The 72,089-nt window shown below is 44.5% G+C and overlaps 2 protein-coding genes across 2 annotated transcripts; both read left to right on the top strand.

Moving 5' to 3' along the window:
• Positions 1-23,559: 23,559 nt before the first annotated feature.
• LOC144699582 (voltage-dependent calcium channel gamma-4 subunit-like) lies at positions 23,560-37,863 on the top strand. Its single transcript, XM_078570621.1, has 4 exons — positions 23,560-23,934; positions 34,490-34,573; positions 35,603-35,743; positions 36,597-37,863. Exons 1-4 carry the CDS (start codon positions 23,718-23,720, stop codon positions 37,139-37,141), a joined length of 987 nt encoding a protein of 328 aa, XP_078426747.1. The 5' UTR covers positions 23,560-23,717; the 3' UTR covers positions 37,142-37,863.
• Positions 37,864-49,737: 11,874 nt separating this feature from the next.
• Positions 49,738-70,472, top strand: LOC144699581 (voltage-dependent calcium channel gamma-1 subunit-like). Its single transcript, XM_078570620.1, has 4 exons — positions 49,738-50,013; positions 65,962-66,036; positions 68,220-68,357; positions 69,912-70,472. The coding sequence occupies exons 1-4, from the start codon at positions 49,773-49,775 to the stop codon at positions 70,139-70,141; spliced, it is 684 nt and encodes a 227-aa protein (XP_078426746.1). The 5' UTR covers positions 49,738-49,772; the 3' UTR covers positions 70,142-70,472.
• Positions 70,473-72,089: the final 1,617 nt, after the last annotated feature.

Genomic DNA, 72,089 nt, shown 5'->3' with positions numbered 1-72,089 from the left:
CTGCTCATTATCACATTGCTGTTTGTAGGAGTTTGCTGAGTGTTAACTGGCTGATGTGTTTCCTACATTGTAACAGTGACTACACTACAAAAAGTACTTCATTGGCTGCAAAGTACTTTGAGATGTCTGGTGGTCATGAATGGCGCTATATAAATGCAAGCCTTTCTTTTTCCTTCAAAGAGGTGGCATGAGCACAATGGGCTGAATAACCTCCTTCTATAGTCACTGGAGCAATGCACCACATGACATCAGGCACTCAAAATCCATTCACTTACACGGAGTTAAAACTGAGCCTGCATTATTTTACACTTTTATAGAACACTGGTTCAGCCTCACCTGGAGTATTGTGTCCAGTTCTGGGTGCTGCACTTTAGGTAAGATGTGAAGGCCTTAGAGAGAGATTGCAGAAAATATCCACAAGTATGGCCCCAGCGATGAGGAACTTCAGTTACGTAGATAGATTGGAGAAGTTGAGACTGTTTTCCTCGGAGAAGAGGAGGTTGAGAGAAGATTTGATAGAAGTATTCAAAATCTTGAAGGGGCTGGACGGAGTTAGGAGGGAGAAACTGTTTTCATTGGTGGAAGGATTGTGAACCAGATGGCACAGATTTAAGGTATTTGGCAAAAGAAGCTATGGCGACAAGAGGAGAAACATTTTCACACAGCAAGTGGTTAAGATCTGGAATGTGTTGCCTGAGAGCATTGGCAGCAGGGTCAATCGAGGCATTCAAGAGGGAATTAGATATTCTGAAATGTGCAGGGTTAGGGGGAGAAGGCAGGGGAATGGCACTTATGGAGAGCCAGCATTGACACAATGGGACAAGTGGCCTCCTTCTGTGCTGTAACCATTCTGTGAATCTGTAATATAATTTACATCCCACTGTCCTGCATTTCGATCAGGGACATCACAGGGACTATGGAGGATAATACTGTCATTCTGATTCTGTGCACAGAGGAGTCCTTGTATTCCAACATGAGTCACTGGCTTTAGACGGAGGGGAGAAAATTGATGGGAAAATGATTTGGAACTAAATTTTTAAAATTGAAAGTTCATGACAGTCAACCCAGAATGTTCTTTTTAATTAGTTTCATTATTGAAGAATGCTAATTCTAATTTCAAATCATGGAAACCAACTGCAAGTGGATCTGACAGGAAATATCATCCAGTTTCTCTCTGGAAAACTGGACATTCTCTTAAACTCTTCCTTGATTTTCAATCACTCACAGTAGTGGGGAGAGGAGAGAAGAACCATGCCTACATTCACCACAGCTGAGACTGCAAGCTCACTATGCATGGGTTTTGTGGACATAGACTCTCATACATTCCTTATGTAAGCCAAACGGTAAGTGTCAATAGGGTTTTAGGAAGGGGCCTTGGACTTGAACCTACTCTGGTCAACATCTGACACCTGGATAGTCTGCACTCTGGTAGGGGCTATTAGGCGGTGATCTTGAGCTAGAAATCTGCCCAGTTCTATCTTCAGCTGTAGCTCAGTGTTAGCATTCTTACCTCTGATTCAAGCCCCACTCCAGTTAAACCAGATGATTAAATCTTGGTTGACACTCTTGTGCAGTCCTAAGGGAATGTTGCACTGTCAGAGGTGCTCTCCTTTGGATAAGATGTTATATCAAGGCCCAACCAGCTGTCTCAGGTGTGTGCATAAGATTCACTGGCACCATTGGAAGAAAAGCAAGAGATTTCTCTTAGGTGTCCTGGTCAATATTTATGCCTCAACTAAAATCACTAAAGAAATGAATTATTTGGTCTTTCTCAGAATGATGTTTGTGGAAGCTTTTTGGCCAGATACTGTTTCTCCTGATGGCCACATTATAAATGCTTGGCTGAACTCCAAGATTCACGAATGGAATCAGCTCAGCAAGGGTCTGTTTGCACAAGCTGAAGTGGAGTGTTAGCTTTAATTGATTGACAGTTTATGAGGTTATAATAGGTTAATCTTTCTTTGATCTGTTTTTCCAATATCTGTATGTTTACTTAGACAAGATTAAGAGGTGTGAAGTGGGGTAAAGCTTCTGTTAATTAAACTATAATTGACACTTATAATGTTGTAAGAGCAGAAGTTTTTGTAAAAGCAGGTTTCTGAATGGATTTCTTTTCATGAGCATTTCAAGACTTGCCGTTGTTATTATATACTGAACATAGTTCATACTGGGTGAGCGGGCACGGAGGATGCAGGGGGCATGGAGGGAGCATGGGAGATATCAGGGGGCATGGAGAGGGCATTGGGGCATGGAGGGGGCATGGGTAAGAGTTTTTAAATTTACCTTTCTAAAGGTCCCCGAATCCAGACAACGGCTCACGACTCATTTGAGGAGCCATAAACCACTAATCCTCAAAAAGCTAACCACAGACTCCATGAATGCAGAGGGATATGAGTTGCCTATCCCTGCAATGGAACCGGTCTGGTTGGGAGCACAGGGTGCGGACTCATTACCTGCACCCTTATCCTGCACCGGTGAAAATTGCCGGTGCAGGGAATGGGTGTGGGAATCCCAGAATCAGGCCCCGACCACCATTTTCAAAGGTTGTGACTCCACCTTTATATTTGTTGATCCTTACTTCAGGGTTTACATATTCACAAAAGAAATGTGTCAGTCTAGGTGGGGAATTTTTGTCCCATTTGAAAATATTTATCTTCACCAAAAGGTACCAAAATTATACCAACCATTTATCATTTTGAAATTCATTTTGTGATGTAAAGTCATGCAGAGGGAGACACATTAAAGAGGAAACTGACCACCATCACCTCTATTGAAAAACAAATACATTGTAAATATATTGTACGATATCATTAAGCTATGGGATTCTGAGTTTGCCCAGTTTATATAATAGGACTGATTCAGACCATCTTCAGTGTCACTAAAACATCTGTAATTGGCTGGAAATCTTCTCAGACGGAATTTCTGCTTGTGACACTATCTCAATAACAGAGGTAATCTTTACCAGCTTCTCATGTAAAACTGTAATTCTGCTCCATCCAGGTAGGCTGAGATTTCTTGCCAGTCTCTCAGACTACCCTCCAACCTCCCCCATGCATCCCAGAGTCACTTCAGGAGTCCCCATGGAGCACACTGAGTTAACACTACAACTTTAGCAGGATGACTGACTAGCAGAGAGTCCAAAACTCTGCAGCCTCTATCCTAATTAACACCATTCGCCCATCACCTCTGTGCTCACTGAGCTCCTGTTTAAGCAGCACCTTGTTTCCCAATCGTCCATAGCCTCATCCCCCATCTCTGTAATCTCCTCAAGTCCTCCAACCTTACAAACTATCTGTACTCCTCCAATTCTGGCTTCTTGTGTATCTCCAATTTTAATCACTCCGCCATTGGCAGCCATGCCTTCAGCTACCTATACCCTAACCTCTGGAATTCCCTCCCTAAACCTCTCCCCCACTTTCCCTCTCTTTTCTTCTTTAAGACGCTACTTAAAATCCTTTTGACCAAACTTTTGCCCTTCTAACCTAAGATCTCATGTGGATTGTTGTCAAATTCAGTTTGGGAATGCTCCTGGGAAGCATCTTGAGACACTTTGCTAGATTAGGCGCTACTTAAATGCAAATTGTTGTTGTTGTATAGAATCTTACTCCACTTCACTGTAGAATGAGATTGGGCCCGGACTCTGGATTTACACCACATGGGCAATTATACAAGGCCTAACTATCATTTTGGAGTTTCATTATGTGTCAACGAAGGGGTATTTCTATAGCCTGTACTGCTGTTCAACAAGATCCCATATTATGGGCAGAGCCTCACAAAATTCTCCCCACCAGGTTTGGCATCTCTAAGAACCAGGGGCCACTTTGTACCAGCTTACATTGCACTGTAATTGTATCCTGAGGAATCAAACTGATTTTTATATTATCACAAAGTATTTTTTGAACAAGTGCAGGCTGGTTCAAAGTCCCAGTGTCTAACTGAACTATGTGGCATTTAAATAATACATCACAAGAAGATCTCAGGTTTAATCTACGCCAAGTTAGCTTGACTGTAGCATGCATCATTGGGAATACTTCCATGGGCCTCATCACCCCTAGGTTAAGAATAGGAGAGGCAAAGTAGCTGGGGTTCCCGCTGATGATCACTATCCTGTAGTCCCTATCGGAAAGTACGTGTGTGGTCTGTCCACACCTCTTACCCATCATCTTGGCTCACATATGTTGAATGGTCACTCACGCGAGGTATCAGAGAACTGGTGGATCTTTCCTTGACCTTGAGGAGAGAAGGAGCAAAAACTGGGATAAACAGTCCGGAGCGCTTTTACTTTAAAAGGGGAATATTTTCAACGCCGTGCCTTAGTTACCGAACATGCTACTTCATTATAACTCTGAACTCAGGTAGTACATGTTTAGTTGTTTGTTAAATGAGAACCTTGAGTAAAATTGTGTCTGTGATGCTCAAGTGCTGGGACTTGTCACTGGACACTGGAAAGGACCAACAACAATACAGCCTGGTATTTCAGCCTGTGCAAACTGTGGAAGGGGATGGCACTGAGAAGAAGTCTGGAAGCTGATGACTCTGTCTGTCTGTCCTGTCACTAACACTATATGTAAAGTCACTATGAACTTAAGTTTTTGAGGTCTGGATCTCACTTTGTAGACTCCCAGGCTCGAGAGATCAGTATTGCATTATTTCATTTTCTAGGCATCCTCTGAGTGATATTGTTGGGTGCAGCTCTCTTATTGAGCACTTGGTGGCACAAGTGCTTTGAAACAGCAAAAGAACAGCCAGCCTGTGAATCTCAACCAATGACTGAAGGGAGTCTATTAGTGCAATAGAAGCCTGTAATAATTATGGTTTTATTTAGTGTGTAATGTACCTTTAAGAATAATACTTGTTAGGAGAGATCACATGATCTCTGTAGTAACCAATAGGAAAGTAGTGCAGGCTACCCCAACAGTCAATGTAGAGTTAGAGTTGGAGTTGAAAGCACACGTGTAGTTCATGCTGAGTATGTTGTAAATAAACTTGATGTTTCCACCCAGAAAGTGTCTGCAGATTAATTCTATCATTAACAGTACAACTCAGCCACCCTACATCAAACTGGTGATGAGGATAAAACAGGATTGAAGAGAAGAAATCAAGTTAAAAAGAAATCAGCACTGTACCTCGCCCAGTGATCGTAAGTAGCAAGCTCCATTAGAATTGAAGAAGTTATACTCTCTCAAAATGCCACAATTTGGGGGAATTGATCCTTTTGAACAGATGATTGGTCTCAATACATAGAACACTTCATGTTCCTTTTTCAAGCACACAAGATTACGGGGGAAGAGAAATGAAATCTACAATGTAGAAGAGCCTGAAACAACAAATTCAGACGCTTACTCGTTGTTTAATCTGAAAGTTGGAAAGACAGAACCAATATTTGTCACAGCAAAGGTAAATGGCAAGCCTGTTAGAATGGAAGTGGACACGGGAGCTTCCCCTACAGTAATTGGGGAACATAACTTCAGATATTTGAATAACGGTGAACATCAATTAAGTTTAGAAGAAACAGCCACCAAGCTCAAAACACATATGGGTGAAGCCATTCAAGTAAAAGGCATAAGCAGAGCAACTGTCCATCATGGAAGCCAATTGACAAAGCCAATGGTGGTAGCAGGAGAAGGGCCAAGCCTCCTGAAGTGAAATTGGTTAAAGGAGATTAAGTTAGAATGGGCTGAAATTTTCCAGTTGAGAGCAAGTGGGCCACCAGAGCTACTTAGAAAGTACGCTACCATCTTCAAGGATGAACTGGGGAAAATCCAGGGCCTGCAGGCCAAGATTCATGTGGATCCGGAAACAACTCCTCACCCCATGAAGGCGAGACCGGTGCCATGTGCCCTGTGAGAAAAGGTTGACATTGAACTGAATAGACTAGAGAAGCTGGGCATTATACAGCCTGTTCAGTTCTCAGAATGGGCAGCACCCATAGTCCCCATCCTTAAACCCAACCAAAGCATCCGAATTTATGGAAACTACAAACTGACAGTTGATAAAGTAGCTAAGCTAGACAGACACCCCATTCCAAAAATCAAAGACCTGTATGTCAAGCAGGCAGGAGGGACAATGTACACCAAGCTTGACATGAGTCATGTTTATCAACAACTAGAGTTGGATAATGCCACCCAGGAATTTGTCACAATTAATACCCACAAGCGGTTGTACCAATAAACACGATTGCCTTTCGGTGTCTCCTCAGCTTGTGCCATCTTTCAGAGAACAATGGAAAGCTTACTGCAGGGACTGCCCCAGGTTGGAGTCTATTTAGAAAATGTATTGGTGACAGGATTAATTTGGCAATAAGAGCATTTGGCAAATTTAGAAGAAGTCTTAAAACGTTTCTTGCGGGCTGAGGTGCGTTTAAAAAAAGAGAAGTGTATGTTCCGAGCGAGAGAGATAATCTATTTGGGTCACCAGGTAGACTCACAGGGCCTCCACCCTGTTGAGGAGAAAGTGAGAGCCATAAGAGAGGCACCTGCGCCAAAGAACGCCTCAGAGCTCAAATCGTTCCTGGGAATGATCAACTAATACAGGCGGTTCTTACCCAATTTGTCTACAGTGCTGGCCCCCCTGCATTCTCTACTCAAAAAGAACCAACGTTGGTCTTGGGAGGCACCCCAGAAAGAAGTTTCATAAAGGGGAAACAATTGTCGCACTCGTCCAATCTATTAGTGCATTATGTCCAGATGAAAAAATGGTGCTGACATGTGATGCACCTCCCTATGGAGTGGGAGCAGTGTTCTCTCATCGGATGGACAACGGCACGGAACAGCCAATAGGTTATGTATCAAGAACGCTCACCACAGCGGAAAAGGGAAACTCACAGATAGAAAAAGGAGGCCTGTCCGTCATCTTTGGTGTCAAGTTTCACCAGAATGTACACGGCCACCATTTTACAATCACTTCAGAGCACAAACCATTGCTAGGATTGTTTAGTGAGGACAAGGCTATACCACCCATAGCCTCAGCAAGAATACAACAACGGGTCTTAATTCTGGCAGCATACGAATACATTTTCATACATAGGCCTGGCCAGCAAATCGCAAACGCTGATGCCCTTAGTCATTTGCCTTTACAAGGAACTGATGAGCACGTCCCAGTTCCACAGGCACTTGTTTTACTGTTAAATTTCTTAGATTCCTCACCGGTATATGCTCGACAGATCAGAGACTGGACAAGTCGGGACCCAGTTCCATCTCAAGTACAAGAACAAGTGCCACATGGTTGGTCACAGGAGCCCGTATCTGACGAAATGAAACTGTACTTCAACAGAAGACATGAAATAACCAGCCAGGATGGCATCTTATTGTGGGGAACATGAGTGATAGATACACCAAAGGGGAGGGGGCCACTTTTAATTGAACTACACGGTGCCCATCCAGGAATTTCCCGAATGAAGACCAAAGCACACAGCTATCTATGGTGGCCTGTGATGGATGGCGAAATAGAGAGTTTAGTAAAGCACTGTGTGCAATGTCAGCAACTGCAAAAGTTACCAATGACAGCTCTGTTACACCCATGGGAGTGGCCAGGTAGACCCTGGGTGTGGTTACACATTGACTATGTTGTGTTGCATGTCAACGACTTGCATTTTGGAGCAGCCCACGGTCCTCCTGGCCCAAATGGCTGAAGACATGGCCACAAGTGATGAAGTGAAGGAAGCAGGGAATTCACAAGAGGCCATAGTTGGAGGAACACAGGGGTCTCGTCGGGTTGTAAGGCTGGAGGAGGTTACAGAGAGAGGAGCAATTTCATGCAGGGATAATTAGAAACAAAATCAGAAAAATATGCAGCAGGTTAGTCGGTATCTGAATGAGAAAAGAGAATTCACAAACTGCAGCATGGAAAATCGTTCAGCACGTCACACCCTGAGCCTCAGCTGTAGCTGTTGACTCCAATTCCATTTTCCTGTCCTTTCCCTTTATCTTGGAATCATAGAATGGTTGCAGCACAGAAGGAGGCCATTCAGCCTGCCATGTCTGTGCCAGCTTATGCTCCCCAAACTTTCCCCATAGCACTGCAAAGGTTTTCTCTTTGATTTGAAAGGTCATCTGATTCCTTTTTGAAAGCCATGATTGAATCTGCATGGTCCACTCTCTCAGGCAGTGCCTTCCAGATCCTAACCACCCGTTGTGTAAAAAATGTTACTTTTCATGTCGCTGTTGGTTCTTTTGCCGTTCACTTGAAACCTCTCGTTCTCGACCCTTCTGCCAATTGGAACAGTTTCTCCCTATCTTCTCTGCCTAGACCTCTCATGATGAACACCTCTATCAAATCTCCTCTCAGCCTTCTGTTCTCTAAGAACAACAGTCCCTGCTTCTCCAATCGATCCATGAACTAAATTCTCTCATCCCCAGTACTGTTCTCATAAATCTTTTCTGCACCTTCTCTATTGCCTTCACACCCTTCTCAAAGTGTGGCACCCAGAATTGGACACAAAACTGTAGTTGAGGCTGAGCCAGTGTTTTATAAAGGTTCATTATAGCTTCCTTGTTTTGTATTCTATGCTTCCATTTATAAACCCTGGAGTCCTGCTTTGCCTTTTTAACCATTTTCTCAACCTGCTCTGCCACCTTCAATGATTTGTATACATATACCCACAGGCCCCTGTTCCTGCATTCCTTTTATAATTATACCCTTTATTTTACGTTACCTCTCCTCACTCTTTCTACCAAAATGTATCACTTCACACTTCTCTGCATTCAATTTCACCTGCCACTTGTCCACCCATTCCACCAGCCTGTTTATGTCCTCTTGAAGTTTAACACTATCCTCCTCACAGTTCACAATACTTCCAAGTTTTGTGACATCTGCACATTTTGAATTTGTGTTTTGCACACCCAAGTCTAGGTCATTAATATAGAACAAGAATATTTATCTATTTCGAATGCTTTTCCAAATTCCATTTAGAATGACAATCGTTCCTGCCTTTTCAGCCAGGTGTGATAAAATATTGCATCCTCTAAGAACCAGATGTAAGAAAAAGCCTAACCTTGCCTTCATCCTCTTGTTTCCAGTTCACAGGTCAGTGGAAACAATCTTTTACTGTTTATCTTCTGATAGGAATCTCTCATCTGATCCATATCCTAAAATATTAACCGTCCTGTGCATTTCCAGCACATTTGATTTTTAATTTTTATTTTGCAGCTGGGCAGTCAGTAAAGATTAATGCCCACATATTTGCGTGGAGGGAATGGGGAAGCACAGTCGCAGGGGAATCCCAGAAATTCCAGGAATGCAGAGGTTCAGCTGAATTTAACAGCACAGTCTCATTATCATCTTTTTTTTCCCCCATTTCCCACCCAGTAGCTGGACAGATTGACTGGCTGGTCAGCTGCGAGGAAGAGAAACAGCAGAGGAAACAGCAGCTGGGAGAATATTGTGGATGGTCTCTGACAATCTGGAAAGCTTGAGGCTTGGTGAAATGGGGTGGGGCAGAGCCCAGATCATTGGGTGGGCGAGGGGGGAGGGGCATGGCCTTAGCAATGAGGAAGCAGGGAAAGATGGTGGGTTGAGAGGGGGCTCAGCAGATCATGGCAACAAGGAGAGGCTGGGATTGACAGAAGATTTGCTTGAGGGGATGGGATGGAGGATTCCTGCTCCCCTTGGCTCACAAGCAATGCTTTAAAAAGCACTTACCATCTGCAGACAGCTGCTCCTGTGTCCATTTCGCGGCTGGGTTACCCAAGGCCCTGGAAACTGTTCAATTTAAATCAGGCTTCCAACTGCTGTATAAGAACCTGATTATAACCTGAAATAAAAGAATGATGTGACCTTTCTTTCCAAGACAGGACACCCAAAACATCATGAACCCCACCATCACAAAAATAATGGCAAATGTGAATATGGGGAGCTGGGGTCTTGCTCCACAATTTTTTATTTTCAATCCCCCACCTTCTCCCACCTGTCACTGAGGATGTTTAATATCCACCCCCATTGCATAAAAATGGCAAGTGCATTTCACTTTACAAAAATACAGCATACCGATGAGCACTGTGCACAAGTGACTTCATCAAATTGACAGGAAATTAAGGGTAACAACCCCACGTTGCTCCAGGACACCTCCTAGTAGTGAGTTGAAGCAGCACCATTGTCAGGAAGCCTACATGCATTCTTGATTCAGGGAGGTACAGCATACAAACATGGAGCAGAAGTAGGCCACTCAGCCCTTCAAGCCTGCTCCACCATTCAATAAGATTATGGCTGATCTGATTGTAACCTCCCACCTGCCCCCAAGAACATTTCAACCCTTGTTAATCAAGAATCTGTCTAACTCTGCCCTAAGAATATTCAAAGATCCTTCTTTCCCTGCCTTTTGAGGAAGAGAGTTCCAAAGACACACAACCCTCTGAGAGAAAAAATTTCTGCTCATCTCAGTCTTAAATGGGCAACCCCTTATTTTTAAACTGTGACCCCTAGTTCTAGATTCTCCCACAAGAGGAAGCATCCTCTCCCCATCCACTCTGTCAAGACCCCTCTCAGGATCTTAAAGGTGTTGATCAAGTCACCTCTTACTCTTCTAAACTCCAGTAGATACAAGCCTAACCCATCCAGCCTTTCCTCATAATACAACTCACCCATTCCTGGTATTAGCCTAGTATAGCTTCTCTGAGCTGCTTCTAATGCATTTACATCTTTCCTTAAATAAGGTGAACAATACTGTATACAGTATTCCAGATGTGGTCTCACCAGTGGCCTGTACAACTGAAACATAACCTCCCTACTTTTGTCTTCAATTCCCCTCACAATAAATGATAACATTCTATTGGTTTTCCTAATTGCTTGCTGTACCAGCATACTAGCCTTTTGTGCTTCTTGCACTAGGACACCCAGATCCCTCAATCTCAGAGCTCTGCAATCTCTCACCACTTAAATAATAAGCTTCTTTTTTATTCTTCCTGCCAAAATGGATAATTTCACATTTGCCCACATTATACTCCACTTGCCAGGTCTTTGCCCACTCACAACCTATCTATGTCACTTTGTAGGCTCCTTGGCAAGACTAGTACACTGAGAGAAAAGAAGAAGAATGAGGTGATTCTATTTGATACCCAAAAGATGATTCATTTATCCTTTTCCCCAAAGAAATACTGTCTTTTGCGTAGGAGACTTCCAATGGCATTACAATGATAACCATGAAGCTACTGGATTGACCTAAAAACCCATCTGTTTCGCTAATGTCCTTTAGGGAAGGAAATCTGCCATCCTTATTCAGTCTGGCCTAAGTGTGACTCCAGACCCACAGCAATGTTGTTGACTCTTAACTGCCCTCTGAAATAGCCAAACAAGCCACTCAGCTGTCAAGAAGGTGGCTCAAGGGCAATAAATAATGGCCTTACCAATGATACCCACATCCTGTCAATGAATTTGAAATGCTACAAGGAGGACGTGGGCAGGACAGTGACTGATGCCATATAGTTTTACAGATTTGTGCATCTCCCCTCAAGAAAATCCCATCAACCAGCACCTGGAATAAAGAATAAACCTGGATTTGGAGATGCTGATAGTTTTCCTCTGAGGCACTAGTAAATTATTACACCTGGGACGGGAAGTCAAGAGTATGAAGCGGGTATGGGGCAAAGTTTACTGCTCAAAGGCATGGCCTCTGAAACAAAACCAAGAAATTGCAACAGAATGAGGAAAAGGTGTTATTCAGATAAGCCAGCAGTTTTATCATCAACACATCAGACTGTTAAAGGACCTGGGCATCTACTGAGTTTCAGAATCACAGGTATTGCAATTATCTCCCTAAGATACGTCCAGTTAAGTACAGGTACATGCTGTATTTAGAAAATGTTAGAATTACAAATTTATTTTGCCGTGAGGATAAGACTTCCTCTTTTGACAAAATGTATTCCTCCCTTTTGTCTCCTGGTGCTTTCTGTAGCTGAGGGTTGACAGGTGTTCCCTGCCCCCGGTTTAGTCGATGGAAGAGACATCAGAGCAGTTCGAGGATGAATAGCCTCTTTCTACGGGGAAAGTGCATGAATGCTACTCAGTGATTTCCATGATTGAATTCCAGAATTCAATGAGTTCAAAATTATTGATACCAATTCAAATGCTGCATGGAGATACTGCCGGGAACTCCGTGCACCCTGCTGAAATATCCTCAATTATTCATAGTCAAAATCAGATCAAAGTAACCCTCCGTCACTCAGTTCAAACTCATGAGGACGTCTTTCTCGGTGTAACAAACCTGTATTACAATTCGAAAAACAATAGTTATTGTCCGCAGGGACAGGGGGTCTCCACTTTCTCCTCAGTATCTAGTGGAAGCCAATTCCCCTCTAATAGATGGAGGACAAGATCAGACCTGGCTGTGATTCTCCTGTTGTTGAATAATCGAACAACATTCACAGCCTGGTTACATGGATATGGGAAGAGGTCAGCCCAGCCCACACTCCCTTCTGAACCACATTCCAGGAGGAATCAGCCGTTTGGAAAGGCGAGAACCCCAGGTAATTTGGGAGAGGGGAAGAAAAATCCAAAAAAAAAAAATTCCACACAAGTCCAGGGAGTTAAACGCAGATTCCATCTTGTTTTTCATCATGTCCACTTGTTATTTCAAGGAGGGTTTCAGTTTTTGCTGTATCTATCCGGTCGGTCAATGGTTATACCTTTCAGGACCATGGATAGTTACAATCAGCATTTACATTTTATTTCCGTATGACTCTTGAACAGAACTAAGTAAAAATAGAAAAGAGGTGAAATATAAGCTGGTTTAAGGGGAGGGTGGGGGGGGGGGGGGTGGTGGAGCTGGATAGAGGGCCAGTGACAGGTGGAGATAGCCAAAAGATGTCCCTCTACCCTCACTCCTTCCACACTCCTTCCACCGTCACTCCAGGCACACTCCCTCTACCCTCACTCCAAACACACTCCCTCTATCCTCATTCCAGACACACTCCCTCTACCCTCACTCCAAACACACTCCCTCTATCCTCACTCCAAACACTCTCCCTCTACCCTCACTCCAAACACTCTCCCTCTACCCTCACTCCAAACACTCTCCCTCTACCCTCACTCCAAACACTCTCCCTCTACCCTCACTGCAAACACTGTCCCTCTACCCTCACTCCAAACACTCTCCCTCTACCCCCTGCCGACTCCAATTGCTAACACCCACTTTCTGCCCGCTCCGACGGCTAGAATCTGAAATCCGCTCTCCTTTCCATCAGTGTTACTCTGGGAAGTCGAGAATTAATATTCCAATTGCTTAAAAATCCTTTTCACTTCGTGATTACCCTGTTCACAGAAATTTCCACCACCACTGCTCGTAGCTGTGTGTTGTTATTTTTCCCCCAGTCAGATACTTTATAATGTTTTAGTTTGAATCCAGAGCTAACTTACCCCCACCCCCACCCCTACGCAACTACAATCACTGGCTAGACCTCAGCCCCATGGACAAAGTGATTAGAACATATTCTGCTCAGAATGAGCATCCTAGCAATTTGGTAGCGGCTGGACCTTTTCCCTGAGAATTCATTATAGAAACTAACCAGTGGGTGTAAGTGATGACAGGAAAGTCAGCCCATTGATGCTTCAGAACTGCAAGGGCGACCATCCCCTCTCCCCACTCCCAACCCTCCCATATGATCCTGTTCACTCCTGCCGCAACCTTTAATTACAGTGTGCAAACAGAACTGTGTTGCTCATCATTAAGTCTAGCGTGGGATTGACAGCAGGATGAGGGGAGCGCGAGGGCACAGACTCTTCTGACATTTACCCCTCGGCTGTTCCGTTCAATTGATGCGTGAAGATGTGCTCAGTGACGAATCACACTGGCAGCCTATTTACCGAGAGGCTGTAAACCATTCAGTCTACAGTAGGTAACTGGGAAGCAGCATTTTCGTCTAGGCCATTTCCACCAAACCAATACTTCTAACCCAGTGCCGGGAAGCCACCTTCAATCCTGCCTGCTCTTCACATCCAGACAACTGTCTAGAGCCAGGGTTAAACCCCTCATTCACCACACAACACAGGCAATCCTCAATGTGTCATTTACACCCCTTTCCAGAAGCCTAGTTACAGTTTTTTTTTTACAAAAAGGTTCTCTTTAAAAGAAATCGAGTCTAGAAGGAACTCATGAGAAAGTTGCCTTGCAAAAGCGTGTTGTTATGTTTTAATTGGGCACGGTTATAGCTGAACAGGTCAACAGCCCGTCTTTCGGGCATTCTTCCTGGCTGGTTGTCAGTATCTGCAGAATCAGCCCGGCCAATTATTTAGAACCACTGAAGAGTATCAGTGGAAAAAAAACACAGACTCTCTGCAGATTAATCATCAGTAGCGTTGCTGTCTGCTCCCCGCACTGAGTTATTAGCTATAGGTTCATGTAAACCGATATTTAAGGTAAACACAGACATCGTCTCTAGAAGCCAATGGCTCAGAAATTCAGCATCACTTTCAGTTTCCCTATTCAATTGCTTGAATATCTGAGTATCCCCTGCTCATTCTTGTGTCTGTAACTTTTACAATAAGAAGGATCAGTTTGTACAGAGACCATTTTACACAATCCAAAATGTGGAACATTCTTCCTGTTTATCTATGAGCTGAGTGGAAAATGGTAATTTCCACCCTTTTAATTGTGAAGTCCCTGTGTCCCCTCCCTCCCCATCTCCAGCTGTCCATTGGGATTAAAACATCAGATTTCCCCCCCTGTTTGGTAGTTGTTCGCCTCAAGGCAGATGCCGGGGCTGATGCAATTAAGAATTCCGAAAATGGGATTTTCTAGCTGAATGGTATCCTGAAGTCACGTGTAGAAAAGGAAGTCGCTGACACTTTAACTTTGCCTCCCGTTCGCAATGGGCGCGTTATGCTTCTCAGATCGACAAGGCGCTGGAGGCGCTTTGCAACGGGAGAGGATGGGTGGGGCTGGGGGGAGGGTAGACTCTGGACCACAAGGTCGGGCTGAATTGTGAAGAAATAAAGTTGGGGGAATATTCGGAGATTTTGCTCCAAAATTCGAGCATTGATCATATAAAACATTCTCCAGTGAGACTGGGCAATCTCAAAGAGATTGAGTGAAGCTCCCAGCAGCATGGATTAGACAGGGATTGAGGTAGACGGGCTGAATTGCTTTTCCAGTCTGATGCTTTCTTGTGTTAACATAGAGCAAGCTAGCTTTAGTTTCTGAGCTTTTATCAATGACATAGGTCATAATCATTGCACAGTTATCACTGAGCACTCTGTTCACAGAGCAGGCACATAATGGGCTATAAAGAAACATACATCAGTGGAAAATGTACAGCCTGCCTCAGTCCCAACTTCAGAAGAACATTCCTTTATACCATCGCGATGTGTCCACCTCCCATGTCAGCCTGCCCGTGACTTCTCAGAGTGAACTTGCCAGTTGATTGACAATGATTTCTGCTCATATTTTGTGGACTGGACTCCTGCCCGGTAGGAACTTGGGTAAGTCTACCCAAAATCATTTCTGGCAGGGTCCTTCCAGCAGCTGAGAGACAGACAGAGAAAGAGAGAGGAGCTTTTCATCCATAGCTTTGGCTTGGATTCAAACCCTAGGCTCCTGAAATGAAAGGGACAGTGTTATAACTGACCTCACGGCCCAACACCTGGGTAAAACAAATCTGCAAAAGAGCATGAATGAAAATCGTCACTCAGGCACACATGTTCCCAACCAAATTAGAGTTTCTGAGCCGTTTCTCATATAGAACCATAGAACCATAGAACACTACAGCACAGCACATATATAGGATAATCTAAGCACCCATTTAGTATAAACACAGGCTCCTGTTTAAACCCTTCACAAGGGATACACGCGGCTTTTTAGTTCTCATTTCCCTTTGGTTGAGGCTTGATCCTTATGCCTTCCCATGGGCAGTTAGTGAGGTTAAAGTCTCTTATACTCCCGGCCCGAACTGACCTGTGAAAAACTCATTCCGCCTTGCTTCAGATGTACTGACTCCGTCATGTGGAGCTGCAAATGTCCAAAGTAAACTCGAAAATTTACAGATTAAAAACTCCCAGGTTTAGATTCTTGGTTTGTGGGGAATTAGCAGAGATCAAACTGGAGATAACAGTTGGGGAGCGACAGTTAACCTCTGGACCCTAAACCAGGCCAAAGAAAAGGATCAGAGATTTCCCATCTCTGACGCAGAGTGGAGGAGTTTAGACTCCAGGAAGATCGTAAAATGCGCGGTTTAGCATTTCTCCGTGGTCAAAACCCAGTGCAAGCTTGTATTAAAAACCAGGTGCTCGGTACTCGAGGGCGGCTGGTGACTGTGGAAGAAAATCTGGGCAAGAACCAGTGTCTTCAAACTCCTGTATGGAAATAGAGCTCCGAACTTAGCCAAGTTTTAAGGGGTTTCACAGAGGGGAAACAGGCACAAAGCGGTTTTGGACTGGTTAGAGAATAATAGTAGAAATACTTGCTGTTGACGCTGCCTGTTAAACGGAGCTGGGATGGGGGAACATGCCCCCAGGTCAAATTAACCGAAGACTCGGCCACCACTGGTGGAGTAAATGGTGCTGGAGTCAGGGGGTCTGATGGTCTCAGGCTGGGGCCAGGGTGAGGCGTGAATTTATAAACAAGGACAAGATTTTGCCTTCGATGCCTGAGGAACAGGGAGCCACAGGAAGAGAGATGGAAACACCAGCACCTGGAAGTTCCCCTCCAAGTCACTCACCATCCTGACTTGGAAATATATCACCGTTCCTGCACTCCTGGATCCTGGAACTCCCTCCCTAACAGCACTGTGGGTGTTACACCACTTACACCACATGGGCTGCAGCGGTTCAAGAAGGCGGCTGATCACCACCTTCTCAAGGGCAACTAGGGATGGGCAGTAAATGCTGGCCCAGCCAGCGACGCCCACACCCCATGAATGAATAAAATCAGGAATTTGGCGAGGACAGGGATGAAGGACAAGTGGGTAGCCGGTTTCATATTGGACAGCAGTTCGGGGTTTGTGTAGAGTTCAGATCAGCAAGGAAGGAGAGACTGGGGTTGAGGTGGGAATAAGCGACTGACAGCAAAACAATCCGCGGTCAGTTTGATATCAGGCCACCCGGTAACCATCTAGTAACCATTGCTTTCTATGGCTTTCTGTATAAAGGTTACTAACATTTGACAGTTATGTGAAGAGTATTTCTACTTCCTATTCTGACCTTTCCAATACAGAAACAATCCTGTGGCTGATTAGATGAGGACACGAACCTGAAATAAATTGTACTAAAAACAAAGTGCTGGTAAGTGCTGAAATCACTTGTGTTTGGAAACAGCCTGGAGCTTGTGTGTGTATATGTACGCGTGTATGTGTCTTTGTGTATGTGTGTGTGTATGTATATGTGTACAGTGTATGTGTATGTGCACATGTGTATGTATGTGCATATGTGTGTTTGTGTATGTGCATTGTGTGTATGTATTTGTGTGTGTCTGTGTGTATATTTATGTGTGTCTGTGTGTATATTTATGTGTGTCTGTGTGTATATTTATGTGTGTGTGCATGTATGTGTGTCTGTGAATGTGTGTGTATGTCTGTGTATGTTTGTGTGTGTGTGTCTCTATGGTACGTGTGTGTGACTATGGCGTGTGCGGGTGTGTATGTGTATGGTGTGTGTTTCTATGATGTGTGTATGTCTCTATATTGTGTGTGGGTGTAATTTCCTCCCTAACCCTCTTTGCCTCGCTACCTCAATTTCCTCTTTTAAGACACTTCTTGAACCCTACCTACCTCAATGACTTGGTATCATATTTTGCAAAGCCTCGTGAAGCATTTTTGGGCCTTTGATTACATAAAAGGGGTTATATGAATACAAATTGGTGTTATCCTGGGCAATATTTATCCCTGAATCAACATCACTGATTATCTGGTCATGATCATGTTGTTTTTTTGTGGGAGCTTGCTGTGCACAAATTGACTGCAGCGTTTCCTACGTTACTTCAAGAGTTGGCCGTAAAGAGCGTTAGGAAGTCGCGAAAGGTGCTAAACCAATGCAAGTTTTTCTCTCTCTCTATATATATATAATCCCACATTAAAACTCTACAGTGCACATCAGCCAGTAAAGGCATTCAGAATGATGTGACTTCTTTTCAAATGCGTTTTTTTTTAAAAAAAACACACTGACAATTAACTCTGTCATAATGAAAACCTTTTAGTTCCAGGAATATCTCATCAAGTGACGAACCCCACACAAACAATTATTATCAGCGGGTCCGTGATTATTTAACTGTTAAACTCCGCTCATCACTGGGTCCACCTCCCACCTCCAAGCCCCCAGGAAATACTTTTTTTGGGGATCCGGTGACCGCGGGGGCATCAATCCCCGTATTCTGAATTCCCAATAGGCTACGGCCTGGAGACAGGGTCAAGGCAAGGGCAATTAGGGATGGGCAATAAATGCTGACCTACATCCCATGAATGAATTTTTTTAAAAAATTACATGAATTTCAAACAAAAACAACAAATAGCTGGAAAAACTCAGCAGGTCTGACAGCATCTGCGGAGAGGAACACAGTTAACGTTTCGAGTCCGTCTGACTCTTCTTCAGAAGAGGGTTTCAACTCTGCCCGCAGGTCTGAGCAAGGACTGAAGACAACGCGCGCCTCTCATTCTTTCCTTTGAAACTCCTGAGAAATTGCTCCTGACACGAGTCCCCTTTGCCACTCTTTCTGGGTGGCGACCCGCGTTGCCTGGTAACAAAGCTGCCGGGCGGAACGCCTCTGGTCGATATGGCACTTGGCCCCTGGTTGCAGCTTCACCTCCCCATCCAGCCGTGGGCAGCTCACAGTCACACGGGTCCTAGTCCAAGATCACAGCTTCCCTATAACCCTCCCCCACAGCCAAGAAATCTCAACCCCCCCCACCCCCCTCCCTTTCCACATGTTACAGGTAAAATGACAGCTGTTATTGAAACCGGGGTGGCAAGTTTCCAGGTTACAGCCTCTGAATGCTCATCATTTATCACTGAGGCTGGGGTTTGTTTTTAAAAAATGAATGTATTCTGCGCCCCTGCTCGGTTGGAGCGAACAGTGGTTGCCTTTTTAAAAAATATATATATATATGCTCCCCTTACAATTCACAATCCTTTTAGAATCGTGCTCGATCTGTGTTGATTAATTTGTGATTTTTAAATGGAGTCTCTGCCAGTTGTGTTCTGGGTTTCAGTCTGTGTGTGTGTGTGTGTTGGGAGTGAGTGGCTGTTTATTAAGGATAGCAAACCTAGTGTTCAACATGCCGCACGTGACCGAATTGTTAAGTGTGGCCTTTTGAAAGGAGCCCAGGTCCCGGCAGAGAGTGTGTGCATCCTTCAGAGCGCCTCTGCCGTCTTGGTTTATTTTCTAACAGAAGCATCCTGCACTCCGCCCCATCAGACCCTGTCAAATGAACAAAGCGTTCGGTGCAAACATCCCCTCCACCCAATGAGCAGAGCAGTCGCTCAGCCCCCTGTCGGTCGCTGACACTTTCCGGTCACACAATATCTTCCAGCCGTCAGTAAAAAATGATGTTTGTTACTGAAGAATGTTTACTTGTCTGGCCATATCATCCCCTAACCGGGTCGGATGCAACCTTGCCAAACACCAAACCCTTTAACTTCAATGGAACAATCCCTTCATTTTTCAGCCATAGTGTACACTGCATTACTAAGCGATTAATGTAAATTTACAATTACAGCTGCCGAGTTAATGCGGAGCCAATATTCCTGTTGATAAAACATTTTTTTTTTGGGCATTTTCAATATGCACTCGCTTGCACTGATACAGTTGCTTCTCAGGCATCGGGAGAGTTTGCGCTTTATTGATGCAACAAGAGGTTGAAAACAGCTTGCATTTTTATAGCGCCTTTAGCGCAGTAAGACTTTCCAAGGCGCTTCACGTGAGCGGGGTCAAGCAAGCCAATTAAGGAGGTATCAGGGCAGTTGACCAAAGGGGTCATCAATAAGGAGGGACGTGAGGCAGAGGGGCGGAGGGAAGTGAGGTAGAGGGGCGGAGGGAATTGAGGTAGAGGGGCGGGGGAGTGTAGGAACTTCAGAGGTCAGGAGCCAGGAGGTTTAAGGGCCGGTCACCAATGCTGGAGTGAAGGAACTTGGAGGGCGGGCGGGGGGGACTGGGGGGAAGGGTCGTGGACAAGAGGTCAGAATTGGAGAAATGCAGAATTCCAGGAGTGTTGTAGAGGCTGGAGGAGGTTACAGGAATAAGGAGGGTTGTAGGAGCTGAAGTAGGTTACAGAGATAGGGAGGGTTGTAGGGGCTGGAGGAGGTTACAGAGATAAGGAGGGTTGTAGAGGCTGGAGTAGATCACAAGGATAGGGAGCGTTGTAGAGACTGGAGGAGGTTACAGAGATAAGAAGGGTTTTAGGAGCTGGAGGAGGTTACAGAGATAGGGAAGGTTGTAGGGGCTGGAGGAGGTTACAGAGATAGGGAGGGTTGTAGGGGCTGGAGAAGTTTACAGAGATAGTGAGTGTTGTAGGGGCTGCAGGAGGTTACAGAGATAGGGAGTGTTGTAAGTGCTGGATGAGGCTACAGAGATAGGGAGGGTTGTAGGGGCTGGAGAAGGTTACAGAGGTAGGGAGGGTTGTAGGAGCTGGAGGAGGTTATAGAGATAGGGAGGGTTGTAGGGGCTGGAGAAGGTTACAGAGATAGAGAGTGTTGTAGAGTTTGGAGAAGGTTACACGGATAGGGAGTGTTGTAGGAGCTGGAGGAGGTTACAGGGATAGGTAGGGTTGTACGGTTGAAGGAGGTTACAGAGATAGGGAGGTTTATAGAGGCTGCAGGAGGTTACAGAGATAGGGAGGGTTGTAGGAGATGGAGGAGGTTACAGAGATAGGGAAGGTTGTGGGGTTGGAGGAAGTTACAGAGATACAGAGTGTTATAGGGGCTGGAGAAGTTTACAGAGATAGGGAGTGTTGTTGAGGCTGCAGGAGGTTACAGAGATAGGGAGGGTCGTAGGGGCTGGAGGAGGTTACAGAGGTAGGGAGGGTTGTAGGAGCTGGAGGAGGTGATGGAGATAAGGAGGGTTGTAGGAGCTGGAGGAGGTTACAGAGATAGGGAGGGTTGTAGGAGCTGGAGGAGGTTACAGAGATAGGGAGGGTAGTAGGGTTGGAGGAGGTTACAGAGATGGGTGGGGGGAGTGGTTGTAGGGACTGGAAGAGGTTACTGGGATGGGATGCAGGTGAGACCATGAGGGAATTTGAACAGGAGGATCGGAACGTATAACAGGAGTCAGCCAGCATCTGAAAGAGATGGAAGGGTCAGTGATCCGATCCACATGAGCCACAGATTGTCCCTCCATTTGATTCTCGGTGTGTTGGGAATCAGAGAATTTTAATGTGGGAAATGAGAAGTCACCTTATAAAAAGTAGTGCGAGCTACAGAGAGTTTCTGGGAATGACTGACCAGCCTGCTGGAACCTGTGAAGAGTTCCGACATCAGGTGACATCTTTCCACACAATGAGAGTTTGGAACATAACAATGGATGTACAGTTGTGGTGTCTTCTCTTTGTTATTCAGCAGCTGCTACCTGACCAGCAAGACACCCCATTCCAGATCTGAATATTCTCCACTCCAAACTACAGAGATACCAAAGTACGGTGGGTGATTTAATTTGCTTGATGTGAATGCAGACTTGCTCTCTGTGTGGACACATTTCATTGATCCAAGTTCAGGAGCGTCTGTCCAGGTTGGCAGGGCCAAGCTTTAAATGTCCATAAAGTGGACACAAGACTGTTGTGGGAATTCAACCATCTAACAGAAGCAGCAGTATAACACAATGATCCCACCAGAACCACTGCCCTGTGCCAATAAGAATGTGTGGTGGCATCTGGAGCAGATTGTAAAGAATCCCCAGCTGTTATCCACCCTCCAGAATCCATTCACAAACAAGGATGGGCTGATCGGGCATACACAGTGCCCTAGAATCCTGCAAACCTGCCCACTTCACATATTCTATTATCAATTATATCGGGGCAGTAAAGAGTCACTTCCACAGTGCAAGTGAACAAAATCAAACATGATGCTTGTTCCTAAAATAAAATCTCAGGAATATGGAAAGTTAATCCCAGCTCCCAGGAAAATGCTACGTGGAATTTCCAGAACATAAAGTAGCCATTCGGCCCAACAGGTCCATGCTGGTTTTTATGCTCCACCCACCCCTCTATATCTACCCCTATCAGCATATTCCTTTCTCCCTTATGTGGTTGTCTAGTGTCCCCCTTAAATGTTATCTTTCGCCATTCACCTCAGCTGCCCCTGTGGGAGCTGGTTCGACATCCCAGCCAGCATTCCTATCCTGTCATCAGGTTATTGGATGTCATATGCAACTTATAAGTTCTTGGTACTGTATCCTAGCACTGAATCCTTGAACACATTGGTCTCTCTATACCAAGCTGACCATTAGGAGGCTCAGTCCGAGTGTGGGGACTCGGAGAAGGTGAAGCTGGAGGGGATTGGTTGCTGGTGAATGCACCTCATGCCTGGTGACCATTGGTGTCCAGGTCCAGTCCTCAAGCCGAGTCTCAGCCACATCCCAGCTGGTGGGTGGTTACCAAGGAAAGGGAGGAACCAAATTGGAAACCTTCTCTTTAGGCTCAAGGAGGGACCTTATGAATTATCACCCCTTTTTCCTCACCGACCTTCTAAGAAATGTCCCTGGTTCCTCCCGGAGTTCCTTTCATTACCTCAGACGCTGCACAATGGAATGATGCTGAACTCGGTCACCGGGTTTCACTGCTCAGTTTCCCCAGGGGTCACCAATCAAGTGCCCCTTCTTAGGGCATCCCTAATATAAGAAAGTATCATATGGAATGATACAGGAGAGAAAGGGCCGTTCGGCCCATCGTGTCAGTGTTGTCTCTTTGAAAGATCTGTCCAGTTAGTCCGGTCCTCCTGCTCGCCAAAACCCTTCAAACGTTCCTCTCTCTATGGTCCAGTCAAACTGAAAGAAGCTTAACATATATAAACAACAGAAGTCCTACCAAATGCCAACGGAATTTCCCAGCAAACTGACCATGTTGTTCTCAATTTGTAGGAAAGACTCTCTATCCCGCGGTGCCATTGGGCAAGGCTGGTCACTGGGCACCGGATGATTAAACACCTGAATGGGATCAGCAAGTGTCAGACACACCGAATATACCTATCAGATTCTCCCGTTTCCGCTCCCGGAGCCGGATTGTCAGCCTCCTGGGTCCGCTGCTGGAGACAGGCGCTGAAAATTTCCATAAAGATCTGCAGTTTGGCGGAACAGGCTCACGTACAAAGAGCCAGTGACGAAGAGACAGGGAGGAAGTCGCTAACGTTGCTGCCTCTCTTGAATTTTCATGAAAGCCCCCTTCTTTTTTTTTTTCTGTCTTGGTCACGTTGTCTCTGATTCTCCGCGGGAGGAAACCCTGCAACATCCCCGGCGCCAGTGATCGGCCAGGCTGAAAATGCAACAGGAGACGAAGGTGTAAATCATCCGAAACCCGGGGGGGGGCTTCGGTGGATGGAAGTTTGAAGTTGCCTAGAGCCCCTGTTGCAACACTCCCTGGCCATTGGTTTCAATGCCCTGGTCGTTTCGGTGGGGCCGTGGGATGGAAGTGTAACCACCACACACACACAGGGAGGGGGGGAGTGCACCGAGCGAGGGCGGAGATGGAAAGTGTGCAGGAGCAGCATGTTCCCCGGGAGAGCTTGCCCCTGCCTTAGGGAGTGTTGGTTGGTGGCCTGGGGAGCCGGCTCTCACTGTCTCTCTCTCCTTCGCTGGCTGGCCGGACTATGAGGCAGCAATGGGCTGGTGCGACTCCGGTGTGCAAATGCTCTTCACCATGATGGGCGCCTTCGCTGCTTTCAGCCTGATGAGCATAGCCATCGGCACCGATTACTGGCTCCACTCCCGGGCTTACATCTGTAACGGCACCAACGGCACCTCGGAAGAAAACCAAGTGAAGAAGGAGAAGGGATCCGTAATCCACTCGGGTCTCTGGAGGGTCTGCTGTGTGGAAGGTAGCGTTTATTGGTAAACGTGTTGGTAATCTGTGTAGCTTTGCAGGGAGGTGCAGCTCTGGCCAGCTGTCTGGGGTGGGTTTTTTCCTTCTCTCTCTCTCATTTCGCTGAAGCTTTTGTCCGACTGCTTCAGCCTTTCCCATTGGATTCTTCGTTTTTGATTGTGTGAAAAGTCTTTGTGAATTCCGGCAGCTCTCCTGTCTGGGCATTCCCGGGGAGGGGGGAAAATGGAGCGGGTTAAAATGGGACGGTGTCCACTCCAGTGAGATTGTGGTTCACTCATTCATTCACCTGCAATAGCCAGAGACCACGAATAAATAGAGGGAGTGGGGTATGTCCTGCCTGCCCAGCTTTAATATCAGCCACACAGACCGAGGTGAATGTGTTTTTTTTTGGGGGGGGTTTATTCCCTATTCTGAGGATTTGAAAGGAGAACTTGTAAAAACTTGAAGCAGACGGTGCGAGGACCGGCAACATCAGAGGGCTTTAAACCGAGTGAGCTTTGCTGTTAGATAAGGAGTGTCCGCAACTCATCGCTTCCAATGTTGCTTTTTTTTTTCTCTTGGCCTCCTGGGTTTATTTGTTTGATCTCTTTAACTGTGGATTAAAGTGGGAGGTCTTCCCGGAGACAAGGACGCGGGATCTCGGCTTCGCTGCACAACATGGGCCGCCTTAATTCAATCAGCCGATTGTAGCACACGTGAACGGTTCCATCTCTCTCATTCCGGGCGACAGTCAGTGCCTCCGCTTCCAGGCACATCATCTCTCCTGCAATCCAATAGGACAGGCCGCCTTATGTAAGATCGGTCGAGGGGGAAGGATTCTTTTGTAACAAATAGCATCTAAAAAGTTACTCTTTGATCTCTGTGTTATAAATAATTGCAGACACAGAAACAGGCCATTCGGCCCAGCCGATTCGTGTTACTGTTCATGCTTCACACCAGTCTCCTTCCACCCGCTTCTTTTAGCCCTGTTAGCTTATCCCTTATTCCCTTTTCCTCCCTGTACTATTCTGTACAGCTGTACTATTCCTCTCAGCTACTGTCTGTGGACCGACTTTCACATTCTAGCCCCCCTCCCCCGAGTATCTGACTTCCCCCTGAATTCTTGCCTGGATTTATTAAGGGCTGTTTTATCGTTCTGACTGTTAGTTTTGTTATTACACTTTCTCTCACACTTTAACGTGGAGAAAAATGGAAAATAGATCACGGGCTCGTCAACAACTGAAAAACAGGTTTCTAGCCTCAAACCACAGCGTGTTCCACATCCCGACAGTTCTTCCAATATTTTCCCAATCCGAGTATAGATTTACAGTTTTTTTTTGGGGGGGGGGCTTTCTTGCTACCCGGGTCTGTTGGTCTAATCACTCCTATCAGTACTGAAATCCCACAAAGCTTATACACACAGAGTTATGTGTGATGTCATTCTCAGCCCATGTTTATGATATTAAGCTGCTGTGCTTGATAGACAAATATTCTCCTGAAAGGATAATGTTTACATTTTTATCCATTCAATGAAACACACGGTAATCTGCAGATTAGTGCGAGCACCAGGCAGACAGAGGCTTTACCTCCACACTTACAGTCTACTTTAACCTCTCACTGCACTTTGTACCTCTCCCACCCTCTCCTGCGCCAGTTCCTGTCTTTGACGAGCCGGACTAGTGTCAGTCTTGGGCACAGTTTCATGTTGTGGGCCTGCACTCACTGGGGGATACTCACTCCGGCCATCGGCAGAGGCGTTCACCCAGCCCTGCCTCCAAACCTCGGGCCCCAGCTTCGCTCAAGAGCCGTCGCCTCATCCTCTCAATCCCTCACCCGGCCAGTCTCCACTGGCAGAATGAAGCAGCTGAGCACAGATTTCAAAGATGGACTTGTTGACTAACAGAGCTTGGAGTTTTAGACTGAGCGTGTTTCCCGCTCCTGGAGGCACCAGTTCTCGCAGGGGAAGATCCCACGGAACTGGCTGTTCTCCGATACCCTCCTCACCAGTGAACCTGAGCGTGTGGCCCGGGATTTGACTTCAAACCGGCCACTACCCTTGCCCCATGCCCCATCCACACTTGGCAGCAGGGGTCCCTACATGGCGATGCCAAGCAGTGACTGGCAGATTTGCCCCTCCTTAACCTGGGATGGTAGAGTTGTAAGTACCAAGGCCGCTGCACTTTGGAGAATCTCTCCCATCTTTGTAAAGCCAACGAGCCAATAACAGTTACCGCATGGTTAAAACATCAAAGACATCAGGTCCACACGTGGCTGGAGCGTAACGTCCTTTAGTACATTTCTCACTCGCCAGGAATAGAAACATTCTGATTTCTGACCTATTTCCAATTCAACAGCCAATAGCAAAGTCAGGTATAACCTCAAACTCTCCAGCGAATCTGATTAAAGTGATAGGGGATTTTTATCTTTAGTCTCTACATCCCAATTCAATTTTTAATGGATGAGTTTGTTCCTGTAACCTCACAATAACCACATATGAATCAAACTCGGCTGTATACTCGTTGCCTGTTAAAATAGAGATTAGAATCAGACGAAAGAGGAGGAAACGTTTTTAGGCAATGAGTTGTGATCTGGGTTGCACTGCCTGACAGGGCACTGGAAGCAGATTCAATAGTAACTTTCAAAAGGGAATTGGAGATATATTTGAAAAAGGAAATGCATGCAGGAATATGGAGAAGGAGCAGGAACTGTTTAGATCTTTCAACAGATCGGCACAGGCAGATGGCCAGAATGGCCTCCTTCTGGGCTATAAGACTCTAAGTTACTGAAAAGAGTCCTTTAGGTGAGTAAACAGATGGCTTGCCTGTGTATTGCAATCAACCTCTTGCTAAACCCAACTTCAATAGTCAGCACCACTCCAACCAGCAATGTTTTTTTATTCTTTCACAGGATGTGGGCGTTGCTGGTTAGACCAGTATTTGTTGCCCATCCCTAATTGTTCTTGAGAAGGTTGTGGTGAACTGCCTTCTTGAACCGCTGCAATCCATGTGGTGCAGGTACACCCACAGTGCTGTTAGGGAGGGAGTTCTAGGAGTTTGACCCAGTGACAGTGAAGGAACAGTGATATATTTCCAAATCAGGAATCATGGACCAAGTTCCATTGTCCCAGGCCCTAAAATAATATGTTTTAAACAACACAACTGAAGGAGTCTTTTGATAGAGTAACAGGGAGGGTTGATGAGAGTAGTACAGTTGACGTTGTGTAAATTGATTTGGAACAGGTATTTGACAAGGTAACACATAATAGACTTGCTATCAAAATGAAAGTCCATGGGATTAAAGAGAGAGTGGCAGCATGATACAAAATTGGCTAAGGGACCAAAAGCAGTCAGTGAGTAGCAGTTATTAGCTTCTTTTCTGATTGAAGGGAACTATACAGCGATGTTTCCCAGGGGTTAATACAAGGACCATTACTATCTTAGATATATATTAACGAGCTGGACTCAGGTGTACAGGGCACATATTAATGTTTGAAATTTGGAAATGCAGGACAGTGAAGAGAAGAGTAACAGACTTCAGGAGGTCATAGACAAACTGGTAAAATGCGCAGATGTAAGTTAATGCACAGAGATGGAAAATGGTACATTTTAGTGGAAAGAATGAGGAGAGGCAATTATGAAGTACATAGTTCAATTATAAACAGTGAGGCCTAAGGGGTGTATGTACATACATCTTTGAAGGTGGGATAGAAGAAGAGAAAACTGTTAAAAAAACATACTGGATCATGGACAGGTATGGCAGTATCTGTGGAGGGTGGAACTGAGTTAACATTTCAGCTCAGTTTTTTCTCTCCTTGTCCAGTCTCTTCCCGACTACAGCCTGTGACTCTCCTGATGTCCTCTATCACTAACAATTTCCAGTTTCCTGGCCCTAGCCATTTCCTTTTCATCATGGATGTCCACAGCATCATCCCCCAACGGTCTGAGGGCTCTCTGCTTCTTCCTTGAACAGAGGCTAAATCAGGCCCCACCCTTAACCACTTTACTTTGCCTGGCCGAACTGGTTCTCACGTTGAATGACTTCTCCTGTAACTCCAGTCACTTCCTCCAATTAAAAGGTGTTGCTATAGGTATATGAATGGTTTCTAGCTAGGATGCCTTTTGTGGAATAATGTGGAATAACCTTTGATCCAGTCCTGCTCAGGCCACCTCCCTCACCTCTTTTTTCAATAAAGTGATGATTGTATCAGTGTCATTTCCTACTCTCACCCCAAACTGAAAAATGTCATTACAACATATGAATGTACAAGGAGCAGGAGGAGGCCACTCGGCCCCTCAAGCCTGCTCTGCCATTCAATAAGATCATGGCTGATCTGATGGTAACCTCAAATCTGCTTCTTACCGACCCCAGATAACCTATCATCCCCCTTGCTTACCGAGAATCTATCCACCTCTGCCTTAAAATATTCAAAGACTCTGCTTCCACCACCTTTTCAGGAAGAGAGTTCCAAAGACTCACGACCCTCTGAGTGAAAAATGTTTGCCTCATCTCTGTTTTAAATGGGCGACCCCTTATTTTTAAACAGTGACCCCTGGTTCTAGATTCTCCCACAAGAGGAAACATCCTCTCCACATCCACCCTGTCAAGACCCCTCAGGATCTTATATGTTTCAATCAAGTTGCCTCTTACTCTTCTAAACTCCAGCAGATACAAGCCTAGTCCGTCCAACCTTTCCTCATAAGACAACCCACTCATTCCATGTATTAATCTGGTAAACCTTCTCTGAACTGCTTCCAATGCATTTACATCCTTCCTTAAATAAGGTGACCAATACTGTACACAATACTCCAAATGCAGTCTCACTAGTGCCCTGTATAACTGAAGCATAACCTCCCTACTTTTGTATTCAATTCCCCTCGTAATAAATTAAAACATTCTATTAGCTTTCCTAATTACTTGCTGCACCTGCATACCAGCCTTCTGTGATTCATTGATTTTACTTCTAATTTCCACCCATCTCTTGCCTTCATATGGTCCATTTCTGACTCTTCCCTTCCCTCCCTTGACTTCTCTGTCCCCATATCTGGGGATAGGTTTTCAACCAATATTCAATATAAGCGCACTGACTCCCAAAGCTACCTTGACTACACTTTCTCACACCGTACACTCTGTGAGGACTCTATTCCATCCTTCCAGTTTCTCCATCTCCATGACATCTGTTTGGATGATGCAATCTTACATATTAGCACTTCCGATACATCTTCTTTCCTCAACCGAGACTTGCCCTCCCCCGCCCCATCAACCATGTCATGCACTCCTGCTCTCACTCCTCCCCGTCTCCCAGAGCCACAGAAGGGTTCCCCTTGTCCACACCTTCCACCCCACCAGCTTTCACATTCAACAGATCATCCTGTCATTTCCACCAACTCCAGCACCACCACCAAGCATATCTTCCCCTCCCCTCCCCTTTCAGTATTCTGCAGGAACCATTCCTCCTTGATACCCTGGTCCACTCCTTAGTCACCCTCACTAATCACCTCCCTTTTCTATGGCACCTTTCTATGCTGGCACAAGGGATGCAACACTTGTCCTTTTACCTCCTCCATTCTCACCATCCAAGGCCCCAGTACTCATTCCAAATGAAACAGTGATTTACTTGTACCTCGTTCAATTTAGTATACTGTATTCATGGTGTGGTCTCCTCTACATTGGAGATGATCACTTTGTTGAACACCTTTTTGTCAGCAAACATGACCCCTGAGCCTTCAGTCGTCTTTCATTTTAATTATCCACTTTGCCCCCACTCTGACCCTCCTGTCTTTGATCTGCAGCAGTTAAATTGAGGCAAACTCAAGGAACAGCACCGCACTGACTGGGCATTTTACAGCTTTCTGGACTCAACATGGAGTTCAGCAATTCAGATCATAACCAGTGGCCCCATTTCATTTCCTTTGTCTTTGGTGGTTTGGTTTTTTTCTCTTGTTGTTTTTTTTGCTGGTATGTATTATCTATACATGATGCTGCTATTCACAACCCCTCTAGACACATATTCTGCTTACTTCTCCTATGACCACTCCCTTGCACCATGAACCCTTTGTCATTTAACCTCTCCTGTCGTCCACCCAATCAGACCTCTTTTGTTCTTTTTTCCACTCTCCCCCTTTCATTTGCTCAAAATCTGTGACATTTAAAACTTTTCCCAGGCCAGATGGGAGGTCATGGGCCTGAAACGTTAACTCTCTTTCTCTCTCCACAGCTGCTGCCGGACCTGCTGAGTATTTCCAACCTTTTCTGTTTTTATTCCAGATTTCCAGAATCTGTAGCATTTTTTTTATATTGGATCTTTGGCTTTACTAATAGAGGCACAAAAACCAAAGCAAGAAAGTTATGCCAAATCTTTATAAAGCATTGGTTAGATCTTCACTGGAGTATTGTGCTGAACTTTGGGCATCACTCTTTTGGAAGGATGTCAAGGTTTTGGAGCGGGTAAAAAAAATGTTTTACTGGAATAATTTCAGTGATGAGGAATTATTATTATCTGGATAGACTGGAGAAGCAGGGATTGTTCTCCTTAGAACAGAAAGGTGTTTAAAATCATGAAGGCTTTAGATAGAGTAAAGTGAGGGAACTGCTTTCCAATGGCTGAAATGTCAATGACCAGAGGGCAAAAGAACCAGGGGTCAAATGAGAAAAGATTTTTTATACAGCGAGTTGTGGTGATCTGGAATGCACTGCCCAGCCTGAAGGAGTGATGGAGGTGAATTCAGCAGCAATTTTTAAAAGGGAATTGGATATGTAGAAGCTACAGCATCGATAATAGTTTGGATCTAGGTCTGCTAACAGATAATATATAAAAGGGATCACTTATATGGTTAACACAATCATGGTTTCAGATATTATCGAAATGCTGGTGCAATTTAAAAATGGCCTGCAGCACTCCTTTGTAATAAAATTGTCTTACATAAAAACAATTAAAATAAAAATGTTAAATGTGTGCAACATGATATTTTTCCCTGCTCCTCCATCCCCCCCCCCACTCCATCCTTCTCAGAGGTGCAGTCCCACAGGTGTCAGCTGGTGTATTGAACAAGTGATCATTCTTTACCAGACAGAGTGTTGACAGCTCTCATGGGATCAGAGTGAGATTACGTTTGAACCTACTCCTGTTCAAATGTCTCTGACACACACACGGGTCCTGTAGCTTCACACTGAATAGCTATCATGTTTGGGAGGTCGGGCTAATTCCCTCCCTACTGACCCCAGCAGTGTTCAGATGTAATGCAGACTAGGGCTTGAGGATTCCTGACCAGGGTGGCACAGTCCCAACACTCAACAGTGCATGATCTGCACTCTTTTTACATGATTCTCTGGCACCAAAATTTTATGCAATATTGATAAATCTCCCATGGCATTTCATAGGGAGTTAAAACCAGCTGTAATCTTCAGGTGGAATTTAAACCAAGTTTCTATTGTAAATGTGGATATTAAAATTATAGCGAGAAAAGTTGACAGGAAGTAACAGGTGTAAGATTTTTAAATACATTATGGTGCTGCAGTGAAAGAGCATCACATCCTGAAATTTGGGCTGCAAAGAAATCTGAATTGTTGGAGCACTGGATTTTCCCTCCAGGACAAACTAAGTAGCTGGGAGATAGAAAACGGAGGCACTACAGCACTAATACTGGCAGGAGGGTATAATTACAGCGTGACAAGTTTACAGACCCAGTTTCCATTAATTTGTAAAGTCAATCCAAAATGCTTAGGGGAGATTAACTCCGCTCCAACACACACACACACACCAATTCTACATGACCTTATAGATGTCTGGCTCCATTTTTAAACCAACATTTTTAAATGTAATTATTTGGCGGGCTGGATTTCCCAGGGCTGGGCAAACAGGCAGCTAAAGGCAAGTGGGTGCAGCCAGAGCCAGCAGGTAACTGCTTTTTGGAGAGCCAGAAGGAATGGGAATGCTTCTCCCCCCACCCACCCCTCAAAAAAAAGAACAGCCCCAAAGTGCTGACATCCACTCACCGCCCCGTTAAACCAGCCATCCCAAGCCTTGTGCCTCCCAATCTCTGCAGGTTTCCCCTCTGCCCCACCCCGGCCGGCTTTCTCACCTGCTAACCAGACAGCCTGACAATCTAACCGGCTGCCTGGTGGAAATCAAAATATTAAAATGATAATGAGGTCTTCCCATTAACTTCAGATGGACATCATTCTCCCAATATTTCCCTTGCATCCGGGTTCCATCCTCTTGTGTAAATACCAGGGTCTTGTCACTGTGTAATTTGAATCAAATATTCCAGATCTACCCTTTCCATACCGTTTACCAGCTTTTACACCTTTATCAAATCCCCGCTCAGTTACTTCCAAATTTTTTGCCAGTCTTTCCTCCTCACTCAATCCTTGGATACTATCGATCAGTCTTGTATAACCTGTTCCCCATTGCTCCCAGAGACTGGTACCTCAATCGCCAGTAATGAAAGAATGACCTGATTTGAGCGTGGTACAATTTAAGTGTAAATTCCTCAAATATGTATTCTGTTCTTGTGCTTCTTTAATTCAGCATTTCATTTCCCACATAATTGCTGCTCTGCAGTGGGTGGACAAGGTAAACGTCTCCAAATCTATCACTTTTGTTTCGATCCCCATAGAGACCAATAAAAGAGATGAATTCCCAAATGACCAACAGAAGTATGCTAGTGGACAAAATTCTACTTTTTAAAGACATTTACTGTAACAGAGTAAAAGCAACATTGATCAAACATTAATTAACAGACAACTAATACATCAAACTAAAGAAAGCGTAACTTTTGCATTCACTTACTAACAACCAAATATGTCTTGCAAAATGCTTTTATGCAACACCATGCTTTTGGCAGATACAGGAACGGTCCCACAGTCACTTCCAGCTCCTCAGTGGATGTTCACTTCTCCCCGCCACACCAAGTCGAAATTTCCAGTGTCCTTCAACAATCATTCCACTCAGCCTGAGTTTTCTCAGTTATGATTATCACCAGCAGGGCACACCTCAATGAACTCTGGTTACTTAAGCCTTCACGAGCCCCGTCTGTCCTATTCCTTTGCTTCTGAATAGAAACCAAACTCTCACGAGCATCCTGCTTGGTTGCTAACATAAAGCAGTTCACCCTGCTTTCCCACAGTAGTAGCTCCTGTGTTTCTGCATCTCAAACAGATGTGAGATACTGTAAAAAATGTTTTAAAACTGTCACCCAACTCCAATGGAGTTTGTCTTCCCATGGTGACTGAATTATATGGCATGTCTTAAAACAGAGAACTCCATTTAAACACCTCAGTTCAGAGTTATATTTCAAAACATAATGGTCTTTCAAATTTCAATTTTTATGGCACCATTACTTCAATTTCAGTCCCAGCCATTTCAGAAACTGCATTTTTTGTGCAGTCTAAGGAAGGTGTAGGACAAGATAATAGGATTGAGGGTTAGAGTTGATGGAATTTAGCTTTGCGATTATCTTGCATAGTTCCTGAAATAGAACCAAACAGGATATTGAATGCAAAAGAGGAAGAGATCCAGCCCATAGCAAGGAGATGTCTCATCTTGAGAGACACAAGATTCATGACAGATTAAGAATGTCAGTTGTTGAATGTTGATACAGGATCCAGATACTGTGAATACGGTTCTCAATTTAACAAGCAAACATGTACAATCTTGTATCAAGAGACTCAGGTGAAGGGCCAAGGCCAAGGGTTGGAAAAAGTGAGAAGAACAACAACAGGTAAATCAGGTAACATTGAGTAAATGAGACAAAGCTCAGGCTTTAAAAGCTTAAGGATTGAACAAGGAGCAGCAAATTAAAGTTTGGAGTCAAAGGAAAGATAATGAAGTAGCAATGGAGGCAATAATCTCAATTTTAACACAACCAAGATTCTGTGAAGATGAAGTTAAGAGTCAATGAGCTCTGTTTTTCCTAGGTCAGAGGGTAAATGCACACAAACTCAATTTCCCCAAAAGCTTTCAACCTCAAGAAACAGTCATTTACTTAGAATTCACAAATCATCAAACTCCATAAACAGGTTTAATTTATACAAAGTTAGAATTATTTGATTGCACAGCAGTTAAGTACGTCTGGAATCTCACAATTCCCTAAATTCAAACTAATGATCTGTTATCCAGTGACCATCAGCTGGAAACCAGAGCTCATTGTCAGTTTCTGTCAAGTAAAATAGATAAGATAACATTTTGATGTGTTGTTTGCTAAGGCATTGTGACACAAATTTTTCATTATACATTTGGTAGAAGTTTGGTTTTACAACATACTTCTCACAAGGATGTCTTATATTATTTAAAACACTTGCAGAACTATTAAATTGTTGTCTTTCTAAATTATTGCACTTTTTTAATATAGTGAAACTAAAACTTGGAGCCAGAGCTGGGATCTGTAAACAGTGGGCAGCAATATAGTTTAATAAGACACCTCAGACAAATATATACTTCAGTAATTATCAATCATATTTCTAGACCTATGAATTTTGCCCTTTCTAGTGAGTATCTGGTGGCTTCTGTCGGGATAGTGAGGGTAATCAATACATTGGTGCTTACTGTTACTTTCTGATTTCTACCAACTCAGGCCTTCAGAGAGGAAATTGCTTCAGAATCAATTACTTTCCTGATGATGATGATTATGACCAGGAGGGATCAGAATACCTTTTACGTAAGAATTTGAGAAATTTCATGTTCTATATGTGGGAATGATCAATCATATAGTTCCGAATCAAGCCTGAACTAATACAGAACAGTATATACATCTAGAATATTAATAAATGTGCTTTGTTTCAGATTAATCTTAATATTTATACAATTAATTTAACCCACCTTCTATGGTGTGCACACAGCCCTGTACTTTCACCTGCCTTCCCCTTACAGTAATGCTTATAGACAAAAATAGAGTCTTTCTTACTTTGGAGGGCTTCCTCACTAATGGTAGAATGTACGTCTATAAAGTAGTGATTGTTTAATGGCTGTACCCCCTGTTCTAATTATTACCATGCCCTCTAACCCCACTTTACCTGAAGATTACACTTGATCTTGACTCCCCATGGGCATGGCCTCAGAGATGGACAAATTTTTTTCATATAAATCTGAGAATAGATATGTTTTTCTCCAATGTCCTCTTCCTCGATCCAAGAAGTAATTTAGTAGTCAACACCAACCCTCCGTTACCTTCCCCATGCTACATTTTTCTATGTAATCCCAGACAGGGATTGCTGGAGATCATTCCACCATGATGGTTGCCGAAATCTTGTCCTCCTCTCTTGAATGTATAGGCATGTTCACTTTGCAGCAGGGTCACTGAGTTAGGATCAAGACGGGCACCTTCACGGCTTCCACCACCTACACCCACCCCGAGTCCAGGAACACGGAAGGTTTTTGCAGGAGCGCATGCCCACTCCTCAGCTCATTTGGCAGAAATCCATGTTCTAGCCTGGAATCCTGGTGATATAGACAGTACTACACTGCATGGTGTAACCTAATTGAGGCGTGTAGGAATTAAAGGGAAAAATATTGGTCTTTTCCCTCATGTGCACACTACCTGCTCCATATACACACCTGTTCATATTCAATAAATTGCTCATGTTATACTTCTTTGAATTCCCAAGAGGAAAGACGTATATTTCAAACTAACACACTCAGAAGCGAGACGTGAAAAAATTTGAAAAAGTTTGTTTGTTTCTCTCTTCAGGTATTGTCCGTGCTTCCAGTTTATTTCCAATCCTGAGTGCCATTCTGCTGCTCTTGGCAGGTCTGTGTGTTGGAGCCAGCAAATTGTACCACAGCAAAACCAACATTATCCTCAGTGCAGGAATCTTATTTGTAGCAGCAGGTGAGTGTGAACCTTCTCCATTCCTCGCACCTGTTCCTCACCTGCTCCTCGATCTCCCTCACAAACCCTCACAAACCCTCACTCTCAGACAGTGCAACTGATACACCTGCTTTCACATATGGTACCAATTCACAGATGGAACCACAATGCACAGACACTATGAAGTCACAGGTTATTCACACAACAAACAATAAGACATGTTAACACACACACCAACATTCAGAAACACACGGTCACATGTACCAACAGGCAAAATACACATGCATAACCTTACATGAGCAACACACCATATAGCCTTGCCCACACATGTACTCTAAAGCAGCAAATAGCAATAGGCACTGTACCACAAAACCAGCAAGTTTATATGTAGACACTATACGACTGAAAACAGAATGCTCTGGTGAATATATTGAAATTGATTTGTATTTTTAAGAAAAGGCAAACAGCCTATTTTACAGCAAAGTCAATTTACTGAGCAGAGTTTATTTAAACAGAATCCCGCCAACTATAGAAAACACTCATGATCGAAATTACAGCAAAGTCTCCCTATAAAAGCAGGATTATTTTTCCAATAAAGTGCAGTGAGTGGAGGATGGAAGCATACAGTCAAATAATCCCAGTTACCAACAACAGTTTGGGCTTCAGGATTGATTGATGGGAGAATTATCCAATCACCTCAATAGTGAACCGGAATAACAGTGTCACTATATACAGCACGCTTTTAATATCAAGAATTAATAGAATTACGTTAAACTCTGAAAAGTTCTCAAAGCGAAACCATCAAGTTTGGAAGTTTGAAGACTCCTGCTGCGGGTCTGGTTGATGAAGCTGATAGATTTGTTTTCTGTCCTAGGACTGAGTAACATTATCGGGATTATTGTGTATATATCGAGCAACACGGGCGACCTCTGGGATAAGAATGATGACGACAAGAAGGGCCTGTATTCTTACGGATGGTCCTTTTACTTCGGGGCCTTGTCCTTTATTGTGGCGGAGATGGCTGGAGTCCTCGCCGTCAGCATTTACATCGACAAAAACAAAGCAGTGAGAACCAGGTCACACCGGGAGTATTTAAAGACTTCCTCCTCCCCTTACGCCAGGATGTCCAGCTACAGGTACAGGCAAAGGAGGAGATCCAGGTCGAGCTCCAGGTCCGAGGAGCCTTCTCCCGCTCGGGAGATCTCTGCTGCTGCCAACATGAAGGTAGTGAGCAGCATGGTGCCACTGACCGAGATCTCCATGTACACCTTGTCAAGAGAAGCCAACAAGCCTACAGTCAGAGGCACCTACCACCCGGATCAGGAAGAAAGCTTCCTCCAGGTTCATAACTGCTTCCAGAAGGAGCTGAAGGAGGGGCTCAGTGCCAACATGATGAACAGGCGAACAACGCCAGTCTGAACTCACTGACTAGGAACCACCACCACTGCACACCACCCCACCCACCCATCCCGATCCGCAACCCTCACCCCCTTCAAGGGCCAATTTCCTTTCTCACCCTCTTCAAAGGGGCGAGCAATGGAAGAGACTTGATGGTGTCTCCAATCTAAGAGTAGGACGTGTCCCATGAGTGCGGCTTCTCAATGCTGGTGGCTTCTCGGATTGTCAGAAAATGACGGGTGAGGCAAGTAACACACGAGAGAGGTAAATGGAGGAAGCTTTACCGGAATTGGGTGGGAGGGGGAAGGCAATGAGGCCAGAAAACAAATGACAACGAAAGATGAAATTTGGAGAACATTTCCTCTCCGCCACCCCCTAATAGAAAGTCTACAATGTCCATTTCTGTTGAGAAAATCCAATGTTTAACACAGATTAACATTTTGTAGCATTTAACATACACTTACATCTCGCTTATCCAAATACCAAGCCTGGGGCTGTTTATGAGCTGGGCCTGAATTCTCTTGGTGGTGCTCATGTGTTGACCCTTTAAACAGTGCAGTGATGATAAGGTTCATCCGTTGGACCTTAATCCTATCAATGGCCCTGGGCAGTGGCTGGAATGTTTCCTGGGGGTCTCAGTGGGGATGAGTAGGCCAAAGGATAACAGTCAAGTCTTGGCTGCTATGAGCAACTGAGCGCCCATCCCACTCCCAGAGAAATCCCTCCCCCATGCCCCCGCCCCCACCCCCACCCCATCCTCCCTCCCAACCCCATCCTCCCCCCCCCCCCACCACCACCAACTGCCTCGCTTTGTGTTGGTGGAATCGACAACATCACTTTACACAACAATTCCGAAGATTATGTTCAATGTGCACATTTAATCATTTTGGAACACTGTAAATCGCACTGTACCTCTCATTTCAAGAAGGTAGTACCCTTCTCCAATCTCTCTACAACACTCACATTTATTGATGGAGATATTGGAGCAAAGAGAAACCTCAGTGTCTTCATTGTTTGCGTTTTCTGTGGTTTCTCCCCTGTTAGATTATCAGACCTTTGTCACTGTAAAAATGTTAAAAGTTAGAACTGCGTGTAGTACATGGGGAACTATACTAAAACTGATCTATGGTTAGATTATTGTGGAAGTAGTGGAGGTGAGAGAGGGAGAGAGAGAGAGATATGCCCTTTGCTTGAAGCAGTATGTTCTGACTGTATGTGGTTGGGTTACTGTAAAGTATTTGTGATAATAAAGTAGTATCTGAATATGGTGGGGGTCTGCCATTCTGTGGGTCTGTGAAGAAAGTCTGAGTTCTGGTCATTTTAAAAACCTGACCAGCCCTTACACAGGAACTGATTCATTGTGTTAAATGGTGGAAACAGTCACTGCTCTGTTGCTGATGGGACTATTTGAACCACAGTCCCATGTTCCTTTAGTCACACAATATAAGCACAGTTCTAATTGATAGATAGCAATGACTTTTTTTAAACAATGTTTATGAATTATAAATTCACAGCGCAGCCGTATCTCGGATCTGTTGATTTCTTTCCTTATGGATCCCGTGGGATGATCAGGCTCCATTTTGTTTCAGTAAAGCTTTATGTCAAAGGCAGAACTCCATGGCGCCAGTTTAAAGTGGGTGTCCACTGGAATTGCATCCGGCCCAGTGAAGTGAGAGATTGCTGTTTGAACTGCTTCAGCAACTACTTCAGAACATCCCATTAAAGGATTCAACATTCAAGGTGTGCGACATCATATCCCTCAGTGCACTGGCTTTTAGTGCTGAATGTGGAACCCATTGAACCCAAATCTGAACTTTGATTTGGAGGTTGTGGTGATTCACCCAAGAATTGAATCCCTCTTTACTCATTCATTTTTCTGTCTCCATGGTGTTAATGATCCCGCTCCTGGGAAGCGCCCCGAGGCATTGCATTGCCTTAAAAGGTGCTATAAAAATGCATGTTGTTCGTCAGTAACTTTGTGCATCACCATCGTGATAGTTGTAGACATGAAGCAATATTCATCTGTAACCTTGTTCCCAGGCAAACAGTGAAACAGGAACATAGCTCTAGCTAAAGGAACAAGCAGAGTTGATTTTTTTCCTTGATGAGATTTTCTCATTCTCTCTCAATAATTCAATGGTGTTCCTCTGTATCATGCTGACTGTGGGATGTCCCAGATTCAATCACTGATCTCACTCAGAATAGCAATCCTGATCTTTCACTGTCTCATTTTTCAGGGACTAATTGGGCCGTTGAGCTTTTCAGTGACTCCAGCCCATGAGGTGATGCCTGGTGAGAACTGGATGAAGTTGGTGTGTTTGTTTCCCACCTCCTTCCCCCTCCATACCCCCAACACCAACCCTGACACTCACCATCAGTCTCATAAAGGGAAGACTGGTCATTGCTGAGGACCAAAAAGTTGCTCATGCTCCTGAAACTACAGCCCAGTGCACATTACTACATGAATAGATGTGATCTACTTTTCTTGTAAATTGGGCAGTCACAGAATTGTTACAGTGCAGGTGGAGACCATTCAGCCCATCATGCCTGCTGCAGTTCTCCGAATGAACAATTCACCTAATGCCATTCTCCCACCTTCTCCCCGTAACCCTGCACATTCTTCCTTTTCAGATAGCAGTCTAATTCTCTTTTGAACGTCTCGACTGAACCTGCCTCCACCATACACTCATGCAGTGCGTTCCAGACTTTAACCACTTGCTGCGTGAAAAAGTTTTTCCTCGTGTCGCTTTTGCTTCTTTTGCAAATTACTTTAAAATCTGCCCCCTCGTGTTCTCGATCCTTTCACGAGTAGGAACAGTTTTTTTCCTGTCTACTCTGTCCAGCCCCTCATGATTTTGAATATGTCTATCAAACCTCCTCTCAACCTTCTCTTCTCCAAAGAAAACAGTCCCAACTTCTCCAATTTATCTTCATAACTCATCCCTGGAATGATTGTCGTGAATCTTTTCTGCATTCTCTCCAATGCCTTCACATCCTTCCTAAAGTGCATCACCCAGAATTGGATGCAATACCCCAGCTGAGGCCAAACTAGTGACTTATATAAGTTCAACATAACCGTCTTGCTCTTATACTCTATGCCCCTTTTAATAAAGCCTAGGATACAGTATGCTTTATTAAATGCTCTCTCAACCTGCCCTGCTACCTTCAATAGCTAATGCACATATACACCCAGGTCCTTCTGCTCCTGCACACCCTTTAAAATTGTGCCCTTTATTTTATATTATCTATGTTCTTCCAACCAAAATGATCACCTCACATTTCCCTGCATTGAACTTCATCTGCCACTTGTCTGCCCACTCCACCAACTTGTCTACATCCTTTTTAAGTTCTACACTGTCCCCCTCACAGTTCACAATGCTTACAAGCTTTGTATAATCCACAAATTTTGAAACTGTGCCCTATGCACCAAGGTCTAGGTTATCAGGAACAGCAAGGTTCCCAATATTGACCACTAGTAAACTCCACTATAAACTTTCTTGAAAAACATCCATTAACCACTACTCTGCTTTCTGTCACTCAGTCAATCTGGCATCCATGTTGCTACTTTCCATTTTATTCCATGAGCTATAATCTTGCTCAGAAGTCTGTTGTGTGGCACTATATCAAAAGCCTTTTGGAACTCCATGTACACCGCATCAACAGCATTGCCCTCATCAACCCTCTCTGTTACTTCTTCAAAAAACTCTAGCAAGTTAATTAAACACAATTTTCCCTCAACAAATCTGTGCTGGCTTTCCTTAATTAATCTGCATTTTTCCCTGTGACTATTAATTTTGTCCCGAATTACCATTTCTAGATGTTTCCCCACCACCGAAGTTAAACTGACTGGTCTGTCGTTGCTGGGCTTATCTTTACACCCTTTTTTGAACATGAGTGTAACATTTGCAATTCTTCAGTCTTCTGGAACCACCCCCCGAGTCTAAGGAAGGCTGGAAAATTATGGCCAGTGCCTCCACAATTTCCACTCTCACTTCTATCAGTATCCTTGGATGCATCTCATTCGGTCCTGGTGCTTTACCAACTTTTAAGTATAGACAGGCTATCTAATACCTCCTCCTTATCAATTTTAAATCCGTTTAGTGTATTAATTATCTCCTCTCTCACCGTGGTCAGGGCAGCATCTTCTTCCTTGGTAAAGACAGATGCAAAGTATCGATTTAATACCTCAGCCATACCCCCTGTCTCCATGTGTAAATCCTCTTTTTGGTTCCTAATTGGCCCTACTCCACCTTTTACCACACTTTTACTATTTATATGCCTATTGAAGACTTTGGGATTGCTTTTTATATTAGCTGCCAGTCTCTTTTCATAGTTTCAAAGATGACTCATATTGGACACGAAACATTAACTCTGTTTCTCTCTCCACAGATGCTGCCAGACCTGCTGCGTTTTTCCTGCACTTTTTTATTTATTTTCATACTCCCGCTTTGCTTTTCCACTTCCCTTCTAAACCTTCAATTTTCAATCTGGTTCTCAGTTGTATTATCCACTTGATATCCGTCATAAGCACACTATTTCTTCATCTTAATTTCTATCTCTTTTGCCATCCAGGTAGCTCTAGATTCACTTACCCTACCTTTCCCTTTTGAGGGAATATATCGGGACTGTGAAGATAGACATTGTTCAGCTACAGTTTTACCCACCAACCTTTGATTCCAATTTATTCGGCCCAAATCCATTCTTATCCTATTGCGGTTTGCTTTCCCCCAATTAATTATTATTACTCTACATGGTCCTTTGTCCCTTTCCATTGTCAACCTAAACCTTATGATACATGGTCACTGTCCCCTAAATGTTCTCCTGATATTTGACCCACTTGGCCCAACTCATTCCCAAGAACCAGATCTAGCAGTACCTCCCCCCTCGTTGGACTGGAAACATTCTGTAGAAAGTTTTTGTGAACACACTGTAGGAACTTTGGCTCCCCTCTGCCCTTTACACTACTACTATCTCAGTTGACATTTGGGTCATTAAAGTCCCCCATTATAACTACTCTATATATTTGTACCTCTCTGTAGTTTCCTTGCAAACTTGTTCCTCTGCATCCTTCCCACCAGTTGGTAGTTTAATAGTTAAGGGAATAGATTGGGGTATCTGTGGCCGCAGACATGAATCCAGGATGATATGTTGCCTCCCTGGTGCCAGATCAAGGATGTCACTGAACTTACTACACAAAGACGATAGACTACACCGAACAATGCAATTGCATCTTTTATGTTCCTTAGCTCTAGCCAAATAGATTCTTTCCTTCACCCCTCTGGGTCATCCTCTTTCTCCAACACTGCAATGCTCTCCTTAATCAATCCTGCCACTATCCCCCTTTTCTTCCTTTCCTGAACATCTTGTATCCAGGAATAGTTAACACCCACTCCCACCGCTCTTTGAGTCAGGTCTCTGTTAAAGACAATCTGTTACTGTAACTCACCAATCTTATTAATCACACTCCATGCATTCACTTATATAACCCTGATTTCTCCCTTACTCAGACCCCACCTAATAACTTACTATTCCCTACTCAGTGCTCTCTCTCCCATTATTCTGTGCACCTTGGTATTCTGCTCTGATAATTCCTCCTGGTTGCCACATCCCAACCAAGTTAATTAAGCCCTCCCCAATAGCTCTAGCAAAATGCCCTGCAAGAAATTCAGTCCCAGCTCTATTTAGGTGCAACCCATCCGGCCTTTACAAGTCACATCTCTCCCAGAGGTGGTCCCAATGTCCCAAGAATCTAAAGCCCTCCCTCCTGCAACATCTCTGCAGCCACACATTCATTTGCTTTATCCTCCTTTTTTCATACTCACTTGCGCCTGGTACTGGGAGTAATCCTGAGATTAATATTTTTGAGGTGCTAATTTCCTACCGAGCTCCTAAATTCTGACTGCAGGATCACATCACTCTGTCTATGTTGTCTGCACCAATGTGGACCATGACTGCTGGATATTCACCCTCCCCACTCAGGGTACACCACAGCCAGTGACATCCTTGACCCTGCTACCAGGTAGGCAACACACCATCCTGGATTCATGCCCGCGGCCACAGAAACACCCATCTATTCCCTTAACTATCAAACTACCTATCACAATTGCTCTTCCAGTCTTCCTTCTACACCCCTGTACAGCTGAGCCAACCGTGGTGCCATGGACTTGGCTTTGGTTGAACTTCCCAGATGCATCATCACTCATCAGTATTCAGAACCGAATACTGGTTGGTGAGTAGGGTACACACAGGGGACTCCTGTACTACCCGCCTGTATCTACTTGGCTGTCAGGTGGTCACCCATCCCTTCTCGCTCTGCATATTCTTAAGCTGTGGGGTGGCCACATCTATAAATGGTCTATCCACAAAGCTCTCAACCTCATGGATGCACTGCAGTGATGTCAGCTGCTGCTCAAGCTTCAAAACCCTGAGTTCGAGCTGCTGCAACAGCCTACACCTCTTGCATAGATGGCTATCCAGGACACGGGAAGCATCCTGAAGTTCTCACATGGCACAGGATTTTCACTCCAGGTTGCCACAGCCCTGTCATTCCTCTGTTAGTTAATAGCCTTGCTATTGCTTATAAACGTCACTACTATTAATACACCTTACAAATACTAATAAACCCTAATAATACATAATACACCTTACTAGAAGTTGTGAGCCTTACTTTAAAGAAAAATAAGACACCAGTTTATACCCTTGTTTAGATAAGATAAATTGAAAATACTCACCAGTCTATCACCTAGCAACTTCCCGATGATGTCACACCTTGATTTTTCTTTCCGAACGTGGGTTCTGAACACACAGACTGGCTCCTGATGGCAGTAGATAACCCACTCTGCTCTCGCTGTTCCCCGCCAGTCACTCAGTCTACCTTTGGAGAAAGGAGAAGCAGCAGCAATACCCACCGACCAATCAACTTACGGGTTTCCAGTGATGTCACAAATTGATTTTTTTTTTTTCCCTCACACTTCAGTGATGCTGACCTGCTTCACTCTCCTCCCAGTCCCTTCACGGTGATGCTGACCTGCTTCACTCTCCTCCCAGTCCCTTCACGGTGATGCTGACCTGCTTCACTCTCCGCCCGGTCCCTTCACGGTGATGCTGACCTGCTTCACTCTCCGCCCAGTCCCTTCACGGTGATGCTGACCTGCTTCACTCTCCTCCCAGTCCCTTCACGGTGATGCTGACCTGCTTCACTCTCCGCCCGGTCCCTTCACGGTGATGCTGACCTGCTTCACCCTCTTCCCAGTCCCTTCACGGTGATGCTGACGTGCTTCACCCTCTTCCCGGTCCCTTCACGGTGATGCTGACCTGCTTCACTCTCCGCCCGGTCCCTTCACGGTGATGCTGACCTGCTTCACTCTCCTCCCAGTCCCTTCACGGTGATGCTGACCTGCTTCACTCTCCGCCCAGTCCCTTCACGGTGATGCTGACCTGCTTCACCCTCTTCCCGGTCCCTTCACGGTGATGCTGACCTGCTTCACTCTCCTCCCAGTCCCTTCACGGTGATGCTGACCTGCTTCACTCTCCTCCCAGTCCCTTCACGGTGATGCTGACCTGCTTCACTCTCCGCCCGGTCCCTTCACGGTAATGCTGACCTGCTTCACTCTCCGCCCGGTCCCTTCACGGTGATGCTGACCTACTTCACTCTCCGCCCGGTCCCTTCACGGTGATGCTGACCTACTTCACTCTCCTCCCAGTCCCTTCACGGTGATGCTGACCTGCTTCACTCTCCGCCCGGTCCCTTCACGGTGATGCTGACCTACTTCACTCTCCTCCCGGTCCCTTCACAGTGATGCTGACCTGCTTCACTCTCCTCCCAGTCCCTTCACGGTGATGCTGACCTACTTCACTCTCCTCCCAGTCCCTTCACGGTGATGCTGACCTGCTTCACTCTCCTCCCAGTCCCTTCACGGTGATGCTGACCTGCTTCACTCTCCTCCCAGTCCCTTCACGGTGATGCTGACCTGCTTCACTCTCCTCCCAGTCCCTTCACGGTGATGCTGACCTGCTTCACTCTCCTCCCAGTCCCTTCACGGTGATGCTGACCTGCTTCACTCTCCTCCCAGTCCCTTCACGGTGATGCTGACCTGCTTCACTCTCCGCCCGGTCCCTTCACGGTGATGCTGACCTGCTTCACTCTCCTCCCAGTCCCTTCATGGTGATGCTGACCTGCTTCACTCTCCTCCCAGTCCCTTCACGGAGATGCTGACCTACTTCACTCTCCTCCCAGTCCCTCCAAAGTGAATTCACTGTAAAATACAGCAAATAGAAATAAATAGAAATTTAAACCATAAATCTTAAATGGGATAAAAGGTAATGGAGAAATTCAACAGTAAGCAGCATTTTCATTTCCGAAAATGCATGGGAAGGGATTAAGTGCTGATTAAAATCAGGGCTCTGAGTTGTGTGGAGAGAACTGGGTTGCAGATGCAGCCGGTTTGATGAGGCAGGATTGTTCTTTGTTGCCCCTATGGACTCCCTCAGAATAGACAATAGTTCTCAGTGTCATGTGCCCAGCATTAGAGTGGAAATCTTTTTGGGAGTTACGAACTATATATAAAAAAAAAATCACAATTAAAATACATTAAAGAGATGTGTGAGAAAGATCATGATACAGAACCAAACAACACCAACAAATTACTCCCTGCCACTAAATTCCAGGAATCACAGCACACTTTGAAACTTTAAATTTAAAGAATAAAGGGATGATATCCTAAAGATGACCTTTCTATTTTTACTCCTTTATTAATCTCCACAATGGGAGGAACAGATCCTTGGTTAACTCCGCTAGACTTGCATCTCTAACCAATGGTTGCAGGAAGATCTAAATTACTCCAACTGGCCAACTTGATTCCCTACATCATCACCTGCTTGGCTCATCCCACCCCTTATCCAATGGTCTAGATTAGCAACTGGTGCAACACCAACCTCCTGGCAAACTGAAGTTAACCAGACAATGAGCTCAGATTGGTGACTTGGCCTCCGGAGGTCCCCAGCATCACAGATGCCAGTCTTCAGCCAATTCAATTCACTCCACGTGATATCAAGAAATGGCTAAAGGCACCAGATACCGCAAAGGCTATGGGCCCTGACAATATTCCAGCAAAGTACTGAAGAATTGTGTTCCAGAATTTGCTGCGCCCCTAGCCAAGCTGTTCCAGTACAGCTACAACACTGGCATCTACCCAGCTATGTGGGAAATTGCCCAGGTCTGTCCTGTACACAAAAAGCAGGACAAATCCAACCCGACCAATTACCGCCCCATCAGTCTACTCTCGATCATCAGTAAAGTAATGGAAGGGGTCATCAACAGTGCTTTCAAGTGGCACTTGCTTAGCAATAACCTGCTCACTGATGCCCAGTTTGGGTTCCGCCAGGGCCACTCAGCTCCTGACCTCATTACAGCCTTGGCTCAAACATGGACAAAAGAACTGAACTCCCGAGGTGAAGTGAGAGTGACTATCCTTGACTGCAAGGCAGCATTTGACTGAGTGTGGCATCAAGGATCCCTAGCAAAACTGGAGTCAATGGGAATCAGGAGAAAACTCTCCACTGGTTGGAGTCATACCTAGTACAAAGGAAGATGGCTGTGGTTGTTGGAGGTCAGTCATCTCAGTTCCAGGACATCACATGCAGGAATTCCTCAGGGTAGTGTCCTGGGCCCAACCATCTTCTACTGCTTCATCAATGACATTCCTTCCATCATAAGATCAGAAGTGGGGATGTTCGCTGATGATTGCACAATGTTCAGCACCATTCATGACTCCTCAGATATTGAAGCAGTCCATGTCCAAATGCAGCAAGACCTGGACAATATCCATGCTTGGGCTGACAAGTGGCAAGTAACATATGCACCACACAAATGCCAGACAATGACCATCTCCAACAAGAGAGAATCTAACCATCGCTCCTTGACATTTAATGGCATTACCATCACTGAATCCCCCATGGTCAACATCTTGGGGGTTACCATTGACCAGAAACTGAACTGGACTAGCCATATAAATACTGTGGCTACAAGAGCAAGTCATGTGGTGAGGAATCATGCGATGAGTAACTCATCTCATGAGTCCCCAAAGCCTGTCCACAATCTACAAGGCACAAGTCAGGTCAGTGTGATGGAATGCTCCCCACTTGCCTGGATGAATGCAGCTCCCACAACACTCAAGAACCTTGACACCATCCAGAATAAAGCAGCCTGCTTGAATGACACTGCATCCACATTCATTCATTCCCTCCACCACCGACGCACAGTAGCAGCAGTGTGTACCATCAACAAGATGCACTGCAGGAATTCACCAAGGCTCCTTAGACAGCACCTTCCAAACCCATGACCACCACGATCTAGAATGACAAGGGCAGCAGATACATGGGAACATCACCACCTGGAAAGTTCCCCTCCGAGTCACTCACCATCCTGACTTGGAAATATATCACTGTTCCTTCACTGTCGCTGGGTCAAAATCCTGGAACTCCCTTCCTAACAGCACCTAGACCACATGGACTGCAGCGGTTCAAGAAGGCAGCTCACCGCCACCTTCTCAAGGGCAATTAGGGATGGGCAATAAATGCTGGCCCAGCCAGCGAAGCCCACATCCCATGAATGAATGAAAAAATAAGATAAAGATCCTCAGAATCCAGTTTCCAAGGAGCACAGAGCTGAGGTGCCGTATTCTATATTTGTAAGGTTTTGGGCTCTGCGTATATCACAGTTGACATCTTTCCCGACATTTACATGATGCAAACTACATTTTTTACTTCTCTAATTGATGCAGTGCAGGGTAGGAGGCACTGATCCAAATATAAGTCAAGCTGGAACCCCAGGCAGTCATGTTGGGCAGAGGTGAAGAAGAAATCTGCTCTATCCTTACCCCAGATGAGATACTGATTGACAATAACTGCCTCTGGCCAAGTGTGGGCATCCGCGCATCATTGAGCTGGGTAGGAATGATGTGTCCTGATTAAGAATTTTTGAAACTGTTTCCAGCTTTAACTTCAGTCTGATGTGAAATGATTACTCCACTGTGAACTGTAAGCTACAAGGTAGGAAGCCTCTGAACGTGGACAATGATAAACAAGCCAAGCTGACAATTGCAGCCAAGCTCCTGTGAGGGGGCTTAATAATGTTCTAAGTCTTCACTACATCCCGCTGAGCAAATTATGTCACAATAGCGTTTCCCCGAATAGGGTTTGAATGTTGTCCAATAACAAACCACAATCAAAGTTAGCACCAGCATTCGGAATTACTCTCAATTATGGGTGTTTGTTAAAAATGGGTTCAGTACTGGTTTGTAGGCACAAAGATGAAATATTTGACTTTCAATGTAATTCAGCCGCTGCCCCATTTCATTGAGGACTCGTGTGTGGCCACACAGGCCGAAGCGACACTGGACTGGTGGCTGGGGTGGGGGGGGTGGTGGTCACTGGAGGAGGGGAGTCACTGGGATTGATCGAAGTGGATCATTTCCTGTCAGGGATTTTAAGGTCAAACTCCTTCCAGCACAGAGGCTGCGGTCGTTTCCAGGACATTTAAGTCCAATTTCGGGGGCCTCGGCTGCAAAGTGGCCAGAAACATGTGCCTTTGATACAAGGGGCAGGAATGAACTCTGGCCCTGGTTTGTCTCCTTCCAGACCCCCACACTTCGCATCATTTACTGTCTCGTTTCACAATCTCACCCCCCTCCCCCATCCCACCACCCCCCCCCAAGACCCCCAACCCCCCCATTCCACCCCCCAAAGACCCCCAACCCCCCAAAGACCCCCAACCCCCCATCCCACCCCCCCAAAGACCCCCAACCCCCCCATCCCCCCCAAAGACCCCCAACCCCTCCATCCCACCCCCCCCAAAGACCCCCCCATCCCACCCCCCCATCCCCATCCCACCCCCCCACCCCAAATCCACCCCCCTCAAAGACCCCCCCCATCCCACCCACCCCCCAAAGACCCCCATCCCACCCACCCCCCCCACCCCCCCCCCCCCCCACCACCCCACCCCAAATCCCCCCTCCCCCATGCCCTGGGCATTAGGGTAGACGATGTGGAGAGAACAGGTTCCAGGTTCACTCTCGCACCAAAGAGCAAGTTCTAAATATATCAGACAGGGTGGGACACATCCTGAAATCTCCCGCGGGGGAGACACTCTACCCCCCAAATGCAGATGAAATGTGTTTTTTTTGTATCCTTTCGATAACTACCTGACCCACAGTAACTGGCTACCTTCAGGGGGTTTTTTTTGTTTTAAATGTAAATTATTTGTGGAGTGTCTATATAAACAAATGGTTGGCTCCCAACAGAGGGTCTGCTCTGAATGGAAAGGAATTCGGTCGGCGGTCACGGCAGCCTCGACTTGTAACACGAGGAGAGTGGAGAATATGCACAAGTCAAACTGCGACTTCAGTCTGGACTCTCCCCGAATGTCACAACCTGAACAGCTCTGGCGGCGAGCGCGATGGTCCAAGAGGATTAAATTCAGGGGGACGTGACACGTGTAGGTCCCTCGCCCAGCGAACAGGAGCCCTGCCCAGCTCACTGACCCGGGGGTGGGGCATTTCCAACTGGGAGAAGGACCAGAGGTTGTGGGGGGTGAGGGGGAGGGTGGGGAGAGAGACGTACCGGGGGCAAAGTGTTCAGGGGTCTGAGCAGCGCAATGGACGAGGGTAAAGCGGGGAAGATTAAGTTCACCTTCTGCATGGTGGCGGTTGGTATTATCCTGATGGTTGTGGCGGTCAGCACCGATCACTGGGCAGTGCTCAGTCCCCGGCTGGAGAAGAGCAACACCAGCTGTGAGGAGGCGCATTTTGGCCTTTGGAAACTCTGCACCAAAAGGAGCTTCGTCCTCACGGTGGGTCCGGACGGGAAGGGCTGTGGGTCCACGGATTTCCTTGGAGGTAAGAGGCGGGTGAACGGTACCTTCTATAACTGAGCTAAAGAGAAGCGAAGGGGATTGGACAGGCGGACTTCAGTTTGTCCAATTTTGCATCGCTGGCTAAAAAGGAAAAAAAAAAATCAGAATTTTACTCCAAATAGCGGAGGTTATGAGCTTCATTTTGCCAAATGACTTGACCAGAAATCTCACTGAATAAGGGAGTTTCACAGCTACATAAACTGCTCATTTCCCTAGTGACAGGAGCGAGTGTGTTTCACACCTTCTCAATGTATCAGATCACTTGGCTAAGAATCTCCACCACATACACCTTGAGATTGCAATTAGCAACAAACCCTTCATCTTCACACATCTGAAACGCACCAGGAGAGGGGCTGGGAGAGAGAGGTGGGCGTCAGGAACCAACCTCCCGTCCAGCCCACCCACCCTCGGCCACTTCAACTGTAACTTATTCTCTGTTACAATCAATGAGGGACCTTTCAGAACCTACAAACACATCCGACCCCCCAAGTGACAGCCTCAGAAGCTGCTCAAAACCCCCTCTTCTCCCTTCAGAAAGTTGTTGGTTAATTGAAAAGCCCGGGACTTGGGCGAGGGTTGTGTGTCGGCGAAAGTGCGCAAGTTGCTACTAGAAAACCGCTCTCAATCTTTCCTGACAATATTCCCCGCGCTTCCAAAGGAAAATCTTAAATATGAATATTTGTGATAATTTTCAGACCCTGTTAATTAACCGGATTATATTTAACGTCAGCAAGCAGTCACTTCTGCTGTAATGACTAATTAAAAGATATATATATGGGATGGAAGAAACTATTTAGCCTTGCGGGCTGGCGAACAGGTGTTGGTGTTAGATTACGGAGTTTTACCAGAGTTAAATATACCAGCTAAAGGCCAGTCTCTCTCTTCACTTTATTACTACATGTTGTCTATGATTTCAGCCCGCACTATCCCCCTTGTTTCACCCCCAGAGCCTGGGCCGGTGAACACGAGGAAATTTGCAACCCCCAGGTACTTACGGCCCTTCGACCCATCAAGAAAGGTTTAACATTCCCTCCAGCGACCAAATGTTTAAGTGATTTCAAGGGTTTGGTCTCCCGCAACTTTATCTGAAAATCTAGTCCAAATGTTGACCACCCTCTGATTAAGAACTTCCTGAATCGAGTCACCTTGCACTAACTCAACAGACCATTGACTTTAACAAAAAACAGAGAATACTGAAAAAAAAAACTCAGCAGGTCTGGCAGCATCTGTGGAGAGAGAAACAAAGTTAATGGTTCGAGTCCGTGTGACCAGTGACTTTGATGATTTCGGCTCTTCGCCGATTTGACATGTTGAGCCCCCGAGTCTCAGACCCACAACACTATCCTTTAGAGTAAGGGTGCTTACTATAATATTTTTATCCGCTACAGCAATTAATTCATTCTGTTATCCCGGGCCATTCCTCCTTTGATTGCATTGGACCTTCTAGTTTATCAGCTGCAACTTTGACTAATTTATATTGAGCTTCTGAAGGTAAGAACTTCCCCACTTCACGAGAACATGTCTCATGTGTCAGCTGAGGTTCAGAGGTAAGTACATTCGACTCCGAATCTGAAGGTCTTGTGTTCAAATCCTACTGCAGAGATTAGAGCATACGTGGCACTGAGGGAGTGCTGCACTATCAGAGGCGCCACCTTTTCCGTAAAACATTTAAAAACCACAGGCTTGTTGAACTGAAATACTGCCCTCTGAGGTGGACGGACATCAAGGCAGTTTTGCAAAGAGGATAGGGCTTCCCCCCACCCCCACCGGTGTCCTGGCCAGAATTCACCTTTCATCCAAAATAACTGAAATGGGTCATCTGCTCTTTCTACGGTTTCTGGGAGATCGGTCTGCACAGATTGGCTGTCAGGCTTCTTACATTGCAAGTGACTGCACTTCAAAAGGTATTTCATTGACTGGAAAGTGTTTTTGGATGTTCTCAGACCATGAGAGGCGCTATGAGAAAAAACCCATCCTTTCTTCTCACTGGCACTTGTTGGGTTCTACCTTCTAGCCAATTTCTAAACGATTCCCAAAATTTGCCTGGAAACTTTGGGCTTAACTGGTCACCTTCTAATAACCTTTGGAAATCAAACTATACAACATCTCACCATAGTCTACTTTGGTTATCATTTCCTCAAAGATGTTTGTCAGGTAGAATCTGTACTCTCAGAATCATGTTGACTCTTATTCATTAGGTAGTAAATATAATCATCAGGTTTGCTCCTAACAATTGATCCCATCAATTTACATGCAGTTGAATTAAGACTACTCCATCTGTAGTTATCAGTGTCGGTTTTGTCATCATTTTTGAATTCACATTTTCACCTCTTTCTAATTCTGCTCCTACAATACAATAGCGACTACACTTCAGAAGTACTTTATTGGCTGTGAAGCTCTTTTAACATCCTGAGGTTGGGAACAACACCGTATATAATCATAAGGTCATTGGAAATAGAAGTAGGAGTAGGCTATTTGGCCCATGAAGCCTGCTCCATCATTCAATAAGATCATGGCTGATCAGACTGTGGCCTTAACTCCACTTTCCTGCCTACCCCACCATAACCATCAACTCCCTTGTACATCAAAAATCTGTCTAACTCAGCCTTGAATATTTACAATGACCCAGCCTGCACTGCTCTCCATGGAAGGGAATTCAAAAGACTAACGACCCTCAAGAGAAGAAATTCCTCCTCCTCTCCATCTTAAATGGGAGATTCCTTATTTTTAAAACTGTGCCTCCCAGTTCTAGATTTTCCCCTTGAGGAGAAACAATGGCTCACATCTACCCTGTCAAGCCCCCTCAGAAATTTATGTTTCAATAACATCACCTCTCATTATTCTAAACTCCAATGGGTACAGGCCCAACCAGCTCAACCTTTCCTCATAAGACAAACTCCTTCATCCCAGGAATCAGCCCACTGAGTCTTCTCTGAACCGCTTCAAATGCAAGTATATCCTTCCTTAAGTAAGGAGACCAAAATTGTACCCGGTATTCTAGGTGCAGTCGTACCAATGCCCTGTTCAGCTGTAGCAAGATTTCTCTATTTTTATATTCCATCCCCTTAGCAATAAAGGCCAACATGCTGAATTACTTGCTGTACCAACATACACATTTTCTATTGAAATATATACAAGGACACCCAGATCCCTCTGTGCCACTTTCTGCAGTCTCTCTCCATTTAAATAATATTCTGATTTTCTATTCTTCCTGCCGAAATGGAAAACTCATTTTCCCACATTATACTCCATCCGTCAAATTTTTGCCTATTCTGTCTATATCACTCTGTGGAATCTTTGTATCCTCCTTACAACTTGCTTTCTTATTTATCTTTGTATTATCGATAAATTTGGCTACAATACAGTCAGTCCCTTCATATAAGACCATAAGACATAGGAGCAGAAATTAGGCCATTCGGCCCATCGAGTCTGCTCCGCCATTCAATCATGGCTGATAAGTTTCTCAACCCCATTCTCCCGCCTTCTCCCCATAACCTTTGATCCCCTTACCAATCAAGAACCTATCTATCTCGGTCTTAAATACACTCAATGACCTGGCCTCCACAGCCTTCTGTGGCAATGAATTCCATACATTCACCACTCTCTGGCTAAAGAAGTTTCTCCTCATCTCTGTTCTAAAAGGTCTTCCCTTTACTCTGAGGCTGTGCCCTCGGGTCCTAGTCTCTCCTACTAATGGAAACATCTTCCCCACGTCCACTCTATCCAGGCCTTTCAGTATTCTGTAAGTTTCAATCAGATCCCCCCTCATCCTTCTAAACTCCATCGAGTATAGACCCAAAGTCCTCAAATGTTGCTCATATGTTAAGCCTTTCATTCCTGGAATCGTTCTCATGAACCTCCTCTAGACCCTCTCCAGGGCCAGAACATCCTTCCTGAGATACGGGGCCCAAAATTGCTCACAATATTCTAAATGTGGTCTGACCAGAGCCTTATAAAGCCTCTGCAGCACATCCCTGCTTTTATATTCTAGTCCTCTCAAAATAAATGCCAACATTGCATTTGCCTTCCTAACTACTGACTCAACCTGCAAGTTAATCTTAAGAGAATCCTGGACTAGGACTCCCAAGTCCCTTTGCACTCCAGATTTCTGAATTCTCTTCCCATTTAGAAAACAGTCTATGCCTCTATTCTTCCTACCAAAGTGCATGACCTCACACTTCCCCACGTTGTATTCCATCTGCCACTTCTTTTCCCATTCTACTAACCTGTCCAAATCCTTCTGCAGCCTCCCCGCCTCCTCAATACTACCTGTCCCTCCACCTATCTTTGTATCATCTGCAAACTTAGCCAGGATGCCCTCAGTTCCTTCATCTAGATCATTAATGTATAAAGTGAAAAGTTGTGGTCCCAACACTGACCCCTGCGGAACTCCACTAGTCACCGGCCACCATCCTGAAAAGGATCCCCTTATCCCCACTCTCTGCCTCCTGCCAGACAGCCAATCTTCTATCCATGCTAGTACCTTGCCTCTGACACTATGGGCTCTTATCTTACTGAGCAGCCTCCTGTGCGGCACCTTGTCAAAGGCCTTCTGGAAGTCCAAGTAGATAACATCCATTGGCTCTCCTTTGTCTAACCTACTCATTACCTCCTCAAAGAATTCTAACAGATTTGTCAGGCATGACCTCCTCTTGATGAAACCATGCTGACTTTGCACCATGCACTTCCAAGTATTCTGAAATCTCAAATGCAAGTCTTTCTTCACTTCAATATTCTAGTTGACAGTGATAAAAATTAACTATCCTTCCTTGTTCTCCTCAACCCATTCGCATCCTTTGACATTGACTCATCCCGAAATTTAGCTCCAACATTATCTGGCTGGGTGGAACTGCACTAGCCTGGTCCATTCTTATATATCCTGTCATAGACAGAAAATAACCTGCAATGACTTGTCTTCTCACTCCTGCACTGTTGATGCCAAGTAACATTTGCGCCACACAAGTGCCAGGCAATGGCCATCTTCAACAAGAGAGAATCCAACCATCGCCCCTTGATGTTCGATGGCATTACCATTGCTGAATCCCCCACTACCAACATCCTAGAGGTTACCATTGACGAGAAACTGAACTGGACTAGCCATATAAATACTGTGGCGACAAGAGCAGGTCAGAGGCTAGGAATCCTGCGGCGAGTAACTCACCTCCTGACTCCCCACAGGCTGTCCACCATTTAAAAGGCACAAGTCAGGAGTGTGATGGAATACTCTCCACTTGCCTGGATGAGTGTAGCTCCCACAACACTCAAGAGGCTCAACACCATCCAGGATAAAGCAACCTGCTTGATCGGCACCTGATCCACCACCTTAAACATTCAGTCCCTCCATCACCAACGCACAGTAGCAGCAGTGTGTACCATCTACAAGATGCACTGCAGGAACTCACCAAGGCTCCTTAGACAGCACCTTCCAAACCCACAGCCACTACCATCTAGAAGGACAAAGGGCAGCAGATGCATGGGAACACCATCAGCTTGAAGTTCCCCTCCAAGCCACTCACCATCCTGACTTGGAAATATATCAAATATAAGTTCCTTCACTGTTGCTGGGTCAAAATCCTGGAACTCCCTCCCTAACAGCAGTGTGGGTGTACCTACACCATGGACTGAAGTGGTTCAAGGAGACAGCACACCACCACCTTGTCAAGGGCAATTAGGCAGGGGCAATAAATGCTGGCCTAGCCAGTGACACCCACATCCTGTAAATGAATAATAAAACAAAATCTTCCTAAAGTGTGGTGTCCAGAATTGGACACAATATTCCAGTTGAGGCTGAACCAGTGTTTTATGAAGTTTCATCATAATTTCCTTGTTTTTGTAAACTGTATCTCTATTTATAAAGCCCAGGATCACGTATGCCTTTTTAACCACTTTCTCAAATTGCCTTCAATAATTATTTCACATATATCCCCAGGTCTCTCTATTCCTCCACTCCCTTTAGAATTGTATCCTTTATATTGACATCTCGTTCTTCCACCTCAATGTATCACTTCACACTTCTCTACATTAAATTTCATCTGTCACGTGTCCACCCATTCTACTAGCCTGTCTATGTCCTCTTGAAGTCCATCACTATCCTCCTCCTCAGTTCACAATAATTCCAAATTTTGTGTCATCTGCAAGCTTTAAAATTGTGCACTGTACACCCAAGTCCAAGTCAATAATAATTTTTTTTTCTTTGTTTTCAAATCCCTCCATGGCCTCACCCCTCCCTATCTCTGTAACCTCCTGCAGCCACACAACCACCTGCCCCACCTCTTGAGCACCCCTGATTTTAATAACTGCACCATTGGCAATGGATCCCCTGGATCCTGAGCTCTGGAATTCCCTCCCTAAAACCTGCCACTTCTCTAACTCTCTTTCCTCTTTTAAGACACTCCTGTTTTCTTAGGTCTTTGATCAAGCTTTTGATCTTCTGACCTAATATCTCCTCCTGTGGTTGTGTTATAACATTCTGGCAAAACATCGGGGACCTTTTATTATGTTAAAGTTGATATAAAAATGCAAGTTTTGTTGTTTCTTGTCTATTAGTAACACTCCAGTATCCATTAATTGCTTTATAACACCACCAAAGGGCTAAAATGGAACAGATAATGGATCCAACAGTTTAATTGGATTTTAGACTGGCCTTTTAGATTAACCTGGGTAGTTTATTAGACTGAATAAGTATACATCCTGGGGATACATGGGAAAAGCTACACCAATAGCAAGACTCACTCCAGAATCGGGTTATTTCTGAAAGCTTTTTTTTCCTCCATCTACCTATAGCAGTTGCGTCTGCTAGAATCTGCTTGTCTGACAAGTAATCATTGAAACCTTTCATTTCATAATCATCCCCAATTACCATCGGAATTATATCCCAGTTTCCCCGAGTGTTTACACAATGAATAATTTGCAAAGCTCCATGATCTTCTCCCTCATGAACTGGCCAGAGTTCATGGTCACCAGTGGAATTGCTCAGTATGGTTCAGTCCCAAAGCTCTGCTCTCCCCACACATCATCCACCAGCTGCACACAGTATCAACCTTTTGACAAGCCTGTCACATGGATTTGTAAAAATGGAGTCCACGAGGTGTTTGTGGGATGTTTTAGCCTGGTTGTTTGTTATTTCAGTGCTGTGGAATTATCCACGCGATGTCCCATTTCATTTGCATCTTAGCAGAAGCACTTTCCTGGAAAAGTTAGAAGGATTAAAAACACTTCTAACTCCTGGGTAACTACACTAGTGACCAACCACGCCCATCCCCCCTGCCAAAATCCCCCACTGGACCCCCCCCCCCCCCAACTACCCTCCCAACCACCCCACTATTCCCCCAGCCCTCAACTACCCCTCCACACCCTGACTAGCTCCCCGACTACCCTCCCAAGTCCCCAACTACCCTCCCAACCTTCTCCTTACACCTCCGACTGATCAACTGTATCCCCAACCCATCCTATTCCCTCGCAATCCATTCTAACCTCCATCCTGCCCCCTCCTCTCATCCTGCCCACTTGCCTTCTCCCCGACTTCTCAAAACGGATGGGAATTTTAAAAAATACTTACCTGCTTCACGGCGGCTAGCACCATAAAAAGGGGGCACGGCTTCACTTCCCTGACCCTGCTGCCCTAGACTGAAGGCCTCGGGAACCTGCTGCACTGCACATTTCCCACCCAGCCTGAGTTGGAAAGTCAGGTGAGAAATGTGCAGCTCGAGACTAAGGCTAAGCAAGGAGCAGAGTGGCAATCTAACGGTGATGGCCACCCCTCGGAAGTTCTGGCCCATAAATCATTACTTCACAGAAGGAGGCCATTCAGCCCATCGAATATACACTGGCTCTCTGTAGGGCAATCCAGTCAATCCCATTCCCCAACCACGCTCTAACCTGGTATCCCTGCAGGTTTATTTCCCTCAAAAGCCCGTGCAATTTCCTTTTGAAGTCATTCATCATCATCACTTCTACCAGCCTTGTAGGCAGCGAGTTCCAGGAATATCATCGCAGTTTGCAGAAGTTCAACAAATGCTCTCCTTACCAGCGACACTCATATCCCATGAAAGAATAAAAATAAATCCTCACTCAGTACACAACCACATTCTTTCCTCCATTTTGTTTCAGTTTTATTTAGTTCTATTAAAAATATACTTTAAAATAGCTGAGCAACCTGAATGCAGTCTGAACTTCTGTGTTTAAAGACAGACCAAAGCACAAAGGGTGAATGAACATCACTAACACCCACATTCACACACTACCTCCAGCACAGAATTCAATTTTAGTACTCCAGCTCAGTACTGACGGAGTGCTGCACTGTCTGAGGTGCTGTCTTTCAGATGAAATGTTAAACCGAGGCTGCCTCAGGTGGATCCCATCTCCCATCACAGCGTTTGACAGTGTGGAACTCCTTTCCAAACAGCACTGTAGGTGTACCTACACCAGAGGCTGCAGTGGTTCAAGAAGGCAGCTCACCACCATCTTCTTGAGGGCAATTAGGGATGGACAGCAACGCCCACATCCAGTGAAAGAATAAACTTTAAAAGCTGTATGTGTGCATGAGCACACAACAATCTGGAAGACGTCTGCAGCCTGTTTACAAGTTGTTCCCTTGAAGATGCCACATCTTCATGGCTACATAAAAATGTAAAAGTACACCAGACATACCTAAAAATGAGGCGTCAACCTGGTGAAGCTATAACACAGGACTACTGGCGTGCCAAACAGCATAAGCAACAAGAGACAGACAGAGCTAAGCGATCCCACAACCAACGGATCAGATCTAAGCTCTGCAGTCCTGCCACATCCAGTCGTGAATGGTGGTGGACAATTAAACAACTCACTGGAGGCGGCTCCACAAATATCCCCATCCTCAATGGTGGGGGAGCCCAGCACATCAGGGCCAAAGCATTCACAACAATCTTCAACCAGAAGTGCCGAGTGGATGATCCATCTCGGCCTCCTCCGGAGGTCCCCAGCATCACAGATGCCAGTTTTTAGCCAATTATAATTCACTCCACATGAAAACAAGAAATGGCTGAATGCACTGGACACTGCAAAGGCTATGGGCCCTGACAATATTCCAGCAATAGTACTGAAGACTTGTGCCCCAGAACTTGCCGCGCCCCTAGCCAAGCTGTTCCAGTACAGCTACCACTGGCATCTACCCAGCTATGTGGAAAATTGCCCATGTATGTCCTGTACATAAAAAGCAGGACAAATCCAACCTGGCCAATTACCACCACATCAGTCTACTCTCCATCATCAGTAAAGTAATGAAAGGGGCCATCAACAATGCAATCAAATGGCACTTGCTTAGAAATAACCTGCTCGCTGATGCCCAGTTTGGGTTCCACCAGGGCCATTCAGCTCCTGACCTCATTACAGTCTTGGTTCAAACATGGACAAAAGAGCTGAACTCCAGAGGTGAGGCGAGAGTGATTGCTCTTGACATCAAGGCTGCATTTGACCGAATGTGGCATTAAAGGAGCCCTAGCAAAACTGGAGTCAATGGGAATCAGGGGGAAAACTCTCTGCCGGTTGGAGTCATACCTAGTACAAAGGAAGATGGTTGTGGTTGTTGGAGGTCAGTCATTTCAGCTCCAGGGCATCACTGCAGGAGTTCCTCAGGGTAGTGTCCTAGGCCCAACTATCTTCAGCTGCTTCATCAATGACCTTCCTTCCATCATAAGGTCAGAAGTGGGGATGTTCACTGATGATTGCACGATATTCAGCACCATTCGTGACTCCTCAGATACTGAAGCAGTCCATATCCAAATGCAGCAAGACCTGGACAATATCCAGGCTTGGACTGACAAGTGGCAAGTAACATGCGCGCCACACAAGTGCCAGGCAATGACCATCTCCAACAAGGGAGAATCTAACCATCGTCCCTTGACATTCAATGGCATTACCATCATGGAATCCCTCACTGTCAACATCCTGGGGTTTACCATTGACCAGAAACTGAACTGGATTAGCTATATAAATACTGTGGCTACAAGAGCAGGTCAGAGGCTAGGAATCGTGCGACGATTAACCCACCTCCTGACTCCCCAAAGCCTGTCCACCATCTACAAGGCACAAGTCAGGAGTGTGATGGAATACTTCCCACTTGCCTGGATGAGTGCAGCTCCCACAACACTCAAGAAGCTTGACACCATCCAGGACAAAGCAGCCCGCTTGATTGGCACCACATTCACAAACATTCACTCCCTCCACCACCAATGCACAGTAGCAGCAGTGTGTACCATCTACAAGATACACTGCTGTAATTCACTAAGGCTTCTTCGACAGCACCTTCTAAACCCATGACCACTATCATCTAGAAGGACAAAGGGCAGATACATGTGAGCACCACCACCTGGAAGTTCTCCTCCAAGTCACTCACCATCCTTACTTGGAACTATATCGCCATTCCTTCAGTGTCACTGGGTGAAAATCCTGGAACTCCCTCTCTAACAGCACGGTGGGTGTACCTACACCATATGGACTGCAGCAGCTCAAGAAGGCAGCCCACCACCACCTTCTCAAGGGCAATTAGGGATGGGCAATAAATGCTGGCCCAGCCAGCGATGCCCACACCCCATGAATGATTAAAAATAAACACACATTGAAATAAACAGACCTTGTGCGTCAAAGAAAATTCAGAGGGAATGTTGCTGGACATCACTGTTGTGACTGCCACATTTCCTACATAACGCTTTAAAAATACATCATTGGCTGTAAAGTGCTTTACAGGACCCTGAAGCCTTTTGCAAAATGCCTTTGAGTTTGTGTACTTAGGTTGCAGGGTTTTACGCTGAGTGTCAATACACCTTAGAGGGTGTGCGCTTGCTGGTCATGTATTTGGAAGAGGGATGAGATCTCCCACTTTCAATGTGCACATTTAACTTTGAGTTTATAGCAAAGCATCATAACTGATGGACCCCTAAGCAGGCCAAATGTCATTGAAATGACTCATCCAAGAACGCGCAGCAGTTATTTACAACTGGAAATTTTAAATGCCTTCCTCGCTATAAATACACATCGTGTTACGTTACAAACAATAACCTACACTGACAAATTCCGGAGAGCAGTATAATTCTTCAGAAGTTTGATCTGATTTTCAATTTGAATGTTGCACTTCTGGTTCTACTCCATGGGAGACTGACATTCGGTCAACCTGATAACTGGTGATCAAGTAATCTGAATCTTACCAATTATTTTATAATTCCCCTTCTACAGGACAGACAAGAAGCCAGGTCATTGAGATGTGCAAAAGAAATGTACACTGCAGGCTTTTGCAAAATCTTTTAAGTTGGTCATAGGTTTTCATCTTGGAGATTCCAGTGCCTGAGAGGGTCTGTGAGTCATCCTGATCCGGTCTGATTGGAGTTGGGCACACCATGTGATGTTATTAGACTATCTCGAGAATTCCATCACTCCATAAGTGTTAACCATGGCTCAGCTGGTAGCACTCTCACCTCTGAGTAAGAAAGATGTGAGTTTGAGTCTCACTCCAGAAACATTAGCACATGAATCTAGCTTGACAAATAGTCACTTGGTAGTACAGACTTGAGTATTGCAGAAAAAAATGATATGCTGTTGATGCTTTTTGTTCTGGCACTCATCAGGACAGACACAAGAATACAAAATTTCAAAGGGAACAACAATTTATACTGCTTGAGAAAAGGGGGATGAGCATGGGGGACAAGAGCTCCCTAGTGCATTCATCATGGCAATGTCGTGACCAGAGTCGACTTGCCAACCAATCTCATGCAGTATAAATTGTTGTTCCCTTTGAAATTTGGCATTCTTGCATCTGTCCAATGAGTGCAAAATGAAAATTTTTTTACAGCATGTCTCTTTTCTCAGCAATAATCTCGGTTTACTTTCCAGTGCAGTATTGAGGGGGCCCTGCACTGTTGGAGATGTCGTCCTGAGGATGAGATGTGAAAGCAAGACCCCATCTGCCTTCTCAAGATAGCCTAATAACATCACATAGTATGCCCAACTCCAGTCAAACAGGATTAGGATAACTCACAGACCCTTTAAAGCACAGGAATCTCCAAGAAGAAAACCTATGACCTAACTAAATAATCCCATGGCATTATTTGGAAGAACAGCAGAGGAGTTGTCCCCAGAATCCTTAGTCCCTCAACAAACATCACTAAAACAGATCATCTGGTAATTATCTCATGGCTGTTTGTGGGAGCTTGCCGTGCGCAACTTGGCTGCCGCATTTCTCGCGTTCTAACAGTGACTACACTTCAAAAGTACTTAACTGGCTGCAAAGTACTTTGGGCCACCCTGAGGTCATTAAAAACATTATATAAATGCAAGTTCTTTCATCATTGTTTTGTTATTTGCTAACTCAGTTCCTATTGTTTGTGTGCCTGCTGGGGTGAGAGATTAAACCCAGGGAATGAAACCCTTCCCCATTCACGTTCTCAGGCTCAGCTTTCAGTACTCAGAGGTTTGGTGAAGCACAGTCAAGAGTGGAGTGAAGCTCTGTCTACACTGCCAGAGCAACGTGCATCAGCCCCAGTCTGAAAAGAGCAACTCCTACTGAACTAATATAGCATTCTCCCCATGATCTCACATCAGCCGGGTATCTGAGAAATCTGTCAACGCCAAGGGACAAGTTCTATCCTATAGGTCTGTGTGTATTAGGAGCTGGATGGAGATTCCCCAAATTCATTTCACATTGGATTTAACATGCAAAAGGCACTTTTATCCTTTAAATCCAGACTAACACATAAATCTTACTGTCATGTTAATCTATTATATATTTAATCTGGTACTAACACATAAATCTTACTGTCATGTTAATCTATTATATATTAATCTGGTACATGTGTGTAGAGTTTAATTGATAAGTACAGTAGCTGTCTTTACTGTAACTGCTGCTTTGACAGGTACTCAGTGTCGAAGATGTCGTGGGATATATAGTCGCTGCTATTTTCTAACGAGAGGAGATCACCCTGTGACTGTGCAAGCAGATAAATAGGTTCCCACAACTCATTGAAAATAATTCCCTGTTTTTCTCCCTCTGCTTTTCTCTGGTGCTCAAAATAATTATTAAAACCAAATAAAAATCCAAAACTTAAAGTATTTTGCAATAACTTGATTATATTCATTCACTCAGTTGTCTTGAATGTTTTTAATGGCTTCCTTAAGGTTTTTTCCTGAAGGTTTCAACCTTTTCCAAATGTTTGGGCTTGGTAGTATTGCCTCGAGCTGTGACTCTGTGAGCTGTATTTAGATTGTGCAGTCTAAATATGTGCAGTGTGCTTACAGTGTGAGGATGCATCAGTAATATAGAGTCTCCTCTACTGATGAGGTCTTTTTCTTCAGTTTCCATGCCTTTCCAATCAGTGGCATTTATTAAATAATTTAGAGAAGAAAGAGGTCAAATTTCAGAAACATGATTAAGGTAAAACTTGACTCAAGTGTTTTTTTTTAAAAAGAGGTTATATGTGTGTAAAAGAAAAAGAGAAATAGGAGCAGAATTAGGCCAAACAGCCCCTTGACCCTGTTCTGCCATTCAATAAGATCATGGCTGATCCTCTACATCAACTCCACTTTCCTGCCCTGTCCCCATGTCCCATGATTCCCATTGTATCCAAAAATCTATTGACCTCAGTCTTCAATATACTCAACAACTGAGAATTCAGAGCCCTCTGGAGTAGAGAATTATAAAGATTCACAACCGTCAATGAAGAAATTCATCCTCATCTCAGTCCTATAAAGCTGATCCATTATACTGAGACAATGACCCCCTATCCTAGACTTTCCAACCATATTTGCACCTATCCTGTAAAGCTCCCTAAGAATTTTATATGTTTTAATGAGTTAAGTTCTGATTACATGCTTAGTGTTCCATAAAGTGCATTAAGCTGAAAAAGAGAGAGAGACACAGAAATACTAAAGGCAGAGAGATGGGGAGCAAATGACGAAGTGAGAGGAGTCTTTTTCATATAGAGAGAGATTTCATGCTATTGTTTCAAGAAATGGTCAAATTTTCAACAAACTGGTCAAATTTTGCAGGTAATGAATGGCTACTTGAACAGAATCAAAATGTTGTGGGTGCTCCAAAACGTTAAGTATTTTACAATAACTTGATTGTATTCAGTCACTGTTGTCTCTTGTGTTTTTAATGACTTGCTTAAGGTTTTCACTTGAAGATTTCAACCTTTTCCAAATGTCTGGCATGGTAATTTTGCCTCAAGCTGTGACTCTGAGTGCTGTATTTAGCTTATGAATCTCTCCTTTGCCTCCACCTATCATTGGTCTTCTGTCCAAATTCACCAAATTTCATCACATTTTTACTTCTCTTTAGCTCTGAAGAAGAGAAATACGGACTTGAAATGTTAACTCTGTCTTTCTCTCCACAGATGCTGTTAGACTTGTTGAGTTTTTCCAGCATTTTCTGTTTTTGTTTCAGATTTCCAGCATCCGCAGTATTTTGATTTTATATAAATATGTGCAGTCTGCTTACTGCGTGGAAATCTGAAATAAAAACAAAAAATGCTGAAATAATCAACAGGCCAGGCAGAGTAATAGTTCAAGTCAATGACGTTCTTCAGAACAGACAGAAAAGGTCAATGACAATTGCCTAGACCAATAAGTCAGATCCTAATTGCTAATACCTCTAAAAGAGAGGAGCGGTGATGAATGGAGAGAAATGCTGTGCCTTTCATCATTCTAATTCAGTTTATTTTAAAATCTTGACATTCAGATTTTAAAAGTAAGATTGGGGATTGAGATGATGGAGGGTGAATGCTGAGGTGATTCACAGCAAATCAAGAAGTGGGGGAAGATTATAGCTGTTGGATGGATAGAACAAGAAAAAAGGGATAGTATAAAATTTGGATGGTGAGAAGGAGAAGATAATGGGAAGTTGAACAGGTAGGAGATATGATAGAAAAGAAGAGGTTGGGGGAGCATAAATGATTGAAGGTAATAGGATGCCCAGTGCATGTCATGCCATGTTACACCACACCACAACAAGCTGCACCATACTGTACCACAACACATCATACTATAATACACCACACTGCAGCATACCACTATACTACACCACACCATTCTCTCAAAAAGGAATCCAACCACTACCCTTGACATTCAATTGCATTACCATCGCTGACTACCTCACCATCAACATCCTGTGGGTTACCATTGACCAGAAACTGAACTGGACCAGCCATACAAATGAGTTGAGTGACTAGTTAATCTGATTTTGGTTATGGTGTCTGAGGCAAGAATGTTGGCCAGGGTTCCAGGACAGAACTCTGCTCTTCTACTAGTGCCCTTGAATCTAAAACATCTACCCGAGCAGACATCAGAAGAACAGCACTTGTAACACTGTAGCCTTCTCTCAGTGCCTCACTGGAGTACAACTAGATTATGAGTTAAAACTCCTGGCACCAGGATCTGACTCTCAACCTTGTGATTCAGAAGCGAGGGCTACACTGACAGATCACTTTTGTCTTCGAATGAACTCTGCCAATAATATTTTTTAGAGCATCTAACCTCTTCAAAAAAGAGTTAAATAAATATCTAATTAAGAAGTGGGATTGCAGGTTAAGGATAGACATGGATAATTAAATGCCTTGGAAGATTATGAATCCTCAGTGGGATATGCATGAATCATCCATTTGGAAAGTAATTGTATAGAGTCGAAGACATGATTTGTGAGATTGAATTAATATCCTAGAGTTTAATTTGAATATTTGCAAGAATCAGGGCAACACTTAATGTAGAACTTTTGCCTTGAAGGTTTAACTAGTATTTGGGAACTGCCTCAGATGTTTGGGTAGATTCCCTGGCAGAGGGAAACTGTACATTACTTTTAGGGAAGTGAACTTGAAAGGTCAGACTATGCTTGTTCCAAACAAACTGGCCCATAAGGATATGCCAGCTCCTACTTCACTTTGCTCATTTCTGTTATTTCACTTTTGTTCAGAATATAACTGCACGTATTTCAAGCACTTCACATCAGGAGAGAATGCAGAAATTTTCCAAATTACCACTCAGAAGGGTAAGTGACTGAGAGCTATTGGATCATTGTCAGATGTGGGATAAACTCGACCAATTATCTGGAAAAACTCAGCAGGTCTGGCAGCATCGGCGGAGAAGTAAAGAGTTGACGTTTCGAGTCCTCATGACCCTTCAGCAGAACTAACTTCACTCAGTTCTGCTGAAGGGTCATGAGGACTCGAAACATCAACTCTTTTCTTCTCCGCCAATGCTGCCAGACCTGCTGAGTTTTTCCAGGTAATTCTGTTTTTGTTTTGGATTTCCAGCATCCGCAGTAGTTTTTTGTTTTTATCGACCAATTATCTATCCATCATGTACCTTTATTCTGAAGATTACCCAATGCTATAATAAAAGCGTAATGAGCATAATGTATAATTTTTAAATGCAACTATATAACCAATGAAGGGGTGATGGAAATTAAAGCTGTTAGATGGAAAGGCCATCCAATGTTCTGTAACCTACTTCCCCTATTTATTCCCCTTCTTACCCTCAAGGTAGTGACTCTTTTCAGGGTATGACTCCACAGGCACTGTAGAAACATTACTGAAGTCACCAATCTTCATGTGTGAGCCTAAAGGACTGTGCCATCGTGAGGAGCATTACAGTTAAACAAGATCCTCAGCTCACTTCACATCCAGGTGCACTTTCCGAGCAGAAGTCTCTGGACAGCAGGAGCCTTTACTAGAGTTGCCAACCCTCCAGGATTGGCCTGGAGTCCCCAGGAATTGAAGATCAATCTCCAGGACCCTGCTGTGTGCAACCCTGGAGAAAGATCATCAGGACGTTGAAAAAGATAGGCTTTTTAAAATAATTTCTTTGAATATTTCTCTTACTAGAGATAAAAGTATTGAAAATGGGGAAAAAATGCTGTTGGCTGACATCAAGCATCATCCAATTGGGTAATGAGTCTTTTTGCTTCCAATTGGTGTAGGAAGGCAGCGTGTCACAAGGCCGACTAATGGCTGGAGCATGGGGGCAAGTCATGTGATGAAACCTCCAGGAATACATCTAATCACAGTTGGGAACCCTAACCTTTTACTCTGCATTAGCCCAGAACAGTCAGGACTTTTCCAGCACAGAATGCCACAGTCTGGCTGAGATCAGGTAGCCCAGTACAGACTAAGGATCAAACCTCAGGCTGTTCTGGTCTTTACTAAGTATCAGATTGAGTATTTCATGTATGGTAGATTTTCATTAGAATGATGATTTCATAAAATCGTTGAAAATAAAAACCAATCCTAATACTGAAAACTATGGGCAAGCATCAAAATACTTGTGGTCATAGAATCAAATAATGATAACAGCACAGGAGGCCATTTGGCCCATCATGACTATGCTGACCAAACTGGTAACCCGCCCCTTTTAAAAATATTTCATTAAAGCAGAACTTGACAAAAAATATCATCCTTCTGCCGGAATGCATCTTTGAAGAGTATCAAACAATTAGTGTTATAAATTGTAATTTTAAAAAAAAACCCACTTTGTATTTGCAAGGGAAATCCCAAAGCTTAAACTTTTGAATATGCTATGATTAATCCATGAGAGTGGGAGGGAGTTGACCTGACATTCACATATGAAGCGATTCAGGAACACAAACCTTGACAGATTTTTTTCCCCCCCATTGCAGGGCCCTGGGCATCAACTGAAACCGACTTACTCAACAAGCAATCGGATTTAAACTCAGGCCCTTTCCGGTCCCCATGGCTCAGCGCCATACTGGGCAGGGCTTTTGAACACTAAGTCACCAAGATTAGTTTTATGTTGACTCACCTACGGAGGAGGCACTACTTACTCCGTTGAAAACTGAATGGTACCACATCTGTTTCTCAGGCCAAAAAACGGGCACCCAAGGAGTCAATCTGGGTGGGCGGGCTTGTGTGTGCTCCTGCAACATGAGGCATCCAGAGGGATCGCCTGAAACAGTTGGCAAATCATTTTCTTATTCAAATAGAAGGTCAAGTGCTTGGTTGAGGCTCCCTTTGCAAATATGGGCTGCCCTGAACACTGCTGGCAATCTGCAAACTTCCGATTTTGCAAACTGTTGCTACATGCTGCCCTTTTATGTATTAACTGATATCCCAGTATTCCTCGGAGAGTATAAAACAGCGGGTTAGCAGCGAGTGAATCAGTAACCACATTACTGCTCAAATAATGTTTTTCCTATACCTGTTACTCTTTCACCAGAATACAGTATATCAGCAGCAGCCATCGCCATTATCAGCATAGGGTTCATGGTGCTTGGTACAATCTGTGTACTGCTTTCCTTCAATAAGAGACTGGATTATTTCCTGAAACCGGCTGGCATGTTCTTCATCTTCTCGGGTAGGTCGATTGAACTGTGGCCGGAGACTTAACAGCTGTACTACCTTCAGACCAGAGTATAGGACCTTCTTACATTTATTTTAATTAAAGCCCGCTTTTCATTGAGATAATATTTGGGCAAATTGGTGAGAATACCTCAACAAAATATTCATCATGTTTCATGGGTGTGCTGAATTGAGATAGATGGGGTGAAAAAAATCCACAGGAACCACTCAGAATATCTTCACTAATGGCCCAAATTTTTCGGGAGGAAAAAAAGGACCGTTGCTGCATTTGCACATTAATTGACCATTAAACTCGCCTGAGATAGTTACGTGTAGTGATTGGCAGTGCAAGCACTCTTTTAATGACAGGATAATTCTTAATGATTGCCAATCAACCTCTCTTGCCCAGAAAGTGAACAATTAAAAGCAAAGTCTCATTTCTTCAGATAGAGAATAGTTGTTGGAGATTTTAAGGCTGTCAAATTACTTTTTCCTTACCTTTATCTTTTTATGTCCCTTAATTCAATCTTTCGTTCCCTTTATTTTTCTGTTTTGATACTTTACTCTCCTCCTCAATCAATACTTAGTTTATTTCTCAATCCTTTAATCTCATTGCCCTGATGTCCTCATCACGTTGCAGCTCGCACTTCTAGCAACTTTGTGGTAATTTATTTTCAAATCTAAATGTGCATGAACAAATCTAATAGGGTGTACCACAAGATGACCTGGTCTAGCACAATCTGGGCCAATACTTTTAATTCCCTCCTCGCCTGCACGTGTTGGCTCAGTGGGATGCTGTTCATCAGTCACCAGTGGCAATATTTCATGATCTGCATGGCTCACTTGTTATTACACCTAATCTCTGAGCCATTCAGCAAGTTCACTTAAACCGTTTTAACTACTTACCTGGTGCTGGTTATAAATTGAACACAAGATAAGGAGCCATGTGATCAGTGTATCCCACAGCTGATGCCTAGATATAACTCAGTCCTAAGACTTCACTGTCCACGATTATTTGTGGAAGGTATAATCAGTTTAATAAACTGACTTCCTTGGGGTAAGGCAGCACCAATTCGGACCTCAGGCTGGATAAAAAGTTCTGGCTCCCTTAACATAAGTGGAATGGGTCTGGGAAGTGGGAAACCCTTTGTCACTGAGGCACCAGCCAAGCACTGGATGGAAGGGTAAAACAAACCTCTCCGTGCCTGTGGCTGCATTGCTGTATACAACATAAATCATCCACTTGGTCAAGTTGTGTGATCAGCCCCTGGGATTTTTGTGGGCTTATTGGGAGGTTAAGGTAAAACACTCCGTATATTATTTAAGGTCTTGAAATCACAACTTGCGGCTATGAAACGATTGGAACTACACCGCAGGAGAAATTGCTGTCAGATTTCTGCCTGCAAGGTCCATCAGACAGCACAATCCACCCACTCCGTGCCCGAGGAGCTAACCTGGATAAATGTTGAACGAAGCATGAAATGTGTGTTTCCGAATGTGAAAACGTTTTGCATTACGCCCGCAGTTAGTGCTGACAGCTCCTGACTCATTGCGCCTGACTTTGTTACAGGGCTCTGCATCATTATTTCAGTGGAGGTCATGCGACAATCAGTGAAACGGATGGTTGACAGCGAGGAGACCATTTGGAAACAACACCACTACTCCTGGTCCTTCGCGTGCGCCAGCTCCGCCTTTGTCATCCTCTTCATCGGGGGCATCGCTCTGCTTTTGATCTCCCTGCCACGCATGCCCCAAAACCCATGGGAGACCTGTATGGATGCACCGCCAGAGCAACAGTGAGGGGAGGATGAGAGGAACAAATTTTATCACAGCAAGGCATTCAGTTTGTAACAACGATTTTACGGACAGGGATATTATGGGTGGTGAATTTTGGAAAACATTGTGATGGTGCTCAAAGAGAGGCTCATCAGAGAATCATACCTTAAATTACAAAGAAGTTTGATTAACATCCTTTACCATTTAAAAAAAAAACCCTTTTTAACTATCTGTTCTCAGTACGTTAAAAGATAACAGACAACTGGAAATCGGAAATAAAAGTTTAAAAATGCTGAAATTAAAAAAAAAGCGCTGGAAATACCCAGCAAATCTGGCCGCATCTGTGGAGGGAGAAAAACAGTTAACGTTTCGAGTCTATGATGACTTCAGAACCGACAGAAGAGTCATCATAGACTCGAAACGTTAACTCTGTTTCTCTCTCTCCACCGAGGCTGCCAGACCGGCTGAGTGTTTCCAGCACTTTCTGTTTTCCTTACAGATTTCCAGCAATATTTTTGTTTTTAGAACATTCAGGATTTTGATTGGAGGGGGAGAGAGAGGTTAACAAGCTGCCCTGACCATTAACCTTTCATTCTCTTTTCAGTTGCCTGCTGTGCATTTTCTATTTTATTTATTAGTTCTTCAGCAGCAGAGCGTGAATAAATACACTCACAGTTAATAGTGAGTCACCGCTGGGGTTATGACTCTAACTGTACTGATTATAGCTTTGCTGTCTCTCAGTCGGCCTGGTGGCTGTATCACCGACATTGTTTTCAGCACTCACTGCTATGAGGCTCTCTCTTTGAATATTAATTGTTTGATTCACAACAGTGGAAAAAAAAAGGGGCCACAATAGCAGATCTCATTGTTGTAGATGATTGCGAGTGTGCTGTATCCTCACGGCAGTCGCAACATCAAAGCCTTAAAACAGCCAGCCCGGACTGTCTTTAAAGGTTAAGAAATTCAGATCCGCACAACATCTCACCTGGCATTTAGTCGAGAAGTCACTTATCTCTGCAGCTTCCCGAGAAATCTGATTCTTGAACGGTTTGTTGCAAGTCTTTTTGAATGTAGGACAAATATCAATGTGTTTATAACAGTTTTTACTGTGGAACGTGTAAAAAGTCAAAATATATTCCAGATGCAAAACATGGTTTAATCCATTTACAGAAAAAAAAATGCAATTTAACAAGCGTACTCAACCTCACTGTCAAACCCCGAGCCTGCTCAGTGTGTGACATTGGTATTTTTGATGTTTTTAATCCATTCATTCAGGGAGAATTGCTTCAATAATTCAAAATATAGCCTAAAAAGAACAATCAGAAAAAAAAACCAAATAAAATCTTGGATCTGTAGCTTTACCGCCAGGAAAAGAACATTTTAGCCCTGGACTATTTTATAATACGCCACTTTTACGCATTAGTTTGGTAGATGGGATTGGGGTGCTTCCTGTAGATACAATGCATTGAGGTTTCACAGTTATTTGAGCATGTATTTGCATACTAACATGGCAGCCCTTTAATTATTAACATGCACGCATTCACACAAACGTCTTCCATAAAGAAGTGAGGCCGAAGCCTCTGTGGGGGGAGAGGAATGAGTTTTCCCTGAAATTGGCTGCTGTTATTTCCTTTTGCTGCGTGTTTCCTTCCCGGGAGTCAGGGCACTGGTGATTGCGGAGCTCGAGGTTGCTCTTGTCCAGATCTTCGAGCCGAGCATGGACCCTTCTCATCGTTTGTGCAGAGTCGTTTCTGACACTTCTCCTCATTACGGCCTCTGTGGTCTGAAATCTGCAGAGGCCGTATTGCTCGTTAAAGTGAGTCTCTGGAACATTGTGCACTGAACTGATTAGTGTTCTTTCTACTGAGACAGGTAAATGGGGTAGAGGTACAGATCACTCCTAATTTAACTGGACTGACGAAGCAGGCCCGAGGATCTAAATGGTTTATTCTGGTTCTGGTCTGCACTGAAA

The sequence above is a fragment of the Cetorhinus maximus genome, chromosome 24 (genome assembly GCF_964194155.1).
Source record: "Cetorhinus maximus chromosome 24, sCetMax3.hap1.1, whole genome shotgun sequence".
In the NCBI taxonomy this organism is placed as follows: domain Eukaryota; kingdom Metazoa; phylum Chordata; class Chondrichthyes; order Lamniformes; family Cetorhinidae; genus Cetorhinus; species Cetorhinus maximus.
Note: the sequence above shows the minus strand (reverse complement) of the source record. Positions and strands in the feature narration are given on the sequence as shown.

Coding starts and splice junctions, on each gene's coding strand:
- LOC144699582 (XM_078570621.1), top strand. CDS start 23,718: ATGGGCTGGTGCGACTCCGGTGTGCAAATGCTCTTCACCATGATGGGC. Junction 23,935..34,489: donor GAGGGTCTGCTGTGTGGAAG/GTAGCGTTTATT, acceptor CTACCAACTCAG/GCCTTCAGAGAGGAAATTGC. Junction 35,744..36,596: donor AATCTTATTTGTAGCAGCAG/GTGAGTGTGAAC, acceptor TTTCTGTCCTAG/GACTGAGTAACATTATCGGG.
- LOC144699581 (XM_078570620.1), top strand. CDS start 49,773: ATGGACGAGGGTAAAGCGGGGAAGATTAAGTTCACCTTCTGCATGGTG. Junction 50,014..65,961: donor GTCCACGGATTTCCTTGGAG/GTAAGAGGCGGG, acceptor ACTTTTGTTCAG/AATATAACTGCACGTATTTC. Junction 68,358..69,911: donor CATGTTCTTCATCTTCTCGG/GTAGGTCGATTG, acceptor ACTTTGTTACAG/GGCTCTGCATCATTATTTCA.